The sequence below is a fragment of the Helianthus annuus genome, chromosome 10, assembly GCF_002127325.2.
Source record: "Helianthus annuus cultivar XRQ/B chromosome 10, HanXRQr2.0-SUNRISE, whole genome shotgun sequence".
In the NCBI taxonomy this organism is placed as follows: Eukaryota; Viridiplantae; Streptophyta; class Magnoliopsida; order Asterales; family Asteraceae; genus Helianthus; species Helianthus annuus.
The window spans coordinates 135,514,802-135,586,890 of NC_035442.2; the positions used below are offsets into that span (position 1 = coordinate 135,514,802).

Sequence of the window (72,089 nt, forward strand, 5' to 3'; positions counted from 1 at the left end):
AAAATAGACGGGAAATGGGCAAATCTCTACATGCTAGCTACTGTAGCAGAAAATGCTAATCTTTAAATATCCGATAAGTTGGGTCTAGTAAGAGAAATCACAATCCCGTAAATAAATAAAGTCCTAAGTGTGTTTATTTTAGTATGCAATAAAACTTCAGTATTTTGTTTGTTAAACTTTGTTCCAAAGTTTTAACATTGCATTTTACATATATGCTATGCAGCATGAATGAGATGTCGGAAACATTCCAGAATCTCAACTTATATCCAGTGCCCATCGAAGTCTCTCACGACTTTACTGGTTACATTGCTGACATAGAAGAACCTGTGGAATTCCAAGCTCCACCGCTGGAAAAAGCCAAACCTAAAAAGAAGAGAAGATATGTAGGGTGGAGGAAAGTGCGCCGTAGGAAAACTGCCACTAGGAAACTCCCTAAAATAGAAAATCCTGTGAGTGTGAGCAAGGGAAAGGAAATAGAAACTGGAGAAGGTTCGAAATCACCTGAAAAAGAAATAGGAATAGATCTGAAACAAAAGGGAATAGAGATTGGCGAAAGCTCTAAACAATCTGAGGAATTCACGTTCCAAGACGAAATAGATCGCCTACTGGAGAATTGTGATGTTTTAGAACCTATCAACGATAATCTCTTTTCTTACCCGGCTACAGTTCAATTTCCACTAAACCTAGGACCAGCTATTCCAGACCCACTAGTTCATACCAGACCATTAGGCCAAATGGAGGAATGGTGGACTAATGATTGGCAATTCCAAAACATAGTTAACAGTCCTTATAGCTTCCTTCCACAATTTGACCCAGAACCACTCCCAAATCCTCCCATGAGTAATGAAAACCTAGCTGAACTCCGTCAGTTCGGTGAAGAACTGATAGGTACAGGTAATAGGATCAGGGAAATGGGGGAGCATCTAACTTGGAAGTACGATGAGAGGGAGCACCGTTACTAGAACCGTCAGTTAAACCACAGAAAGCCGTATTATATGATAGTAACTTAAAATTCTGTAAAATGGGCAATAAAACTCTGTAAAATACGGTGTGTATGGATGCAAATACAATATACTAACAAAGTAAAAGTCAAGAAATCGACAATTTTGGTTATATTCGTATGATGTGATAATCTATGTGTATCTATGTGAATTTTGTCATTGATAAGTTAGACACTAATAATTTTACTAATTAACAGATGGAAAACGCTAATAATGAACCAATTAATGAAGAAAATCAATCTGAGCAAGAACAGGAAGATCAATATATAACTCGACAAGATATCGAGCATTTTATCGCCCAAGGGATAGCTCATGCTATTCCAGAAATTGTAGCTGCTGTTCGAAAACCTGCCGAACCACAATTAATTCCTAGTAAACATATTCCAGAAGATAACGGCAGTATCAGCATAAATGGAGGCGGTAATCATGACAATCATGATCCGCAACAGGCCCCACTCACTAAAAGAATGAAAGCTGCAACGCCTGGTTGCACTTACAAAGAATTTCTTGCTTGCAAACCCGCTGAATTTGCAGGTAACGAAGGGGCAACGGCAACACTGCGTTGGTTAGAGAAAACCGAGGCAGTAATTGCAATAAGCAAATGTGCCGATGGAGACCAGGTGATGTATGCATCAAATCTGTTCAAAGAAGGAGCACTCGAATGGTGGAACACGGTCCTCCAGGCAAAAGGAAGAAGTATAGCCTATGCAATGAGTTGGGAAGAATTTAAGAGTTTAGTAGAAAGAAAATTCTGTCCCGAATACGAGAAGGAACAAATGGCAAACAAGTTCCTAAGTCATCGTATGCTAGGAGTAGATTGTCGGGGATATACTTCGACATTCTTTGAATACGCAAGGGTAGTGCCATCACTGGCTTCGCCAGAACCAGTACTTATCTCTCGTTACATCTGGGGATTAATTAGTGAAATCCGAAACATCGTTAAAGCTGCGAGACCTCGTACTATTGACGATGCTGTAGAATTAGCTAATACCCTAACAGATGAATTGGTACGCACAAGAGAGGAAGATCGCAAGAAGGAATTAGCTCACAAGATTACCCAAGGATTTCGTATGGGTAATGTCAAGAAGAGAGGAACCGGACAATCCTCATCATCTCCTTTCTGCAAAGTTTGCAAAAAGAAGCATTATGGACAATGCAATATGATTTGCAATTTTTGCAAAATGAAAGGACATCGGGAAGAAGACTGCAGGAAGAAAACAAAAGTTTGTTACAATTGCAGAGAGAGGGGACACTTTCAATCTGAATGTCCTAAGTTAGCTAAACCTATAGTTAACCAAGCCAGACCTACGGAAGGAACAACCAAGAAAAATGCTCGTGCATTCCAGCTGACCACTCAAGAGGCCGAACTCATTCCAGATGTGATAGCCGGTACGTTCTTAGTTCACAACGTCTTTGCAAAAGTATTATTTGACTCTGGTGCGAACCAAAGTTTTATAAATACTTTATTTTGCCAAGACCTTAAGTTACCTTTAACCACTCTTAGGCAAAACTTCACAGTAGAAACCGCAGAAGGAAATTCTGTGAACATAGATAAAATCTGGCAAGGAGGAAAAATAGAACTATTAGGCCATAAGTTTTCTGCAAATTTGTTACCAATGAATTTAGCAGGATTCGATGTAGTATTAGGAATGGATTGGTTAATAGCCAACCATGCACGAATCCTATGTGACAAAAATGCAGTAGAAATTCAAACCCCTACAAGAGAAGTAATTTTGATTACTGGAGATAAACCTCGAAAACCACTAAAATTCATCTCAGTAATGAAATTGGCTAGTTATTCGAGAAAACAGGAAATGGTGTATATGATTTCAGTAATCATTAACACTAAGGATAAGGAACTTCAGGACATCCCGGTAGTGTCAGAATACCCAGACGTTTTTCCAGAAGAATTACCTGGATTACCACCTGATAGGGAAGTAGAGTTTAGAATTCATTTAATTCCAGGAACTGCACCAATAGCTAAAGCACCATATAGATTAGCACCTACCGAAATGCTAGAATTGAAAAAGCAATTAGATGAATTATTAAGCAAAGGATTCATACAACCTAGTTCATCCCCTTGGGGTGCACCAGTATTGTTTGTGAAAAAGAAAGATGGATCGATGAGAATGTGTATCGATTATAGAGAATTGAATAAGGTTACAATTAAGAATCGATACCCACTACCTAGGATTGATGATCTTTTTGATCAATTGCAAGGAGCTAGGTATTTCTCTAAGATAGATTTAAGATCCGGATACCATCAGTTGAAAGTACAAGAAGAAGACATACCTAAAACTGCTTTCAGAACTAGGTATGGTCATTATGAGTTTACAGTCATGCCCTTTGGATTAACGAATGCCCCAGCAGCATTCATGGACATGATGAATCGAATCTGTAAACCATACTTGGATAAATTTGTAATCGTTTTCATCGACGATATACTTATTTACTCCAAAAACCAAAAAGAACATTGTGAGCATTTACATGTTCTCTTAACTTTGTTAAGAACCGAAAGGCTTTATGCTAAATTCTCGAAATGTGAATTCTGGCTGCAAGAAGTACAATTCTTAGGTCATGTGGTAAATCACGAAGGTATCCATGTAGATCCTGCTAAGATAGAAGCAATTACGAGGTGGAAAGTTCCACAAACAGCTATGGAGATAAGAAGTTTTCTAGGTTTAGCTGGATACTATAGACGATTTATCAAAGATTTTTCTAAAATAGCCGTACCATTAACTAAGTTAACCTGTAAAGCTGCTAAGTTTGAATGGGGACCTAGACAAGAAGAAGCCTTTAAGATTTTAAAGCATAGGTTGACAAATGCACCAATCTTAGCTTTACCCGAAGGAACAGAAGATTTTGAAGTATATTGTGATGCTTCAAAATTTGGATATGGATGTGTGTTAATGCAACGCAAGAAGGTAATTGCGTACGCTTCTAGACAATTGAAAAAGCACGAAGAAAACTATACGACTCATGATCTAGAATTAGGAGCCATAATTTTTGCCCTTAAGATATGGAGACATTATCTGTATGGAAGTAAGTTTACTGTCTATACAGATCATAAAAGTTTAAGATATATATTTGGGCAAAAAGAATTAAACATGAGGCAAAGAAGATGGATGGAGATGCTAAGCGATTACGACTGTGATATCCAATATCACGAAGGAAAGGCAAATGTAGTTGCAGATGCCTTAAGTCGTAAGTATCATGAGAAACAGAAACAAGTCCGTGCTCTGAGGATAAATCTACAAGTAGATTTAATGGCACAAATTAAAGAAGTTCAGAAAACAGCAATCCAAGACGATGCTGAAGGAATGAAAGGTTACCTAAAAGAATTAGAACAAGGAAATGATGGAATTTGGAAATTCCATAAGAAACGAATTTGGGTACCTAAGCAAGGAGAATTAAGAAATAAGATCTTAGAAGAAGCTCATAAATCTAGGTATACTATGCACCCAGGAAACAATAAGATGTACCAAGATTTAAGGAATAATTTCTGGTGGATAGGAATGAAAAAGGATATAGCCAAATACGTATCCAAGTACTTAACTTGTTCACAAGTTAAAGCTGAACACCAGAAACCTTCAGGACTACTACAACAGTTAGAAATGCCTGTATGGAAATGGGAACTTATAACAATGGACTTTGTTACAAAGTTACCCAAAACCAAAAGAGGTAATGATGCGATTTGGGTAATCGTAGACCGATTAACCAAGTCAGCTCATTTCCTACCAATGAAAGAAACCTTTAGCATGGAAAGGTTAGCACAACTCTACGTGGACGAAGTAGTATCCCTACATGGAGTCCCGCTCTCCATTGTATCGGATAGAGATAGTCGATTTACTTCGCATTTCTGGAAAAGTTTTCAGAAAGCAATGGGAACTCGACTAAATCTAAGCACTGCTTACCATCCACAAACAGACGGACAGAGTGAAAGGACAATACAAACGTTAGAAGACATGCTCCGAGCATGTGTAATTGACTTTGGTGGTAATTGGGATAGCCATTTGCCATTAATTGAATTCTCCTATAACAATAGTTATCATTCAAGCATCGAAGCTGCACCATTTGAAGCACTCTACGGACGTAAGTGCAGAACTCCAGTATGTTGGGCAGAAATCGGAGAAAGTCAATTATCAGGTCCTGACATTGTACAAGAAACTACTAACAAGATAACTCAAATCAAGGAAAGACTAAAAACGGCTCGAGATCGTCAAAAGAGCTATGCAGACAATCGTCGCAAGCCTTTAGAATTTCAAATCGGAGATAAAGTACTTTTAAAAGTTTCTCCTTGGAAAGGAGTAGTACGATTCGGTAAGAAAGGAAAGCTAAGTCCAAGATACGTTGGACCATTCCCCGTGATTCAACGAATAGGACCAGTTGCTTATCGTTTACAACTACCAGAAGAATTAGCTGGAATACATGATGTATTTCATGTATCCAACCTTAAGAAATGCTTAGCAGACGAATCCCTGGTAGTACCTCTTCAAGATGTAGAGGTGAACGAAAAGTTAAAATTTATAGAGAAACCACTACAGATTGAAGATAGAAAGGTCAAGTTTCTCAAGCACAAACGACTAGTGCTAGTAAAGGTCAAATGGAATTCAAGAAGAGGACCAGAATACACTTGGGAACTGGAATCAGAAATGAAGCGAAAGTACCCTCATCTATTCCAGTAAATCTCGAGGACGAGATTTTTCTTAAGGTGGGGATGATGTAACAACTGCCACTAAAATCCATAATTAGGATGGTAATTAGGTAATAAGGAAACCCTAATTGAGAAACCCAAGTAATTCTGCACTAACCCTAAAATTTCCAGAATAATCAGAATCAGGATCAGGGCCCCTAAAACTCAGGGGGGGGGGGCAAAACCCTAGCTACGATTATCATCATAACTTTCTGTCGAAATAGAATTTTAAAAATCTATCGACTCAGCAAGCCTACACACGCAAAAACCTAGTCTATGAAAATAGGGTGGTCACTCGCGTAGCGCGACGCCTAAAGGGGTACCCCCTCGCGCTACGCGACGGTGACAAATTTTCAGTATAAATAGCAGGGGTTGGGACTTGAAATCTGGCACTTGAACGACGTTAAAATTCATAATATACGTCGAGTTATAAGCAAAACAGTCCAACACACACACAATTATCGAAACGCTGCCGCAATCAGGGTAATAACTCGATCGCTATTACGATTCAACGTCCGATCGATTATAACTATCCAACGATAGTCCGGGTGCTGCTCAATTGAGCTTGTACTTTGATTATTCGTCGTGATTTCGACTTGAATATTAGAGTGCTGTTCGAATTCGGACTATGCTCTGTTATTCGTTGTGAATCCGATTGAATTATCGAGTATTGCACTGATTAATCGTTGTGAAGGTTTAATCTCGTGAATTGATGTAATTGCTGTATTAGTTACTAACCTGTGTGTGTGCATTGTGTTAAATTAGGTTTAAGCAAGGCTAATCAGTAGGCTTATATCTATTGCTCGTTAATCTGCAATGTGAGTCATTCTTCTTTTTAACTGTTTTCTCACAGTTTGTGAGTAAGTATTACAATACCTCAAATTATTTTCAAAGGTTATAAATACGGGGATTAAGTCTTTGTAATCACCAAATTACAGCTGGTATGTGGGGTATTGTGCACAGTACTGTTATTATCACTCTATGTGAGTGAATATTACTCTATGTGAGTTATTATTACTCTGTGTGAGTACACCGTCACTATTTGGGCAACGGGACCCAATAGTGGTATGACCACAGTCACAGAAATGAATCGAGTGACAAATACCCATTCTTGATAATTGGTTGATAGAAACATTGTAATCGCTCTTAATACTGTAAATTATAACTAACGGGTCGTTTTAGAAAACAGAATGATTCACTCAGTATTTCCCGCTGACAAAACCTTTTTCAAACATGTTTCAGGTGATCTGTGTGATCCAGGAAAAGTGCAGTAAAGCACTATCAAGCTCAGAGAAGTGGCTCAGTGTAAATAAATGAATAAAACGTGTTTTGAAAAATAAAGATTTCTATGTGAAATCAACTTATTGTAAATTATGGGATGTATCCCTTAAACTTGGTGTAATATATTAAACGAGCATATTTCACGGATAAAAGATCCTGTTATAAAAAGACTTCCGCTGCCGCATTAATTAAATACCACGGGAACTGTCTCGCGATCCCCCGACTCCGTCCAGGGTGGGTGGGGGAGCCGTGACACTCAGGGACAAAAATGGCAATTTACTCAAGATACTCTAATTGTAAGTCTTATGATTCTTTTTTCCCTTTCTTACTACACCGGGTCATGTTCTGTTTCTTAACTAAAAAAAAGGTAATTACCTTTAGACCATAGGGTATGGTGGGGCTTGGGTTGGAGCATTGGTTGACACGTAGAAATTCAAAACTCAAGTCTTCAACCTACTTTGAAAGGGGTATGGTGGGGCTTGGGTTGGGGTTTGGGTTCAGCTTTTTTTTTTAATATATATATATATATATATATATATATATATATTTATAACCATTCACAGCCCGCCATGTCAGCTTGCTCCCCCGTCCCACGCCCGGCTTGAAACCCAAGCCCCAAGGGCCATGCCCCAACCCAAGCCCACCCGGAGTGGTGGCTTGGACGTTTTCACCAAACCCACGCCCCAACCCAAATCCCATACCCCATAACCTTAGTTCAAAAAAAATGTATTTGCTAAGTCATGTGATACACGTGTATCTAACCTAGTAGCTGGTTATTTATGTGGGCCAAAAGTAAAACCCATGAAAACTAAAAGGACCAAAATCACACTTCACCGTACTTATACACTCACCCACCCCCAATTCCGTCGCAACCCATCTTCAACGGCGATCTCCTCCGTCGTCTAATTAGGGTTTCAGATTTTCCGATCATGGATCAATCCTTCCTAATCATGCTCTCCAACCTCCTCCACCTCCAAAACCAACTCGACCCCACCACCTCCCTCCTCTCCGACTCCCCCACCACCTCCTCCACCCCTTCCTCCCTCTTAACCTCCACCTCCGCTGCCCCCCTCCTCTTCTTCACCATCGCCTCCGTCCTCTCCTTCATCTCCACCTCCCGCAAACCCAAACCCCCCTCCCCTCCCCCTTCCCCTTCCTCCACCTCCCCCTACTCCATCTCCGCCTTCCGCGCCCTCTCCACCGAACGCATCTGGGCCATGGAAGCCCCTTTACGCGACGCCCAATGGCGCTCCCTTTACGGCCTCTCCTACCCCGTCTTCACCACCGTTGTTGATAAACTCAAACCCTACATCGCCCAGTCTAACCTCTCCTTACCCTCCGATTACGCCGTTGCCATGGTTCTTTCCAGATTATCCCTCGGTCTGTCAGCGAAAACTGTTGCCAAAAGGTACTCGTTAGAACCTTATTTGGTTTCCAAGATTACTAATATGGTCACTAGGCTGTTGGCTACTAAGTTGTACCCTGAGTTTATTAAGATACCCGCTGGACGACGTCGTTTGCACGAGACGACAGCGGCCTTCGCCGAGATTACGAATTTACCGAATATTTGCGGGGCGATTGACAACACTCATGTTCGGCTTCATAGCCTTCCGAGCGATGTGCCGAATAAGAATATTTACACGAATGTGTACGGGTTTAAGTCGATACAACTTCAGGTGGTGGCGGATCATAAGAAGATATTCTGGGATGTGTGTGTAAAAGCGCCCGGGGCGGTGGATGACGCGACGCATTTTCGTGATAGTTTGTTGTATAACCGGTTGGTGTCGGGGGATATTGTGTGGGAGAAGGTGGTGAATGTGAAGGGGCATCCGGTGCGGCCGTATGTTGTCGGGGATTGGTGTTATCCGTTGTTGTCGTTTTTGTTGACGCCGTTTTCGTGGAACAGGACCGGGAATCCGGCGCAGAACACGTTTGATGAAGGGTTGATGAAAGGACGGAGGGTGGTGGAGGAGGCGATCGGGTTGTTGAAGGGGAGGTGGAGGATTTTGCAGGATGTGAATGTGGGGTTGAATCATGCGCCGCAGACGATTGTGGCGTGTTGTGTGTTGCATAATTTGTGTCAGATTGCGAGGGAGCCGGAGCCCGAGATGTGGAAGGAGCCGGAGGAGAGTGGGCCGGTGGCTCGAGTATTGGAGAGTGAGAAGAGCTATTATTATTTTGGTGAGAGTTTGAGGCAGGTGTTGGCTGATGATCTTTATCAGAGACTTTCGTCGAGATGAGGTTTGGTGGTTGTTCTTTAAGGTTGTTTTTATTGTGTTTAGTTTTTACTGCCATTGTTGTAACTTTGTTTTTAGGATGATGATTAAACCTTTTGGTAATAACTAGTTTGTGTAAACTGGTTGGTATGTAATCTGTAGTTAAAGCTAACTCAATTTCAACGTTAGATTATCGTCTGAATGTTTTGAAGATTATGTTTTACAGTGATATGATGTTTCATGGTTGATCTTTTTAGCGTCCCTCAAGGCTGACGGACCGACCTGTTTAAAGTCGAATACAAGCTCAGTTTTGGCTCGACTGGAAATATCAAGTCGAGCTGGCTTAGCTCGTGTTACTACTGGCTCAAGCCCTGGTCAGTGTGGGCTCGACTAAAATAGCTTGTTGATCAACCCTACTCAATATGATCATTCAATCACACATAATGCAATACCAGATGAAAGTGACCAAGCCAGCTAAAACTCGAGTGGCAAACGCCCAACACATATGTATATCAAGGACATCCATGCAAATGGTTATATAGTCAAAATTTATATGTTATAACAAAAGAATGCATTACATGTAATATGTACACATATAAGCAAGATGGATCCCCTAAAATACAAAAAAAAAAACAAAATATGACAGAAAATGGCAAAATAATGATGATCATTGAGCATAAGCAGTTTTCCCACTATTTGGAAGAAGTCCATCCTTAGCCATTTCAGAAAGAATCTTAAACACTGCATCCATGTTCCCTTGTTTATGGTTTATCTCAACAAGAGCCTTTGCCACCTCAGCATCCGTAACCTTACAACTTCTCAACACATTTTCTATAACTTCACTCGACTCCGCAGTCATTTCACCTTTCACAAGCTCTTTTACTAACGCAATAATCGTTGCAGTGTGCGGCATAAATCCACGACTCACCATCTCTTTGTATAACTTAAAAGATTTCCTCAAGTTCCCGCCTTTACAATGGCCATGTATAAGAACATTATAAACCGCTTCAGTGGGTGCTTGTTTTCTTTGAAGCATTTTATCAAACACCTTATCTGCTTCATTCATCAAGCCTTTCATGCAGAACCCTTTTATAAGTGCTACAACGCTTTTCAACTCCATGTTGCCACAATTCTCTATTAACGTATTGTACGTCACATCATCTGGAACCGCGTTGTCGTAATACAACTTGAAAAGAATCTGCTTTGCTTCACGGGTTCGTGCTTGCTTGCTAAGCCCGTTAATCAACACACTGTAAGTCACAACATCGGGTAGCAAGCCTTTGTTAAGCATTTCATCATGCAAATGTAGCGCGGTTTTCGTATCTCCTTCTTCACAATACGCGTTAATTAAAGCTGTGTATGTACATTCGTCAGGTGGTAAACCTATTCTTAACATTTCCTGGAAAATATCACACGCTTCGGTTAGTCTCCCTTGAACACAAAGACCTTTAATCAGTGACGAATACGTAACAGCATCGGATAACACTCCTTTTTTGACCATTTCGCGTTTCATTTCAAACGCCTTATCTAGTTCTTGATTCCTACAAAAACCGGTGATGATTGTACTATAGCTTACAACGTCAGGGGATAATCCGGTTTTACTAATCTGATCAAGAACTCGTAAGGCGTCTTCTATCTTCCCGTCTACTGTATGTCCATGGATCAAAGCGTTATAAGTCACGATAGACGGAGATAAACCGTTCTTTTTCATCTCATCCAACAACTTATACGCTTCTTCCATGAACCCCTGCTGCGAGAACCCGTCAATCAACGTCGTATACGTTCTAGCATTCGGAAACAACTTCCTTACACGCATTTGTTCTAAAAATCCCATAGCACGATGTAGATTTCTCGCCTTACACATGCTATTAATCAAAGAAGTATACGTAATAACATTCGGAGATAACCCATTACTCGTCATTTCATCATGCAAAATAAGCGCTTGATGAAAATTACCTTCTTTACAATACCCATTCACAAGCGTATTATACGTCACTTCATCCGGAACAATTCTTTTCCGCTTCATTTCTTCAAGAACCACACCCGTCTCTTTCATCCTCCCTTCTCGACCCAACCCATTAAGAATAACATTATACGAAATCACATTCGGCTCCATATCCCTCTTAGACATTTTCTCAAACACCTTAAACGCATCATCAACCCTCCTCAACTTACAATACGCATCAATCAACGTATTATACGTCACCACATTCGGCAAACACCCTTTCCTTCCCATCTCATCAAAGAATTCCAAACCCCTTTCCAATTCCCCAACCCCACAAAACCCGCGAATCAATATATTATAAGTAAACACATTCGGCGAAACACCCGCTTTAATCATACCCATATACATTTCTTCAGCTAGTTCCATCCGCTCATTCGACCTAATAACCGCATCGATAACCGCATTATACGAAAGCACACCGGGCATAAACCCATGAGATATAGCTAAATGGATTGTATTTAAACCCCTTTTAACCAATTTCAAACTAGAATATGATTTTACCAACAAATCGATAACCGCAGAGCTCGAATTACAATCAAAGTACGTGTCTTTGATCTGTTTGAAGACCAATTCTCCGTTTTCGTCGTTACGGGTGTTAATGGCAACATGTTCAGCGATTGATTGGGCGGTTTTGTAGAGCTTAAATCTGGTGAGAATGTGAATGGATTGACAGGCGCATTTGAGGTCGAAAAAGGGGCGTGTGCGAGACCAATTGATGAAAGATAGGGTTAGGGTTTTGTCGAATTGAGAATGGTGGAGTAAGTAGGAAGCGGATTGGGGGGTGAAGTGGGGGGATAGAGGGTTTAGGTTGTGGATGTGGTGGCGTTTGAGGATGGAGACTGCTTTTCCGACGAGGTTAAGGTCAGGTGGTGGTGGTGGTGGTGGTGGTGGAAAGGAGGGGATGGTGGAATACTGTGGAGTTTTCCGGTAGGGTTTAAGGGTTTTCATTTTGGAGGAAATGAATAAGGTTGGTTGTCAACATTGTTAGAAAGGCAAAAAGGTCTTGATAACCATAAAATAATCAAAACTATATAATTCCATAATCAAAAAATCAATATTTCAATAAAGTTTATGACATTAGAGTGCATCAAGTTTACAATCACTTAAAAAATGAAATTAGATATTATGGTCATTCTTATCAATAAAAACATAACTATTTTCGATTCCTATAATATAAAAATAAGAAGTTTTAGTTACCAATAATCATAATATATTAAAATTAAGTAAGTTAAATAGCATATATGACAAGTAACTTTGTGTTTGAGAAGTTGGTTCATACTCTTCATCACCAAACATGTTATCTATATCATCATTATTATGAACTTCTCTTTCCAGCTCTTCTTCAACCACCCAAATTTTCGTATGATTAATACTTTCATAATTAACTGGATCATAGGATCTCTTAACATATTTGAGTCTAAAAAAAACATTAAAACATTTGTTGCTAATTTCGTTTTTTTTTTTATGTTTTATATAAAATGTGTTCTATTTTCATATAATCTTTATCCTGAGATACTAAGTTATATTTTAGGTTTTAGACATTGTTGTTATCAAAATCTGTGTGGATAAACCAATCGACGAGATGACAGTGTTGAGGGGTTAATTCACTTTTTAAGTTTACCACTTTCTATAAAATAAACCACATTTAATCTTATCACCGTAAGGACTAAAGGGGTATTCCATGCGACTTGACTCCAACATAAAATAAGTACTGGTCGGGAGTGATGATAATCAATACAAAAAGTAAACGAGTAGTTATGAGTGAATTAAGTATTTTTATCATTAGTTATTACTTACTATAAAAACACTTTCTTTCTTTTTTACGCACTTTCTTTCGTGATAAGCCACTCGTCTACTTTTAAGAGATTTTCTTATTTTGCTTGTTGTTCAAGCTTTTCGTCCGACTAACCCTAATAATTGATAAACCGTCAACTTGAGGTGCGTGCCCCCCCCCCCATGGCTTCTAAGGCCAATTTGAACATCACAACCTTGATATTGAACCAATCAAAGATGCTATTCTTCTGTTCTCGATTCAACATAAGTCCTGAGATGAATCCTAAATTCTATGTCCTCAATCCATTACCGCCAAAGCTCCGGCTAGCTTGACATATCCCCACACCCCACAACCTTAAAAAAAGGTGTCATAATCAATTTTAAATGGAGAAAAACAAGATGCGCATAAACACTTATACATAGTACATGCCAAATATAGTGGTTGAGAGAAAGAAAGACGAGTATGTGATTACACAACAGTCTTGTGTATCACAATTAAAGAGTAAATTACTGTGCTGGCCCCTGCAGTTTAGTCAGTTTAACGCTTTCAGCCCAAAAAGGAATCCTTTAACATATCAGACCCCGATGTTGCATTTTATAACGGTTTTGGGCCCTGACACCAACTTTGTTACTTTTTTTGCAGTTAACTGTAAGGGTAATTAGGTAATTATATACCTTATGGGCTGTTTTTGATAATTACAAAGTTCATTTAATATTTAAGAGATTACTAATATAATTACTCAAGTTTTTTTATTATTATTTCGTTATTTTCACGATTATTATTTAACAAAATATGTTTTATATATACAAATAAATATGCATTTTCATTAAGCGTTTTGTTTTTTTATAAACGTCGTTTTTAAATCATTTGTTTTTAACTTTTTTTAACCATCTATCGTTTTTAAAATTATTAATTTTTAAACCGCTTGTTTATTAAAAATCATTATTTTTAAAGTTGTTTGTCTTTTAAAGTTTTTTAAATGATTCATTTTATACCGTTCTTTTAAAAATATTTTTTTTTTTACTTTCTTAAACAATTCGTTAAGTCGTTAATTTTTAAAGCGTTTCTTTTAAACCGTTATTTTAGAACCGTTTTTTAAACCGTTCATTTTTTAAACTTTTTATTCAGTTTACTTATAGCCGTTTGGGAAAAAGAACTTCAGAAAATTAATTTAATAACGATCGATTTTAAACGAACGTTTGGTTTTAAAAAAACGAAGAATAAAAACAAGACGTTTATAAAAAAACAAAACCTTTAAAAAATAAGTTAACAAGTGTAAGGTACTAAAAACGGACGAATGTAATAAACGAAAGGTTAAAAAAATAACGAATTTTGAATAACAAACGATACATAGAGATGGAAGATCTGAAAAAGAAATAAACCATTCTAAAAAATGTTTGAAAAATGAACGATCTTTTTGCAAAATTTTTATTAGAATGTTTCTTTTTTTTTTTCAAATCTTACATTTTCTTTTGTTTTTTATACACGTCGTTTTGTAAAATTTAAAAAATGAACGACTTAAAAAAGTAAGTTGTTTAAAAATGTTTAAAAATAAATGGTTTTAAAAAGAATGGTACAAAATGAAGCGTTTAAAAAGTTTTAAAAGACAAACGACTTTAAAATGAACGATTTTAAGAAACAAATGGTTTAAAAAAGAACAATTTTGAAAACGATAGATGGTCTAAACAAACTGTAATAAAACAAATTATTTTTTAAAACAACTTTTATAAAAACAAACGTTTAATGAAAATACATATATATTTGTATATTTAAGACGTATTTTGTTAAATAATAATCGTTAAATAACGAAACAACAAAACAAAACTTGAATAATTGCATTAATAATCTCTTAAATATAAAAGAACTTTATAATTATCAAAAACAACCCCTATGGTATATAATGACATAATTACTCTTACACTTAACTGTAAAAAAGTAACAAAATTAGTGTCAATGTACAAAACCGTTATAAAATGCAACTTTAAGTTCTGATATGTTAAAAAATTTCTTTTTAGGCTGAAAAAGTTAAACTATCTAAACCAAATAGACCAAAAGAGTAATTTACTCACAATTAAAACATTGTATCACAATTAAAACATGTAGATATGTTTATATAATTTTTGTAATTGTGACAAAAAAACTCTAACCATGTTGCCCAAATTAAATTAACAAGTCCTTGTTCACCAAGCCATATCCCGTTTTTCCTCTTCAACCATTGCAGAATTCCCCAAAATGCAACTGAACAACAGGCCTCAAGACCAATCACCATTCATCTTCCTCCTCTCTTCTCTTCCCACTCCCGTTAAACCCTACTTAACCCCCATGCGCACAGCCATAACCCTCCTCCGTTCTCTCTCCACCCACCACCACCACCGCCGTCTCATCATCCACCGCACTCTTACCCTCTTCAACACACTCCACACACCCCACCCTACAAACCCAATTCGTTTCCCCCTCTTTCATGCCCAATCTTCAGTCAGTAATTTCGTCGAACAGTTGGCGGGCGAAGACGGAAACTGGGATTCCAGCAAAGATAAGTTAGATAACGAGTCGTTTAACTTTGACGCGTGTTTTGGGTCGAGTATTGATGATTCTGAGAAGTTTAAGGCTTCTGCTTCACTTGATGTGAAGGAATTGGATGAGCTTCCTGAACAGTGGAGGAGGTCTAAGTTAGCGTGGCTGTGTAAGGAGCTGCCGTCTCATAAGCCTGCTACTCTTGTTAGAATACTGAATGCTCAGCGGAAGTGGGCTAATCAAGATGATATGACTTATCTAGTTGTGCATTGTTTGCGGATTCGACAGAATGAAACTGGGTTTAGGGTAAAGATTCTTCTTTTTTATTGATGCTAATGCTTATCATTAATATTTGTGTTTGGTTTACCATGCTGTTATATATGGAGTATAGATTTTTCTAAGGGAGTGTATAGGTATTTTCAAGGGATGCTGGTATAGTTTACACACCACTTTATGCTGGCGATAGTTTACTGCTATATCTTATATTTTTGCGTTTAAAAGCTAACAAGTTAAAATATTATCTTAGATACCTTTTTAACGTTGAACGCCTCACATACGTGATGCGTGCGCTTCACACATTGGCACATGCTTTTTTTTTTTAAACCAAGCTTCAGAGCCTATATATAGCTCTGCTCTAAGTGGGATTTTACTGGGCACGTTTGTTTCTTGTTTGTTATTGTGCTTTAAGCGTGATGCCATTTGGTTGATTAATTTCAGGTGTACAAATGGATGATGCAACAACACTGGTTTCGTTTCGATTTCGCTCTCGCGACAAAGCTAGCAGATTTAATTGGCAAGGAGCGAAAATACTTGAAATGCAGGGAGATATTCGATGACATAATTAATCACGGATTAATCCCTACAGAATACACATTTCATATTCTCATAATCTCCTACCTTAGTTCATCAAACCGGGGTTGTTTAGACGAAGCATGCGTCATCTACAATCGAATGATTCAGTTAGGAGGTTATAGTCCCCGCCTTAGCCTCCACAATTCTCTTTTCAAAGCGATTGTAACCGCACCCGAAGACTCCTCAAAACGGTATCTTAATCCAGCGGAATTTGTATTTCATCAAATGGTAACATCCGGATTCAAGATTCATAACGATATTTACAGCGGTCTTATTTGGCTTCATAGCCATCAAGATACGATAGATAAAGAAAGAATCGAATCTTTACGAGCCGAAATGCAGTTATCGGGAATCGAAGAGAGTAAAGAAGTGCTTGTGTCGGTTTTGAGAGCTTGCTCGAAAGAAGGGGACGTAGAAGAAGCTGAAAAAACATGGAAAAAGCTTCTTAATTTGGCTACGAGAATTCCTTCGCAAGCTTTTGTTTATAAAATGGAAGTATACGCAAAAAACGGAGAATATATGAGATCGTTAGACGTATTTAAGAGTCTCCAACAACAAGCAAGCTCACCCAGTACTTCGGGATTTCATAAAATTATCGAAGTGTTGTGCAAAGCGCAAGCTGCGGAACTCGCAGAGTCGGTTATGAAAGAGTTTATCGAAAGCGGTAAGAAGCCGTTAACGCCATCGTATATTAATTTAATGGACATGTATTTTACACTAGGTATGCATGATAAATTGGAGTATACGTTCTTACAGTCCGTCGAAAATTGTCGTCCGAATCGTACCGTTTACAATCTATATCTCAAATCAATGGTGCATATCGGCAATCTCGAAAAGGCGGAGGATGTATTGCGCCAAATGCAGAATCTTGAGGACGTTGGTGTCGATTCCAAATCTTGCAACGCTATTTTAATGGGGTATTTAGATGGTCGAGAGTATGTTAAAGCGGAAAAGATATATGCTTTGATGAAGGAGAAAAAGTTTCATATCGAACCTGATTTGATCGAAACTCTTGAACAGGTTTTGAGTTCAAATGAAGAAGTTGTTAAGAACCCGACAACGCTAAAGCTCAACAAAGAACAACGAGAAGCTCTTGTGGGATTACTGTTAGGTGGTGTAAAGATCGAATCCGATGAAACGAGAAAGAATCATACGCTTGTTTTCAAGTTTAACGAGAACTCCGGTGTACATAACGTTTTAAAAAAACGTATACGCAACGAGTATAACGAGTGGTTGGATTTGAGTAGTGAAAAAGATGACCAATTTACCACGATCTCACACTCATATTTCGGGTTTTACGCCGACCAGTTTTGGCCACAAGGTCAACCGGTGATTCCGAAATTAATCCATCGGTGGTTGTCACCGCGAGTGCTTGCGTACTGGTACATGTATGGGGGGTATAAAACATCGTCTGGAGATATTTTGTTGAAGCTTAGAGGAAGTGAAGATGGCGTTGACCGGATCGTTAAAGCTTTGCAGAAAAAGTCTTTGACTTGTAAAGTCAAACGTAAGGGGGGATTGTTTTGGATAGGTTTACTTGGAAGCAATTCAGTATGGTTTTGGAAATTGGTGGATCCGTACATTGTTGCGGAGTTAAAAGATCATTTAAAGCCGGAACGATTTTCTTCTGATTTAAAGGAAGAATCTCAAACTATTGACTTTGATAAAAGTGATTCTGATTATAGTGAAGATGACGCGTCGTAGGACTTTTTTTTAAATAGTTTTTGATAGAAGAGGGTTTTCGAAACGCCAGATTTACTCGATAATATCCCTTTTCTTGCTGCAAGGAGACTAAGGTATGTTTATGTTTGAACTTTTGAATAGGGCTGCAAATGAACTTAACGTTTGGGAAGTTCGTTTAGTTGAACGAACATGAACAGAGGCTGTGTTCATTTATGTTTGTGAACGTTTGGTAATGTGTTCATTTATGTCCGTTTGTGCTTGATAATTAAGGTTTTTAATTTTTATATTTTGTATAAATACTTCAAAATTCTTACTAATAAAATATTTAATAAATATTAGGGTAATCTATAGTACATAATATTTATTCGGAATTCAATATATGTTCGTTTGTGTTCATTTCTGTTTAAGAACGCTTGTTTGTGTTCCTTTGTGTTCATGTACATTTGTTTGCGTTCAATTGTGTTCATAAACGCTTGTTTGTGTTCATTTGCGTTCATGAACGTTTGTCTGTGTTTGTTACCTGAAATTAACGAACGGACATAAATGAACACGAACAGGTTCATTTCTTTAATAAACGAACACAAACAGAAAATCCCGTTCGGTAAGTGTTCATGAAAAGTTTGTGAACACATGTATGTCCTTCGTTCGGTTCGTTTGCAGCCCTACTTTTGAATAACACAAGTTAATGCGCATGAACGCTTTCTGTAAATTTTACATGTATTTCTGGTTTCACGTTTGCTTTTGTGAGATTACGATTCATTCTTTACTTGGTTTCAAACTTTGTTTTTATATATGTATTTTTTACGCAGGTAGAAAATGGGACCGATGCTAATGCTGTGCATTTGAGTCGGGATATATATTAGCTAGTTTTTTGGATTTAATGATGGTATATCTTTTAACGCTTCACTGGGATCCAAAATCTTATGATCTTGTTTATTAAATGTCATTTTGTGCATATTTAATGTTACCATCGGTATATGTTGCATGATTTAGCATGCTTGAAACCCAGTAATTGATATGAAGCACTTGCAGCATGAACATGGTTCAACTTAGCTAATTAGGTAATGGAGCATTTTGATATGTTGATTTTTTTAACGGCAAAGAATCTCACGTGTAAACCCACCCTGCTCGGGCCTATGTCCAAGGTCAACTCCTCGACCGCCATGAGACCGTGCCCCCTGATGTGCGGGAGTCGGATGGAATCCGTAAACCCTCGCCCCCGGTCAGGTTCGAACTCGAGATTAAAGTCCCGATTCGTCCCTTCACTTAGATGTCCCTTGAAAATGACTCAAGTGGGAGTCGAACCTGTGTCTCCGCTAGGAAGGGTAGACCTTTTGACCATTGTACCAATATCTTAGGACTTGATATGTTGATTAAATAGTTTCAAATAGATGGTTAAGGAATGTTGATTGTCATTATGAAAGACGTCGACTAGCTCTGGAAATTATGTAAAAGATTTTTAAAGAATTCTAGAAAGGTGTGTCTTGGATATTTGTTTGGTGCCAATTGATTGCCACCTCAGCTGGCATTCGAATGGCAATTCGCTTAAAAAAACCTAGGGGGCGTTTGGTTTGCGAAATGATTTTGAATTGGAATTGGAATTTGTATAATGAATTAGAATTTGAAGGAATTGGATTTGTAATTTAAACATTCCTATTGAAATTGGAAATTGTTGGAATTGGAATCTCGATTCCATTTTTGTTGTGTTTGGTTGTCAAATGAATTGGAATCCATCACCCAGCACTCACAGCCACCAGTTCGGGTAGCACTCACAACCACCAGTTCGGGTCGAAGCGGTTTGATTTGAAACGGTACTGGTCGAAATGGTACGGGTCGAACTGGTTCGCGTCGAAACGGTACGGGTCGAAACGGTTCGCGTCGAAACGGTTCGATTCGAAACGGTACGGGTCGAAACGGTTCGGTTCGAAAAGGTACGGGTCGAAACGGTTCGCGTCGAAACGGTACGCGTCTAAACGGTACGAGTCGAAACGGTTCGCGTCGAAACGGTACGCGTCTAAACGGTACGAGTCGAAACGGTTCGCGTCGAAACGGTACACGTCGAAACGGTTCGCGTCGGAACGGTACGGGTCGAAACGGTACGCGTTGAAACGGTTCACGTCGAAACGATTCGATTCAAAACGGTACGGGTCGAAACGGTTTGATTCGTAATGGTACGGGTCGAAACCGTTCGCGTCGAAATTGTTTGCGTCGAAACGGTACGGGTTAAAACGGTGCGGGTGGAAACGGTCGAAGATTTCAATGAATTTACTTTAATTCCTTCACATATAGGATGGATTTTGAATTCCTTTAGTTAAAGAAACTAGCCTAAGAACCCGTGTGTTACACGGGTTGATTAAAGATAATATCTCATCATCATCATTGTTTACATAAAATGTTAAAATGTTATGAATAAATACACGTGTTGAAACGGATCATGTAAAAACTTTTTATTAACCATGAATATGCAGATATCACAATTCGTTGAAAATCTCTTTATACACCACATTAGTTGTTTTATCTGTAGGTTTTCCGTTGTTGTCAAGTATGAGTAGTTTGACCCCATCTCTTGTTTTCATCCTTGATAAGGCAACATACAATTGATCAAACATATAATATCTAATGACATTGAGATGAACTTTGTAATAAAAAAACTTTTCGATATAAACGTATAAAGATTATACTGAACTAAAAATTTATAAATATATAGGTGCACGGGTGGTCTTACAATAAATTATATTATTCAACAATGTTGATACAGGAATTTGATGGAGAAATAGTTGATGGATCAAATAGAATAGAAACCAAGCTAAAAAGGCAATAAAAACTGAAATTTATTGAAACGGATCATGAATAAGAACATAATGTGAATAAATTGTTACAAAAAATATATAAACTAAACAAAGTAGTTAAATAACATTCTTTCTTTAAATTTAATCATACCATGGCTGCAAATCTTGTTGTATCTTTAAACTTTTTTTTTTCATAGCCCAATGTCACAAGTTAAACTAAAAAAAACTAATAAATGTTAATTAAAAAAATAGCCTTTTCTCTAAATTAAGTGGTCACCAAATCCATTATTCTGTCACATGGTTCTCCAAGTCTAAGCCTATCGAACAAACGAAGTAATCAAGTTATTCAAGTAATGTGGCATCCACACTGTAGCAGTATCTGGCCCAGATGCAATGGCATCTGGTTAAATATCCAATGTGGTGCCACCTAAAAATATTAACTAACTTAACTAAAAATAGCAGAAATTCATACCATAGCTTATGATCCCAAATCTTCTATGTCAAACCTTTGAGTTCGATGAGTGCTGATTATGAGACCCTCGTTTTCCTATTGATTTTTTTTTAAATAACAAAAAGAATTAAATCTACCCATAAAAGTAAATATTTACAAAGTACGAAAAAAGTAACTACTAATTTTTTAATAGAAATCCAAGCATAATATCAGTACACATCCAATCATTAATTCTAGCACATTCGGATCTTAATTAAATGTACTAAAAACCAGTTGCAAATATTATACCGGTTTAGCGGTATGGTTATTGCCCATGTAAAATCACCCGGGAACATCGCGAATTAGGAAAATTTAGTTTTCAATAATAAAAGGTACATAAACAATATTTTCAAACTCATTAGTATCTTCTTTCCCTTCCCACAATAATTTATTTGTTCCGTTTCATCAGTATCCTAACTTTGTCTCCATGTGTATCCATAGTTTTCGTGTAAAGCTAATAACCTTTTAATTCTTAATGAGATCTCAGTTAAAAAATGTTTCGTAAACCCATACAAAATATTATATTGTTTGTTTTTAAATTATATTATATTATTCTTTTAGTTGAATTTTCAACTAATAAAATTCATAAACATATTATAAACAACGTGTTTTAGGAAATTGTATGTATTTTGTTTTTTTTCTTTTATTAAGACTCATCGATTAATGTCAAACTTAGTACTCTGATCATTGTAATGAAATCCTTACACGACAAATGATAAGTTGATTAAGTTGAAAGGGAAAAAATATTGGTTAAAAATGATAGATTTATTCATATATATAAAAAAGCATATAAAGATCAAACAACCACGTCAAACAAACTGAAATATTCAAAAAATCCAATGTTTAAAACGTAAAAATCATAAAAACTGCTTTAAATTCATAGAGAGGGGAGCTAAGTCTCTTTCTTGCTAACCTTCTCCGAATCCTTGACGTTAACCAATTTACGCTTGTTGATTTTATTGATATTAGAACTGGTATTAGCATCATCATTCTTAACGTTTGGAATATGACTTTTTCTTTAGATAAAATTCTTTATTGTTTCCCTGAGACAAATGTCAAAACTAAGTTACTAATAATAGAATTACATAATCTTTAAATATTAATGTATTAATATGAATCATCTATTTTTATAAAAAATACCTCAGTAATCTTCATCTTTTCTTTGAGCTCTTTAATAATTGACTCATCATCGGTCATGTTTGTAACAACATACATTTCATCAGAGTTAGTCAGATTATAAGTTGTTAACTCAATTTTAAAAGCAAACATCTTTCCAATCAACTTGTTTAAATCCATAGGAAAGATTACTTTATATCAAACGATCATTTCCAAAATCCATAAGCAAAAACACCTAATCAGTTGTCAATACTCTATACCTAAATGTCACTCACACAATTCACATTTAACATATGCATCCTAATCTGTAACAAAGCAAATCTGACCTAAATCTAACCGAAATCAATCCTACGACTACATGATCGTATACATCAAACAAACTCAATAAAAAAACACAAAATTCTAACAGTAAAGCAAAATCACTAAACATCAATAACCTGTGCGAGAACCGGCTTAGGTAAACCAAAGGCTTGAAAGAACGAAACAGCTTCAGAGCCACTAACGCGTCCGTCTTGATCTACATCTGCTCGTTTGAAGTATAGTTCAAATTTATCCGTATTCACCGCCATTTCTACACAAGCAGAACACCACGGAGCAGAAATCTTCATCAAATCACAAGTATCACTGAAACTAATTAAAAGATTGAACTAAAGTCTATCTATGATTAGGGATGAGCAAGTACCAGTACCGGTATAAAAGGTACCGAAAAATGGGTATCGATACCGAAAATGACTGGTACAGTACCAAATGCTCATCGCTTTCTATGATGCAAAGAAATTTGTTTTGCCATCTTTTTGTGCCTTGAGCTAAAGCCGCTGAGTTGGCCTTTTCATGATCTTTAGTAGGTCAAAGTAGTGTTCTTCACAAAACAAACAAAATCTTATAACTGTTATTTGAATAAATTGATTAAAACCCTAATTTAAGAACTGTCAATAGTTTCAATTCCCTATTAATAAAAAAACTTATAATTGTTCTCATAATAGACATCTTATTATAAAATATTAGGTGAAGATGAATAATGCAGAAAATTTTAGATGGTTACATAGTCTTCCGAAAAGTTACACGCATGCATCTTGGATAAAAACCTCTACAATGTGGCTTTAACCAACAAAAAAAGGTACAGTACTTCCTGATTGAGATATGTATCTGATTTTTTTAACAACAATATGATCTGATTTTTGGCCTAAAATCAGAAAATAACTTAAAAAATTATTATAGTTCACATATTTGTAATACAGCCAAGAAACTCCATACCTTTGAAATCATTTTAAATTATATAAATCTAAAGTGTATAAAAAAATAAAATACAAAGTTATATTAATGAATGAAATGGGTTGTGCTTTATATCAAACAGGCACACATAAAACGTTAGATGAGTTGAAAGTGGCCCTCCATTCTTGTAGCATACTTCATCACTACAACATCAACCGGAGAACTGATGTAAACTGCAAATAAATAAATAAATAAATAAATAAATAAATAATAACAATAATAAAAATAATAACCCATAATCTAGATAACAAATGTGTAAGAACATTGTAAGTGAACCCGAGATTCATAGAATTGTCTGCATTGGAAATTTACTTACGGATAAATTAAGAAATTCAATAAATTAAGGAATAACTTTAATTATGTGAAAATATGTTAAACAAATTAAGTGCTACACATAATTGTAAACCATATTGTACATTCATCTCATTCATGTATTCACGCAAGACAATTTTTTTTTGCTCAAAAGCCCAAGTTGCTTAATCTATGTTACACCTAACCCATTTTAACCCACCTTGTTGCTCAAAAGCCCAAGGCGCTTACCTTTTTTTAAATGGGGTTCACGGTTCACCATCATGCAATATTATCTTTTATCAGATTGAATTAAATAAATCAAAGAATGGAACCCATATTATCATTGATATTTGACCCGTTAACTAACTCACCAAAGTGAAAAGCTTTAGGAAAGATAATAAAAGAAAAACCTAATGGAATAAGTTAGCTACATACCTCTCCTTTGCTCAGGCGAATGCAAAATTGTAGATCTCCTTAAATTTATTTGCTATCACCATATTGAACCGATCTTGAGAACGACTATAGTTAAGTAAGGAATGGTGAAAATATTCAGATGTGATACATACGAACATCTTTTTAGCTCAGAAGGTATAGATGGAATTCGTTCATGGAATTTCTCTATATTAAGCATGAGGCTGTCTTTAGCGAATCTATCACCTTTATTAATAAAAAGAAATTGTGTTCTTCAAAGAAGATTTTTTTTCCAAATAATTGGTTTTGTCTTATATAAAGTGCAAAAGTGATAAGTATTACCTCAAAAGTCAAATGGGAACTTGTTTCATAATGGTAGGGGTAGCATGTAGTATAACTATCTTTTGTGTAGAAGTCAGCTCATGAGAATGTATCAACTTGAGTCTGGCTAATTCTATATGCAACCTATCAGGCCATCACCTGACAAATTATGTTCAGTTATATTTACCAAAGTGCCTTGAAATAAAGCGCGGGGGGGGGGGGGGGTTGGAATTGGTTTTACCATGACGTGAGACCTTCCAAACTTCCTATTTGTTGAAATAGTTGACTAATATGACCTGTCATCAGAGGCTATCTTGTTCATCCTTAAGAAAGAAATACCCCTATATCACGTGGTTCAACGTCTCAGTCAAATGTATTTTCAACAGGTGAACATCCGCATATTATTTTAAAATTGTACATGATTAAAACCCAAAAACTTCTACTTGCTTTGCCCCATGAGAAAGGAAAGTGTTTGACTAATAGTCAATTTTCCTATAACCTTTTGACAATAAGAACCTGTAGAATATAGTTGAAGTGTGTACATGAAAAAGTTGAATAGGCGAGGCACCATATGATTTGCATCTACTCGAATTATCACTTACCTGCAGCCCACAAAATTATGATTTGTCATTAGTGTCTTGAAACTTGTGATTAATTTCAGGTAATATTGGATGTGAATAAATTAGGAACAATAATGATAATAATAACAATTTCAAAAGTAAACAAAAAGGGAACCAAGAGTACCAGCACGTTGGCAAGAAAATACCACCTGATTTGTCTCCTAACAACTTTGGATGCTGATGTTGGCTCGAAGGAACCTGAACAAACTGAGAACCAGCATAATTCCTTGTTCGATAAACTCTAGCAGGTATCTCGCTTTTAGGAGCAGTTTGAGCAGTCCTGCTAGTGGTCGAGCAGAAGGCGGTGCTTGAGTATAACGCAGAATCTGGATTCTTCTGTTGTTGCAACTGAATTCTAGTGCTCTGATAAGGGTTATTACTATTCAGATCAGACGTTCGATCATTGTTGTTCAAAGACCGGATATTTAACAACTGATCATGATAAATCATAGCTGGTTTTTGTCTACCGTTATTTCAATCCACACATATAGTCATATAAAACATTTAATAAACATCAAACCCTAGGTTTTAAAAAGCACGCATGGAGCGCGCCTAGGCGTGAGGCGCACTAAGGTGCAGGCCTCAGCGCCTAACGTCACTCGAGACGCACCTTTTCCAAAAAGCGCAAGAAAAGCACAATTTTTGGGTTTTCGACAAACCACGCTTTTGTGCGCCTCTCGCTTTTTAAAACCAAGATCGAACCTCAAAATCAAACATCATTTTCACCTAGGCATTTATGCAAACACTGAACATGGACTCTAAACATTCGAATTAAAACACCTAATTCACATCTAAACTCAAAATCACACATCATATTCACTCAGGCATTCTACAAACACTTAACATACATTCTTATCAATTAACTCTAAAACATACAACACACTTCGAAACCGAATCCATAGAAGTCAAATAAAAACCAGCAGACAGCTCTATCTTACCCGACAGATGACGAATCAAGCTCCTTCTTTGATAAAGTAACTATAATCACAGACACATGACGGGTTGTTTCAAGACTACATTCAAAGAAATATGAATCAGTTTCTGCGCATAAATATTATCAAACTGTGGTGTGTTCATAAAATAAACGAAAATTCTCTAAGAAAAACAAAAAAATGCATGAAAACATTAGGCGTATGAAATCACATACCTTTCCTTTGAGAATTCAACATCTGAAATTACTGGTCTTAAATCCAATTTCATAACATCGATTTCAAAAGCGAGATCTACACCCAAGGTTTTACCTTATTTAACTGTTGGCTACATCATCAAATAAAATGTTCTTTATTTAACATGGATGGAAAAGGTTGCAACAATCTGTAAATAAGACAATGAATTACAAATATTGAACCATTATACCCAATAATTATTCATACAGATATAAAAGGGAAACAAATTAGATAAATGAGTAGATATATGTTTCATTAGGGATGGGCTCGGTACCAACAGGTACCGGTACCAAAAATCCCAAAAAAATGGGTACCCGTACCAATATCGAAAATACTCGGTGCGGTATGGTTCGGTACTGGTACGGACCAGTATGCGAAGGTAAAAACCGATAAATACCGGTACCAAACTGATTCCAAGAAAATGTCCCGAATCAGTACTTTTTGAGTAATTCAGTAACCGGTATCCATACCATTAGTGTCCAGAATCAATACTTCAAGAGTTAGAAATTTTAAAGGCAGAAGATAAGCTCTGCCATTTTGATTACAACAGCACAGTAGAAAAGTAATTAAACTACACTTAAGTTGACGTAATATTTACATAAAAATATATAGAACATGATTTCTTAGAAGCTGATTTGTGAGTTGGATTCTCTAATAAAACATTTGACATAAAAAAATGTTAACACCACATTGGCATCTCGTCGAACACATGATATGCACAAAACCACATTGTGAGCAAACCGTCGAGCAAGTAAAGATCAATCCCAACCTTTTTTTATTAATATATCAATCAACTTCCCTAACAAAAGAGACTAACCGAAATAAAGATCATTAGGTGTATGAAAACATTTACACGCTTAAGAAACCACGCGTAAACTTATAAAGATAACCAGACGCGAAATCTACTTATTCAATATTCAAGATTAATGTCCAAAACTTTTGTTGATTACTTGCCCATATGTGTGGATCAATCTAACGTAATCGACATATTTTCAAAATACACAAAGAATTATTTGAAAAGGATAGGAAAAAAGGTATAACCTGTCACCCGCATAATGTTCCTGAATGGCTTTTATTTGTGTTTCCAATGATCGAGGATTCCGCCTGCGTTATAGTTTCAAAATGTTAATGAAGACATTTATCATGATCTGTTGAAATAAACAAACATATCGAAAAACATGCAAAATAGATCAGTACTCAAAACGACACCTTTTTCATCCGAACTCATCTTGTACAAAACGCATATGGACCCGAACACGTTCTAAACAACGTTTTCCTCATATTGTCTCTGCCGCTTTTAAGTTTAAGTTCATCTTCCCGTGTGCTTTTCACGTTCCCATAAAAAAAATGTTTTCTTATTTATTATTGATTAAAAATTCAAAGGTGTCGTTTTTTATGTGATTTGCATCTGATATATATGTCAAATGAGCATTTTATCTCAACAAAATGCCCAACAATACCACCTGACTAATCGAAAGTTTTAACGTGCCCCCATGAACAAAAATCTTAAATCTTCATTGGTTAAATGAGCAGTTGAAGTTCCTCTTTGATCTTCACCGAAAGCCAAAGTAGCCATTTTCATCTTTTTATCCTGCATTCACCAAATTTTTGGGATTCACTTGACATGGTAAAATGAAAAAATTCTAACAACTTAATATCAAACGATCATTTCCAAAATCCATAACCAAAAACACCTAATCAGTTGTCAATACTCTATACCTAAATGTAACTCACACAATTCACATTTAACATATGCATCCTAATCTGTAACAAAGCAAATCTGACCTAAATCTAACCGAAATCAATCCTACGACTACATGATCTTATACATCAAACAGACTCAATAAAAAAAAAACACAAAATTCTAACAGTAAAGCAAAATCACTAAACATCAATAACCTGTGTGAGAACCGGCTTAGGTAAACCAAAGGCTTGAAAGAACGAAACAGCTTCAGAGCCACTAACGCGTCCGTCTTGATCTACATCTGCTCGTTTGAAGTACAGTTCAAGTTTATCCGTATTCACCGCCATTTCTACACAAGCAAAACACCACGGAGCAGAAATCTTCATCAAATCGCAAGTACCCCTGAAACTAATTAAAAGATTGAACCAAAGTCTATCTATGATTAGGGATGAGCAAGTACCAGTACCGGTATAAAAGGTACCGAAAAATGGGTATCGATACCGAAAATGACCGGTACAGTACCAAATGCTCATCGCTTTCTATGATGCAAAGAAATTTGTTTTGCCATCTTTTTGTGCCTTGAGCTAAAGCCGCTGAGTTGGCCTTTTCATGATCTTTAGTAGGTCAAAGTAGTGTTCTTCACAAAACAAACAAAATCTTATAACTGTTATTTGAATAAATTGATTAAAACCCTAATTTAAGAACTGTCAATAGTTTCAATTCCCTATTAATAAAAAAACTTATAATTGTTCTCATAATAGACATATTATCATAAAATATTAGGTGAAGATGAATAATGCAGAAAATTTTAGATGGTTACATAGTCTTCCGAAAAGTTACACGCATGCATCTTGGATAAAAACCTCTACAATGTGGCTTTAACCAACAAAAAAAGGTACAGTACTTCCTGATTGAGATATGTATCTGATTTTTTTAACAACAATATGATCTGATTTTTGGCCTAAAATCAAAAAATAACTTAAAAAATTATTATAGTTCACATATTTGTAATACAGCCAAGAAACTCCATTACCAATCAAATTAGATCTCATGAACAACCAGTGTTTCATTGTTCTGTTAAACTTTTCAATCACCACACAAGAAGAAATAGCACCCACTTTTAAGTAGCTTGGTGCATAACACAGATACATAAACGTATTATGCAAAACATGAAGCGAAACATAAATTATAAGCTACTTGAGTCCCGATAAAATTGTGAGCTCGTCATGAAGCGAAACATAAATTATAACAAAATATAAATTTACCAAAGTTTTTCTTCTTTACATATTCTGCGACATACTTCTCCACACTACAATTCTCAAACACCTGCACAAACGTAGCCAAATTATACAAAAGGTAATTTCATTGGGACTGAAGTAATATGAGATCATGAATTTAATGAAACAAAAGCGATTAATCACATAATTAATGACGATCTTGACGACTCTATACTTATCAATTGATTACTCAGGGTTTCTAATAAAATAGAGATACGCCCCTCCACATTGTATCTAACAATCTCAAATAAAACATGAACATACAATAATGCGTAATGAAGAACCTGCTTACCTATTGATTCTTCACAACTTTCCGGTCATGTGTTTCCTAAGATAAGCTTTAGGAAGAACCTGCATTATTAAATGTAAATATATCAACACGAATTATAACATAAGTAGCGTTAACATATAATTATGTATTGATTGTCTAGGTTCATTGAACCCACCTCTTTAAGAACATGTCGTCTTTATCTACAATCAAATCATGCAGCTAATCAATACCTAATTACATCAAATCTTTGACCCCATAATTAATTCAAATTTGAAATTTGAATTTAAAATTATGAATCATCAATCAAGAGAATCATGGTACCCACATGGAAAGTCTATCAAATAACCTCCTAAACGGATTGAACCCGACCCACTAACATGTTCTATATTCAGTTCTCTTCAAAATCAAGATAAAAAACCAAACTCTCAACCTCTATATCATAATCTCGATGAACACTAATAACATAAAATACAGAAGCATATTATATAGATTTGAAATAAGAAAACTAATGAAAACAAAAAGCAAAACATATTGAATAAAAGGCAATCTTTGAATTAGGGTTTGTAATCGAATCGCCATAGTCTGCTGTACATTGTATAGCATATTTGTTGTTGATAATCTTCGAAAATAGGGGATTTAATGTTTCACATAGCAAATGATGTATAACCTAAAATAATTTATATCAATAAAAAATGGAAACACAAATTACCTAAAATCGAAGATAGATGAAATTGTATACTTGATTGAGGTTATCTTCAGCGGCTTTTCGTTCAGCACGATTGGGACTCTGTTGCTTGCAGAACAACAACGACATTTGAAAGATCCATTATTCCATCGGATTGAATCAGTAATCCTCGAAGAACTGGTGTAGATTCCTTTAGGGTTTACAGAGGATAATGAAGGGGGAAGACAAAAGAAACTCGATGATAAAGAAAAGGGGCGATGATCGAAGGAATGAAGAGTTAGGGTTTTTTATTAAAGAGAGAGAGAGAGACAGAGAGCGCGTGTTAATAAAAAGGAAAATGAATTGCCGCCCAAAGCTAATTCTCTAGCCTAAGAGGGTGTCCACATCATCAAAATTATTGGCTAAGAATAGCCCTTGTGGCCTAAGAGAATTCATTTAGTATAATAGATAGATTTGAAGGAATTCATGCCTCTAAAATTCCAATTCCTTTGTCAATCAAACAAATGAAGATTTGAATTGGGATTCCAATTCCATCAAATTTTATGAACCAAACATCTTAAGAGATGGAATTCAAATTCTAATTCTCTTAAATTCCATTGAATTCCTGCGAACTAAACGCCCACAGTACTTTTCATAGATGCACCTAAACTAGGATTACCATGATTTGTGGATGATCTTAGGTTGCATGGTATGGAATGGAAATTGTCTCTTCTCAATAAAATCCAAGCAATGGAATAAAGCCCCCAATCATTACCTAATATTTTTGTTTTGTTTTTTTATATTTAGAACATTGAAATAATTAAAAAACAAAACATTTAAATAAATATAAATAAAAAAACATAACACAAAAATAAAGGATAGCATTTAAATAAAGCAAACATAAACTAATATTTTAATAAACCCCCCAATCCGGTCTCGCAAAATCCTCCAAGTCGTATCGTGATCAAACGGCCTTACGTACAATGCTTCGAACTTAGTACGTGCCACAACAAGCGCTTCATCCTTGGGTACACCCTCCTCGCGGTTCAACGTAGTGACGTAACACCTCTCAAAATTTGTACACTTTATGCGTAGGTGCATAAACCTTTCTAAAATATGTTATCTTCTATGAAAATTCTCACCCACACGTTTGTAGAATGTAGTCCTAATCCTACTCCAACATTGAGGTGAATCTGAAGAGAATCCTAAATCGACTGTATCCACCCAACTTGTGACTAACGTGATATCCTTAGCCTTGGTCCAACGATGTGCCATTTAAAATAAAGAGATTGAGAGTATAAAGAGTTCGACAGTAGGGAGAGGTTGAGAGTGAAATAAAATAAGAATGTGTGTTTATATAGATATGAAATTATTTTTTTAAAAAGTTGTCGTTTTACAACAATTAAGACACAAGGGGCCACCACTTTTCGTCCATTGTTGCTTGCTATTGCACTTACGGTTGACCAATAGCGCCCCCAATAACGCTCGCGGGACGTTGATGGTGGTTGGGGGGGGGGGAGGCTATAGTTGAGGTGGCATGGCATTGGGACCACATACCACCCATCCTTAGGATCTTGGCCTATATGGCTAATTGGCTAGTTATTTGTACATATGACAATTGATTTTGAAACGATCGCCTAATTACTCTTCACTTGTTGACAACGACCCTCTTATGTAAATGTGTTTTAAACATCAAGTATACACTTACTCATTTCTTCTCTTGCTATCTTTCATATATTCTCTATTGTTGTGTTACACCCATGTGATACTCCGTGGATCTATTTGGAATAGATACCTAAGTCTTAGATAATCGTGTTTATAATTTAAATTTAAAATAATAATAAAATAACAACCACAACAAGAAGGATAAAATATGACTAGAATCTAATAACGCATAAGTTGGCCATATGCCGCATATTCACTTAAACTCGTGTATCACGCTTCATGCCACCAAAGACTTAACTAGAATGCATGTTCGACATGACCTATAGTTGCGTACTACCTTTCACTCAAATATTTGCAATTGTAATGCATTTGTAAATGCATCTTCCACGTGACCGACTCTTCTATGTCTCGTGTATCACCACAATTGATTGTGTAGGGTATCAGCAATGAAATGTTTGTATGCTATATATATATGTGTTTGTATGCTATATATATGTGTGTGTGTGTGAATCTACTATAAACTTCACATTTAACCTGATAGTTATTTAATACCCATATATAGATATATCTTGATGACTAGTGAGATGCTTGTTAGAGAGTCTATTCATGATATCCTTCATGAAACATCTAAAGTAATATTAGAGTGTTTTCGGATCACTAGATTAATCGCTCCCTGTGGTTTGTTTGTAATGGTTTGGAGACTATAATTATACATTGTTGAAAGCATTAAAAATTATAGTGATACAATATTGGAGGCTTGTAGCATATGAGAACTCTCAAGCATTGCATTACATTACAAATTCTTATATAATAAGTCCCTTTTGTTGTAATTGCATCTTCATCTTTGACCATGTTGTTAAAGGCCAGACACATTCACCTCATGTTAGGTTGATAGCTCTGAACTTTTCACTCCACGATCGTTCAACAAATTTACTAGGCGTTTATACCAAGATATATAGAAGGTCCAAAACCAACTTATGGCCGACATCAACCTATTAAAATGAAAGAATATATAAACAACAACAACAACATGCCATCAAAGTAGTTAGAAAATACGTGGTTGGATTTGTGTGTTGTTAATTTGCATTCATGTTGACATAGTGCAATATAAGATGGGTTAGTAAGGTTTAATATCTAGAAATTGGTGTTTTAGTTTTTGATTTGTTAATTAGTGCTTTTGTTTAAGGGAGAGTTTGTTGCTAAAATCAAAGTGGACACCAATCAAAAGAAGGAACAAGTTCTCTACGCAATCTACCCCATGAACTCATGGTGTATTTTGGTTCACATGAATAATAAACTTTTTAAAGGGAAGAACACTTCGGTTAGTATGGTGGTGCAAGAATCAAAACTGACACTTTTTGGTGGATGACTCGAAGGCGCAAGCAGACGGATATCAGTTTGGAGAACTGGTGCAGGTTTAGCGGCTTTAACTTTGATTAATTGTTGTTTCTGTGCTTTTTATTTTTGCTGTACGTGTACAAGGGCCTTTTAGCAGCTTGCTAAAGGCTTTTTTTTTGTTTGGTTTGTTTTAATGAAGTCTCCTTTGGCCAGTAAAAAAAACGTATTAATCCCAGCCATTTAGTGAAATAAGGTTATCTTACCAACAAATTAACAGCATATGCCATGTTTCAATGTTTATGATTGAATTTATCTTTTCAATGTTTCTACTTCTATATCTTAATTAAATGCCAAAGTTATACAGTAACTCTACATTTTCAGCAATTTCATATTCTTTTTTTAAATAAAACACAATTACATGGCAGTTTCTTAATGGGTACAGTTTCTTTAATTTTGTTGTATAAATAAAGCACAATTACATGGCAGTTTCTTAATGACTTGACTTTCGTAGTAGGTTAGAAGTCAGTTTGGATTTTAGTAGGGGAAATGTTCAGGTACACAGTGTTTTTAAGGTTATTAAGTTAGTGTATGTTGCAAGGTAGATGTTTGAAAGAATTATCTTTCTAGATTTGTTTTGTTTATTCATGTTGCAAGCTATATTATTTTGGCAAGGATATCTGAAGGAAACTATTATAGAACTGTTACGTTTATAAAGTAAATAAAACAACCAACGTACTATTGATGTAAATAAAAATTATACGGATTTGACTATTCGGACCAATGTTAACAAACGATCTCTCTTTTTTTACGTTGTGGCTGCTCTTGGAACAGAGTATTTTGAGAACCTTCTTCCTGACATTATACGTAATTGCTCTCATCCAAAGGCACCTGTGCGTGATGGTAAGTATCATTTTCTGTTGACATTTTGAGATAAAACACATCATAATGGACTCATTTATAAGTGGGTCAAACTTGCTAATTATAATCCTTTTTTTGTTGTAACCTTGGTTTTAAATTGCGTGATGCGCTCTGATGCGTTTGGTCTAAAAATCTGATGCGTGATGCGTGAAGCGCGATGCGAGTCTTTATAAAAAAATATCAAAAAATTATTTATACATAAAAACTTATACAAATACACTTGAAGTAAAACAAATGACGCAATGAGAAGATAAGAGTTGTGCTTTTTGGTTCAAATCAAGCATACTAAGATATTAATTATTGAAAAATGGTTTACATCAACTAACTTGAGGTTTGAATTTACTTATGATATATGTTTATTTGTGTTAATGTGAAGGCTGATCAGGAAGCAATCAGGGAAAACATGCCTGCAAGATACGCTTGTGTCCCATGCAAGGTATAATTGATCGGATTATTTTAAATTATTTTTGAGTATATACATCAAAGTTGGTATAGCAATATATAGTATAAACAATTAAAATTGGTACAAAGGGTTCATCGATAATGACAGATCTTGGATTTCAAAATAAGAATGTTTTATTTTTATTTTATTTTTATATAAATCATGGTTTAAAAGTGCTTTTCTCTTGCTTTTCTCTTTGTATGCCATTGTATCACATGTATGCTTATATAAATAAGTTTATTTTTGTGAGTACAAGCAAATAACATACTTATGTGGCTACTAGCTGCTTGGATTTATTTTGCTTGGAATGGAGCACATCGTTCCACAGGTTTGTCTCATTATTTTGAAAATATCACACGTAACTGGAGTTTATCAAATGTTGTTGTTGCAAATTGGACTGGGGCTATGCGCTCTTGATCCTGAGATGTTGGAATGGCCAATTGCATCATTTTTGCATCAGATCCAGCTAATGTAAGTCTTCTCTCACTTTCCGTTTATATTAACATTTGAATTGGGCATTTCAATAAGGGGTTGTTTCGATTGACCCTTTCAAAAAGTCTTTACGATGTTCGATTAAGCTATTCCTGTCCAATATGATTGACTTTTAGTATACAAAAAATGCGCATTTCAACCCCAGCCCGTTTTCACTACATAAAAATGGTCGCTTTTAACATCAGTTGGAAGTTTAAATCATTTAGTAAATAATGCATCAATTTTGGTTTTGCTTTATCTCAAATCAATTAAATTGATCAAATTAAATTTATCAAATTTTATTATGTAACGGTTTGAATTCAGGATTCTATTAAGGGAGATTAGAGGATGACCTCGATTTGCCTACGTGTCACGTTCTTAGCTATTAAGGGAGATTAGAGGGTGCCCTCTGTTGAAGAAGCAACCAGTGAGAGTGTGTTGGCTTTCAACTTGGAGGGGTCGGTAATGTTGTCGAGGGTTGTCAGGAAATGCTAAGTGATAGCATTTCCTGACAACCCTCGACAATGTCACCGACCCCTCCTAAAAATTCATCAAAACACTCTCACTGGTTTCTTCTACAACAGAGGGTTTCTTTTTATTACCTGAACCTGTATCATCTCAACTGTGTTGACTGACCCTGTATGTGTTGTTACATTAAGATTCAATTATGATTTTTTTTGATTTTGAAAATTTATCGGTTCAGTTTTGATCACCTTAGATGCTTTTGTATCTGAGGCTATGATGGCGAGATCTGGTGTGGTGTTGCAACATGCCCTAATCGTTGTCGGCTGCCGTTCACGGCTGTTCTAGGTAGCGTTGGGTGTAATCGATGTTTGGTTGATGATAATTAGATCGATGTCACCTAAGGGATATTCAGTCAATGATGTTGATGAGATGCTTCTCACCTGAGACTAAAACTATGATGAAGCAAACGTCTGCCCGAATATAAGCGAGGTCTGACATTTTCAAATCATTTGTATTACTTTAGCAAATCATTTAGTGTTGACTGTGATGATGAATAAAAATGAATTTAAAGTGCATTTTTCTTGTGCTTTCAACATGAGGCTATGATGATTTTGCAAACTGTGTAAAAATTGAATGAAGATATCATTATGGTATGGCAAGGTTGTAGGATGGCAGTTGTTCATGCAACCTCTCTTGCAGCCATGGTGTTGTCATCTTTATGCACAATCTGAGCCTGACAGTCTGACAATATAAATGTTTTGCAACTTCACCATGAATAGACAAGAAAGAGAGAGTTTGAAGGAGATATGATTACTTCTGAGTGCATTAAATGGCCAAAACAACTTCCTATGCATTTCAAATTTTGCCTCCTAAAAAAACAGATTATTACCTGAACCTGTATCATCTGAATTCTGAACTGTGTTGACTGAACCTGTATGTGTTGTTACATTAAGATTCAACCTGTATGTGATCGGTTCAGTTTTGATCACCTTAGATGCTTTTGTCATTTGAGGCTATGATGGCGAGATCTGGCGTGTTGTTGCAACATGCCCTAATAGTTGCCGGCTTCCGTTCGCGGCTGTTCTAGGTAGCGTTGGGTGTAATTGATGTTTGGTTGATGATAATTAGATCGATGTCACCTAATGGATATTCAGTCAATGATGTTGATGAGATGCTTCTCACCTGAGTCTAAAACTATGATGAAGGAAACGTCTGGCCGAATATACGCGAGGTCTGACATTTTCAAATCATTTGTATTACTTTAGCAAATCATTTAGTGTTGAATGCGATGATGAATAATAATGAATGCAAATTGCATTTTTCTTGTCCTTTCAACATGAGGCTATGATGATTTTGTAGATCTGAGTAAAAATTGAATGAAGATAGCATTATGGTATGGCAAGGTCGTAGGATGGCAGTTGTTCATGCAACCTCTCTTGCAGCCATGGTGTCGTCATCTTTATGCACAATCTGAACCTGGCATTCTGACAGTATAAATGTTTTGCAACTTCGAACACATAAGACAACGTTTTTTAGATTGCAAGTGATATTCAGTCAATGATGTTGATGAGATGGTTCTCACCTGAGACTAAAACTATGGTGTTTTCTAAGAATTCTATGGTTGGCGGTGCTCCCAGAGTGGTGATATATATTAGCTATTTCACATTGAAGGAGCTTAGAAGCGACTGGTAATTTTGCCTACGTGTCATTATATTAGCTATGCCACATTGACTCCGCTGATGTCATAATTCCGAATTTTGAATAATATTATGTATATATAATCTGTTTTTTATTTGTTATTAAATTGAAAAAGTTTTCTTTTTTTAGCAGGTAAAATTTAAAAATGCATGGGGAGTTGTTTGGCCATTTAATGCACATCAGAAGTAATCATATCAACTCTCTCTTTCTTGAAAAGGGATCGTGTATAATTGTTGTTACATCTATACAAGAAAATGTAGTTTGGTTGGTCTGAGATGCCTATCTATATTTTATCTATTAAGGGAGCTTAGATGATAATAACAATTTGCTGATTACGATGACGGTTAGTTTGATAATCAACAAACCGGTGTACACATGTGGAGGCTGCGGTGCAACACTTCAAGGTTGGTAGCATATAACTAACTATTTGTGTTTTTTTTTGGAACATTTTGTTTGCTTTTATGTTTTAGATTTTAATGTGGTAATACAGCGAAGAAGCGGAATAGCAGTACAATTGACTATTTCCGACATTAAACAGACTGGACAACAATTCTTCAGGAAAAACCGGTTAGTGCATTCAGAAGTTAATAATCTGAATTATGGATTGTTATTAAGATGGTTGTAAATTGGTTCTTTGTTGTTAGCTGATGTTGAGATTCTTGAATCAGTGAGAATCCGGTGCCATATAATTAAGTACAGGTTATACTTCAAGCTTTTTCGATCTCTTTGCAGGCGAATAGGTGGCTTTGGGAGGTATGAAAAACAGAATTGATAAATTTAGGGAAAATGTGATTGAAAGGTGATAACGCAATAGTGGAGGATCTAATTCTACAGCTTCGATAAATTCAGGTGTGTTTTCAAATATTGCTTCCTAGATGTTTGAAGATCGACAAATATCCAACGAAGCAGCACTGTGGACATTTGTCGTTCTTTGTCGGTTTTCAAACATCTATGAACCATTATTTGAGAACACCCCTGCATTTATCGGAGCTGTAGAATTAGATCCTCTGCTGTTGGGTTATCATCTTTCAAACCCATTTTCCCTAAATTTATCGATTTTGTTTTTCATGTAGGGATATAATCTGTTTTTTAGTATTTGATTTGGCCGATGACCTATGTTCAAGGATGCTTTATGTTTCAGACTATACCAAGATTGCCTCTTGGTTATCATAAGGTTAAAATTTAAATTAATATGCTCTCATTTGTTAACAAGCTTATAATTATACTTAAGCCATCACATTCTTTTTGTTAGCTCTCATTGCATCTAATCACAACAACCAACATTGAGCCATCACATTCTTTCCGTTTACATCTCAGGTAACGATTTTCCTTAATACATCTCGAAACTTACGTTGTTATATATGATTTTTCAATGTGGTTTTGAAACTTACTGGATAGTAATTGTCAATTTTAGGTAGGTTAGGTATTGAAATCAAGAAATTCAGCGCCACTTGCAGATATGGTTTCAAGGTCAATATTTGGCTTGAAACAGAGACAGAGGACTTTTGTTTCTGAATGTTTTGTAGCTTCACTTATGACTTATAGCTAATGTTGTTGTCAATTCATAACTATAATGCGAATGTGATGTTCTTGCAATTATTTACTCACATCATATTTTACATATAGATGTAGGAAAAAACTTCGCACATTATAAACTACTTAGTTTATTTCTATATCAAACATGTATACTAACACATACTGTCTTTAACATTGTTTTATAAATATATGTAACTAAACACAAAGAATTTAAATAATATATTATAATATGTTTTTTAGTATTTGATTTCGATCGTTATTAAACAACCCGTGTATTCAGATGGGTGTACAACTAGTTAACAATATTACACAAAATAAAATAAAAGTTGACACGTGAACAATTGACATGAATTTTGTCCACCTTTGATGGAATTAAAAAAATTGGACCCCAAATATTTTATCAAATCAAATCAAATGTTAACCTAGTTTCATTCATACACAACCCTCATTCCCATTCAAACACCAACAATAATCAGTTACTTCATCCATCTGTGCATGCCAAATCACCAAACCCTCATTCGCTCCATACACACACACAAATGTTGACAGATTCAGAGCTGCTACAACACCTCCACGATGTCCTACGAACCTCCGACCTCGACACCGCCACCGGCGCCACCGTCCGCCGTAGACTCGAGGACGAATTAGGTGTCGATTTGTCCGATAGGAAACCCTATATTAGGCAACAAATTGATCTGTATCTTCAATCTAGGTATACGGATGGTAATACGGACGGAGGCGGTGAAGAATCGGAGAATGTTAAGGTGGAGGAGAGTGATAATGGCGGAAGTTGTGATGAGGAAGGTGAAGATGAGCCTGATGAGGAGGATAGTGATGTTGATGACAAGAAGGTGAACAGGTGAGTGTGTTTTTGTTAATATTGCATAATTAATTTGAGTATGATTAATTTTAGCATGTTATGGAATGTGATATTGAGAATCTGACCTTGCTAGAAATTGATTGTTAATACTGCACAATTAATTTCAGTCTGTTATGGAATGTGAAATTGTGTTTTTGTTGATATTGCACTATTAATTTGGTCTTGATTAATTTGAGTCTGTTATGGAATGTGTTCTTGTGTTCTTGTTAATATTGCACAATTAATTTGAGTAGAGTATGATTGCTTGTCTTGTTATGGAATGGGAAATTGTGTTTTTAATGTGTTTTTGTTAGTATTGCACAATTGATTTGTGTCTAATTACTTGTCCTTTAATGGAATGTGAAATTGTAAATCTCACCTTGCTATAAATTCATTGTTAATATTGCACAATTAATATGAGTATGTTATGAAATGTGAAATTGTGTTTTAATGTGTATTTGTTAATATTGCACAATTAATGTGAGCCTGAGTACTTTTTTTGTTATGGAATCTGAAATTGTGAATCTCACCCTGCCAGAACTTCACTGGTCTTTCTTGTGTAAAGAGTGAAAGACTTGATGAATTTGTTATTTTCTCTTGATCGTGAGAAGATTGAAATGTGAAAAACTTGCCAACTTGGAAATAAAATGAATTAGTGGAGCAGTTATAGACGATAGATGAGTATTACATTAAAATTATGTAGAGTAGTAGAGATTGTCAGAATGGAATTCTACAAATAAGTGAAATTTGTTAATGATAGATATTTACAGTTTGAGCGTAATGATATAGCTTTTAATCAAATCAGATGGAAGGTTATAGTTCTCTTGGATCTTTATCGTATATTTCTACAAACTATGACCTGTGTTCGAATTGTATTCTAGATTAGCAGGTAGTAACAAGCTGAACAAAACTTTAAAGTCTAGTCATTGCTATGCTATGTTGTCTCTCACTTGGTTGTCACCCTGGTTTTGAAAGGAGTGTAGCACTCTATAGGCACTTAGGGCCTTGGAAACAGGGATGAGCTCGGTACCGGTACCAAAGGTATCGATAAAATCACCAAAATTGGGTAGTGGCTTGGTTTAAAAAAGCGTGAGGCACTCCGAAGCGTTTTGGTTCGAAAAGCTTTAAGCGAGAGCTTCACGTATTCGAAGCACTCAAAATAAAAAAAAAATATTGTACACATCAATATGACCTATTCTACTTGTTAATGAATAATGAACACAAAAACATGATTTAAAAACACACTTAACACATAAAAAACATAGTTAAAACATAAATTAAAGTCGAAACACACTTAAAACTTAAACATAAAAACAATCTTTAATCAATAATCATCATAATCAAGTACGTATTCATCTCCATCAACAATTCAACATCACTCAATAAGATCATGTAGCTAATAGTTAGTAGCAAAAGTTTAGGACTTATATTTTGGGGGTGTGAATGAAAGTCTCAAAAGGTGGTAAATACTTTGTCCCACATTGGTGTGGGAACAAAGTGAGTGGTTGTTTATAAGGTAAAGCCTTTACTACTCCATTGTAGCTTTATGACGTGTTTATAAGGCTAAAAGTGAGTTTCTGAACTAGAATTTGGTTTCTAAAAGCATTTAAAGCTATGCTGAAGCGTCTTTTTTTGCACCTAATTGGGCTGAAGCGTCGCCTCAAACCAAGGTTGCTTCGCGCTTAAAGCTTGCCTCAAAACGCTTCACGTGTTGTGACGCTTCAGACCAAAAAAAGCGCTATTCCAAACGCTTCATCGCTTCACGCTTTAAGCGCGCTTAAAGCTCGCTTTTTTAAACCAAGGGCACTAGTACCGGTATTTGAAGTAAAAATCTGTAAAATACCAGTACCGAACCGAAAGTACCGATCCCGAAAATGCCAAAAAGTGGGTACCGAAAATGATTCGGTACGGGAAATTCGGTACCAAATGCTCATCCCTAATTAACTGAGGTGCTAGCCCTCACGTACACGAGGTGCCTGGTATTCATACAAATACTTATAAGTTAATGTAGATAATGTTTTCTAGCCTTGTTAATCTTCAAACACCCAAAAATAAAATAAAATAAAATAGTTACACAAACAAAAAGCTCTATTCACAACCAAAGAAGCTTTTTGTAACACCAAGGAAACTCAACTATGGTCTATAGGTACAACACCAAGGAAACTCAACTATAATCTATAGGTTGCCAAGGAAATCTATGTATAACCAACTTAAACAATAGCAAACATATGATTTCCTATAGCTATTCACTTCTTACTATAGTAACCAAAACCAATATGAAATCCAAAATTATAATTCAGTGTTCATTCTAAAGGATCCAACAATTCATACCATAAAGCCCAACCCAAATTGTCTAGTTTTGTTTAAATAGTGAACACCTCTATATTACATATGTAGGCATTGCCATGCACATAAACATACAAATTTGTAATGGATCACAGTAATTTTTATGGACATATTATCATATTTATGTTTCATCATCAAGACAATGCTTACTTACGTATGGAGACTATTTATATGCTAGTTTTCTTGGGGGGGGGGGGATAGTGCACGGTCCTCCCAACCGCCGGAGTGATCTCACTCCGGGAGCCGCTACCCGACCAAGCTAGCTCCGCGGTGACTTCCCCATGTCGAGTTCTTACCCTGGGCGACATATGCCACTCCCAAGACTCGAACCCGGTACCTCTGGGAAGAGGTGGGTGTCGGTGGCCAACTAGGCTACCCCAGTTGGTTTATGCTAGTTTTCTTGGTTAGTGGGAGTTACTACCTAAAAGATAAATGTGGTAAAGATCAAATTTTAAAACCATCATATTGTCGATGTATACATGTGTACATATTATACACATCACATGGCATGGAACAACATCTATGATGGTAGACACACGGTCGAAGCGTGGAATGATGCCGATCGACTGCTCCCAAAAAAACAAAATACAAGTCCAAGAATCACGGTCGATCATGGCTCGAACGTAGGATCGATCAAGTGATGTTGAACACCAAACAACAAAAGAACCACGGGAAAAAAGAATTTAAACAAAACAAGCCTAACAATTCAATCGGACATCAACAAGGAGTTAACACCCACCTGAACCACCATACATCCTCGTCTTTGTATGGCACTATAGCGATATCTTTCTTACTGACTATCCACAATACTGAGAAAAAAAATCTCTTGTGTTGTTAACAAGTTTATTTATAAGTTCTTACAAACACGTTAAAATAACTTAATTCACCTCCCATCTAGGTTCTTACAGTATTTGTTTATCAGATAGGTAAATGGTTGGTAGTTTATTTGTTCTTTTTTGGTAGTTAACCCTAATGGATGGCTCTCTTTAAACTATTTAATGGTGGATACAATTCAAATGACGAGATTTATTTACTAAAAGCTTCAAAATCCGTTGCTTATTTATGTCCTTGTTTCTTGTGAAATACAAAATGGGAATCATATCACTACTTTAAAGAACAAGAAAGACACTTGAAAATCAGAATAGTCGAATACTATTAATAAATCTATACTATATACTAATCCTTAGTATTCATGTAGCAAATTAAAACCGATCTTGCAATCTACCTTACCTAGTTTTGTCCAACTCTGATTATCTGTTTTTTGATAATCGTTTGTAACTCATTTAACTGACTGCAGTTAAGACTTAAGATCCACACGTTTCTGCGTAATATTTCTAATATAATTTAATTGTATTATGACTTATAAAGTAAACGCAACAAAGACAAAACGACTACGAATGCAAAGAAAAGGGGAGGAGGAGGTTTTAGTAAACCATGTGCACTTTCTCCCCAACTTCAAAAGCTTATCGGAGAGCCTGAAATGGCCCGAACTGAGGTACAATTCAATATATATTTTAAATTTCCCTGTAATATTATGCTTTTTAATTATTTCTTATTCACTGAGATTCTTCTTGTTTGGTTGTTCAGGTCGTGAAGAAGATATGGGTTTATATCAAAGAGAAAGATTTGCAAAACCCAAAGAACAAACGGAAAATTCTTTGTGATGAAACGCTACATGAAATTTTTCGTGTCAAGTCCATTGATATGTTTCAAATGAATAAAGCTCTTAGCAAGCATATATGGCCAATAGAAGAGGAAGAAGGTACTGGTGTTATGCCGTTACCCGTACATATCTATGTTTATATGTTTAGAGTAAAGAACACGAATGGTCTCTGTGGTTTACCAAAATTTTGGATTTAATCCCTAGCTTTCCAAAAGTACACAAATGGTCCCCGTGGTTTGCATTTTGTAACGCTTTTAGTTCCCAGCTTTTTCCAAAAGCACATGGATGGTCTCTGTGGTTTGCACTTTTTAACGCATTTAGTCCCTAACTTGGACCTGTTGAAACCTTTAGATTTGTTGGGTAGGGACTAAATGTGTTACAAAGTGTAAATCACAGGGACCATTCGTGTACTTTTGGAAAGCTAGGGACCAAATTCAAAATTTTGGTAAACCAAGGGACCATCCGTGTACTTTACTCATATGTTTATTATCTCTGTAACAAATATGTGATTGTACTTTTCTATGAAATTGCAGCTACAGTCAAACCTCCCGAAAAGAACAAACAGAATAAACGAGCCAAAGAAGGTAATGTCAGATGTTGAATATCATATTTTGGCAGCTTACAAAATTAGTCAAATTGTGGTAAATGTTCTAGAAAAATTACTAACCGTTGTATATGGTCTTCTTAGATGAAGAACCCGAAGAAAAGGAAAAAAGAAAAAAAACAAAGGGTTCAGGATTTGTTTCTCCGCTTCCGATATCAGATGAGCTGGCACAGTTTTTTGGTACAGGTGAAACTGAACTCTCTCGTGCAGAAGTCGTGAAGAGAATGTGGGAATATATCAAGCAGAATGACCTTCAGGTGTCTAATTACCTAATTACCCTTATTTCAACTATATTCTAATTATATTCACAATTCTGTTAAGTTTTCCTAACCCGACCCATTTTAACACGACCCGTTTTGACCTGAACCCGATTGACACTTTTTAAAAACGACCCGTTTTGACCTGTTACCTGACCCCAAATGTTCTTTTTGTTGATTTTTTTTTCACAGGATCCATCTGACAAAAGAAGGATTCTATGTGACGATAAGCTAAAAGAACTGTTTAAAGTCGACACTTTTGTTGGCTTCACGGTTTCAAAGCTTTTGACAGCTCATTTCATCAAAGACAAAGAATAGCCATACAGTTTCTTGATAAGGTGAGTTGTTTTTTTTTTCTCATTATGTTGCAAGAAGTGTATATATTTCTTGAGAATGCCAACCAGTTGATCTTTGGTGTATTCGACTTTTTGTTTAACATCACTGACAAAAGTTACCACTTTCACTCGCTACAATTTTTTCAATTTTTTTTTTGTTTTAGCACTATATAGTGTCGTCTTGAGATTATGATTAAGCTTCTATCACACACACACTGATACACCAAGAAACACATAGTTTCAGTATTCTGGGCGTCGTTGTGCCCTTTTAGCATGGCATTCCTTCATTCCAGTCAAAGAAAGGTCAAATATTGGCAAAGTATTACTTTCGTAGCATGATGTACAACTCACTAAAGCATGATTCTCATTCTGAATGTTGACTTAAAAAGGCTAGTCTTTGATTGCCAGTCATGAATTCTGAAAGTATGTATAATAAAGAGTCGATGCTTTAGTCATTCCCCTGTTGCACAATATATATATTTTTTTTTCTGGATTCTTCTTCTTTTTTCTCTTTTTAAGCGTGAGACGCCACCTCAAGGCCCTGAGGCGTTTTCCAGATCTCCTCTCGCCCATGAACACTTTTAAAACCAAACGTACATTCATATTACCATAGTCTTGCCTAGAGGTGTACAAAACCCGGTTGGGCCCAAACCAGTTCGGTTTATAAACCACCCCGGTAGTTTTAGTTTGGTCCCAAACCGGTTTTAGCGTTGAAAAGCCCAACCCATCCAACCGGTATTAATGTTTAGACTGTTTCTTTATCAGTTTTTTAGGCGGCCTGAAACGTTTTGGGTTGGAGCTGATTCTCATCACAAAAATCCCAAACCTATACCAAATCACCAGGTCGGGTTGGACCCAAACCGGGTTTTTTATCGGGTCGGTCGCTGGGCCCAAACCGGTTTTTTGTACACCTCTAGTCTTACCATCTTAGCCTGTAGAAACCTGTTTTGAAAGGACCAATTTGAATGGTCTAGCTTTATTGGACATGAGGCAATCTGGATTGTCCAAATAGGGGTGTAGTTGAACTGACAAAATGCCAGAGTCGAGCTCCACCTCGTTATTATATGAAACTCGAATATTTGATGAATTAATTTATGTTTTTAGCTTGGATCGACTCAGTTTTGGTAGTAAAATACTATGAAGTTGAGCTCCACCTCATTATTTATATGAAAGTTGCTAGCTTGGCTCGACTCAATTTTTGGTAGTAAAATGCTATAGTAATATGAATGTAGTCTTGGTTTTAATAAGGGGGGTGGGGGCGCTCCGTGGTGGGCAACCCATCACGTGTTGTTTAACGTGGAACATCACCCCCACCGTTGCCCAAAACGCGTGAACCCCATAACTCGTAGTAGCTACAACGTGTTGAAGATTTCTTCTGCTTCCTTCTCCTTCACTCTTGCTTTCTTCTCTCCTTCACATGCAGTGAGTGATGGGCACCCCTACTAAAATCCATTAGTAGTGATGGAATCAAGCTCAATGACATTGTGGACAATGATTGGGTGTGATGAGTGATGAAAAGTGGAGCACTCTTACCCCCTAAGCGTGCCTGAGGCGATGCCTCATGTACATTTGAGTCAAAACTGGTCAAATTTGGGGTGTTGAGTAGGCTTATATGCAAAAACAATTAAAGGGGTAAATAAATTATGAATGATTTGCTTAATGAAAAGGATGACATGTTAAAGATATGAGAGAGATGCAACTACCCCTTGTACATAAAACTCGTTTGGTCATACATAGAGCAAGCCTTGCATATGTGAAGTTCTCACCTCGGCTTTTGAGACCTATACGCCTCAAAGCATTAATTGACCTGGTGTTCTTGAGCCCCACTTGTAACTAGGCCTGGCAATAAAAACCTATCTGGGTTATTTTGGGTCATTTTAAAAATGAGAATGAGTTAAGATGTGTTGGGAAATAATTAAGGATGGGCCAGGATGGATATAAGATATCTATTTAAAATAATTTGTGCGTCAAGATGAGTATTACGTCAAGTAAGTGGGTAACACGAAAAAGAGCATCATAGTCAGACTTTTCGTCATTTTCGAGTATTCGTAGACGTTAGCCTTCAGAGCTGTGACTTCAAAAAAAATTAAAAAAATGATAAAAATGAAAAAAATATAAAAATAAAAAAACCCAAAAAATAAAAAAAATAAAAATCGCAAAATAATTAGAAAAATAAAAACGAAAAAAATTTAAACAATTAAAAAATGTTAAAAAAATCAAAAAAAATTGAAAAATCTGAAAAAATCAAAAAAATAAAAAATTTAAAAAATCAAAAAAATCCAAAAAGTAAAAAAAATAAAAAATAAAAAATCCCAAAAATTTTGAAAAATAAAAAAATCAACAAAATTTAAAAAAACCTAAAAAATTAAAAATATATAAAAAAATTTAAAAAATAATAAAAAAATATAAAATAAAAAAAAATCAAAAAAATCAAAAATTTAGAAAAATAAAAAAATTAAAAAAAAAGAAAGATAAAAAAATTAAAAAAAAAAATACAAACTCCAAAAAGTTAAGAAAAAAAAACTTAAAAGACAATGAATTTAGAAAATCAAAAAATTATAGAAGAAGTTAAAAAAAAACACATTTGAACACACCTTATCCAGCATCGGCCACTTTTGAAACACATGTCTTTTAGTTTTTTTTTTTAATTTTATTAAGAGTAAACTTCCGTTTTGCTCCCCGTGGTTTGGTCACTTTAACGGTTTTGCTCCAAACCTTTAAAAATAGCCATTTTACTCCCTGATGTTTCGGTTTTTTTGCCAGTTTGCTCCCCGCCTCTAACTCCATTCAAATTGTTTGTTTTTCCATTTTGCTCCCCGCAGGGAGCAAAGTGGCAACAAAACCAAAACATCAGGGAGTAAAATGGCTATTTTTAAAGGTTTGGGGCAAAACCGTTAAAGTGACCAAACCACAGGGAGCAAAACGGAAGTTTACTCTTTTATTAATTTATTTATATTTTGCTTTTTTTTTTTTAATTTTAATCTTTGAATCAAAATTAAAAGTTTATATTATAAAATAAACATATAGTTAACTGAAGGGGTATGGTCCCAAATCTCGCATCAACATGGTCGCGAGTGACCATTACCCTTATCAAATACTCCCACCGACAAGAACTTATCTGCGTCTGTGCGGGCACGCGCGAACGTAGCAGTCGAATCCAATCTGTCAAGTGATGAGAAAGCTTACCTTGTGTATGAAAATGGGTGTTGCACATAGCGATGCGGCTTAGCACCACATCTTATGAACATTTTCGTCACGACAAGGGATATAGAAAAAGCAGTTACCATATGGCGATGCGGCTCTAAACATCTTCGTCAAGCGGAAACAACCGCGGTTACCGCAGGTAGCGATGCGGCCTAGCACCGCATCCTATTGACGACGCAAGTGGGATTGACACCTTGACTCAGTTAGCCAAAACAACAAGTGGCACTGATGACAGTCATCTGTCAGCCCATACGTAAACGACACTGGCGCACAAACTGACACCACAGTGGGACGTGGCATCACCTCCGTGACCGACAAGCCTGACACACCTGCAAGGGACTGCGCGTTGTCAGTCTAGCCACTCAATTACCCTCCTTCATTCCTCGGCTATAAATACCCATCTCGAACAAGGTTTGAGGGATCGATTATCAAACTCTCTCACTCTTACTACTATCACACACTTTGCTCTCAAGCAAATTACTGATTCTCACGCCGGAGAACGGTAACAAGGAGCACCACCCACCCCATCCTCCTTGTTACGAGTCACAGTGTGTTTTCCTTGTGCAGGAGATAGACCAGCGGACGATCCAGCCACCGATCATCGGAAAGAAGAGATTAACCCTACTTGACAAGACCAATGAATTAACCTTCCTTGGTTAACAACTGTTTCATCATTAACTAAATATTATGTCAAAAGTCAACAACAATAATTTCAAGGCTAGATTTCCATTTTTTTTAATTTCTTTATTTTTAAGTTTATTTTTATTTTTTTTAAATCTTTTTATAGTTTTTAAAAATTCTTTGATTTTTTTTAAATTTTTAATATTTAAATTTCCATTTTAATTTTTTAATTTTTAAAGTTTTTAATATTTCTTTGATTTTTTTTCAAATTTTTTATTTTTTATTTTTCATTTTTCATCTTTTACATTTTTTTATTTTTAAGGTTTTTAAAATTTCTTTGATTTTTTTAATTTTTATTTTTTTAATTTTTTAATTTTTATGATTTTCAGTTTTCTTAATTTTTAATATTTTTTTTAATTTTTATTGATTTTTGTTTAAAATTGTTTGATTCTTTTATTTCTTATTTTTAAAATTTTAAAATTTAATTTTTTTTGTTTTTCTATTTTTAAAATTTTTCAATTTAAACTTTTTATTTTTTAATTGTAATGATTTTTTTAAAAGTTCTTTGATTTTCTTTATTTTTTTTAATTTTAATTTAATTATTTTTTTTTTATTTTTTAGTTTAACCTATCATGATTGAAACCAATATTGACCCAAACCCATCCTAACATTTTTCTTAATAAACCTATCATAACCCATACCCATCCTAACATTTTTCTTAATAACTCTTCTAATCCAAATCCATTCTAACCCATTATCCAAACTCGCCTAACCCATCACTTTTGCCACCTCTAATTGTAACCATGTGAATATATAAACTAGAGGTAAAAGTTAAAATGACAAGCTAAATAAGTTTGCAAGCTTTACGAGCTTTTTTAATACTTAAGCTTAACTTGAAATCCTACTGAAAATAAAAGGAAACGTTGAATTTTAGTGTAAAAATCCAATACTCAAATCGGTAGAAGAAGGGTAAGGTACGTTAATGCCCTTGATTAGCTTCAAATCCTTGACTTTAGACGTGTGGGTTCGTGAGGGTATTATGGGTATGTAAAGAAGAGTAAAAGGACAAAAACGGATAATAAATGATGATATAAGGAAGGAACAGTGGGTGCTTGGAAGGACAAAAGGTTATGAAACGGACGAGTGGATGTTGTGTGGAAAGTGGAATCTTTAGGTGGTCCCACCAATATAAGCGAGCCACAACCGTTGATATGTGGCGAACCGATTCCCCGCCCGACACACTTTCTTCTTTCTAACCACTTATTATTTCTACCTAATTTCTTTTGACAAAATAGATAAATACCTTTTTCCTTGCACTGTTTTCTCATCGAATTTTTTACATCATTTATGTTGAATTATTTCACTGTAAGGGTGCAACTATTGTAGACTACTAGTGCTACGGTTTTGATTCCAAGTTAATAGTAGAAATTTAAAAGATAAAATGGTCATTTTAATCTATTTTAACAAAATTTGTTACGGAAGTGTCGATTGAGTAATGTAAGTGTAGCTTCCGATAGCTTGTCTGGTCACAGGAACTAACCACGTACTTAAATCTTAAAAAGTTATCTTTTTGTCACACCGGGTATAAACAAGCCGAATGCCTCATAGTGGAATTATCTAAAATCTAAATGCCATCATCTTTTAGATCAGTGGCAGATCCAGGAATATTTTCCACTGGGTTCCTTTTGGTAAATTCTCACTAATTTTTTCTAAATCATATAAAGTTTTCACTAATTTTTTTCATTTTTTCAAAACAAGGGTGTTCCCGAAAACCCCTAAAACAACCCTGGATCCGCCCCTGTTTTAGATGATATAAAGTGATGTTACTGAATAAAAATAATTATCAGAATTAACAACACATATCTTCTAACAATCATGAGGAAAAGTACTTTGTTATTATTAGGTAAAAAGAATAAAGGTAAGTTGGTATAGTTAATACAGATATAAATACAATTTGTTGAAAAGTAGTATGTCACTACCTATACTATTTTCAAAGTACAGGGCAGAAGTGTAAAAACATAGGGAAAAATCACGAAACTAGCCTTGACCACGTCGTTTTTTCAATTTTGGCCAACTGACCCGGCTCCACAAGCCGGCACCGTCAACTGAACCGGCTCGAACCTTGTGTTGTGCCGGCTCAAGGAGTTCCTTCAACGATGACCAATCTGATGGAGACACGTGTCCGACAAACGGCTCGGATCAGCTGAAACGGCTCCGAGCAGGTGAACCGGCTCGAACCTTTTGTTGTGCCGGCTCGTAGCATACCTGAACCGGCTCGAACCTTGTGTTGTGCCGGCTCGTAGCATACCTGTGCCGGCTCGTGGCACACCATCATTCCACCGCCACCATCACCTCCACCGCCACCATCAAAACCAGTACTCTCTCTCTCTCTCTCTCTTTTTTCTCAAAAACACCGATCTTTAACGGGAGGTGGTGCTTGGTGATGGTGGGTTTGTCGGCAGAGGAGGGGAGGAAAAGGGGGGGTGGCGTTTTGGTTCGGCGGTTGTAGTGTTATGGTGGTTTGGTGGAGGTGGGTATGGGTTAAGGAGGCGGAGCAGTGGTGGTGGAGGTGATGGTGGCGGTGGAGGTGGAGGTGGAGGTGGAGGTGATGGTGGCGGTGGAGATGAATGTGTTTTTCTCTCACACGCAAACACACACTGAAGTTTGAGCCGTTTACCTTGAGCCGTTTCAGAGAGAACAGAGAGAGAAGATTGAGTGTAGCAGTGGAGATGACAGAGATATAGAGACTAGGGGACAAATGGACACGTGGCAAAAAACGGTTGGTTGCTTGAAAGGATTTTTTGAGCCTGATGGGGATTCGTGAAATGGCTCGTGGAGCCGGGTCAGTTGGCCAAAATTGAAAAAACGGCGTGGTCAAGGCTAGTTTCGTGATTTTCCCAAAAACATATTATTACTGATAGCATTTATTTTGACAATAATTTGGCGTCATCCTAAAGGTTTTCTCTGTCTCTCTTTTTTAACTTTGATTTTTCTATTTTTTTACGAGACAAGATTTGAATTCACAACCTTCTTTGGGACTCTCTTCTTACCACTAGACACCAACCCCCGACGCTTATCCGAATGTATTTAGTTTACAAGCTTTAGAATTGTAACTTTTTTTTAGAACAAGTAGATTTTTTTAGGATAAATACATCAATACATGTACTGTGCAATCTTTGAACTCTTAACCCTTTAGTTATGGAGCATATCACTTAACCATCAGAATGTCTCATCAAGGACAACTTTAGAATTAGATAGTTGTAGGGGCTAAAAAGTATGTAAATATAAAATAGCTATATAAAAACGTGATGCTGAAACGTTTATAAAATTTTAAAATATATAAGAAAAGGTATTAGTGAACCAATTTGAAGAGGATTTTTATATAGTACATAATAATGCATGTAACATCATCTAGAATTCCAGATCTTTGCTAGGTAAGTAGATAAACGATTTAAGTTGGTGGGTGGAATACATTAGACTCAAACTACACCATGCATAGTGCCTTGACTTGATTGCATAACATGATAATTTTAAATTATTTATAAAGTTGTTATATGTCTTTAAATCCAACTACAACATATCAATCATTTTCTAAAAACAAATCACACACATTCAATTTCGATTCATTGTATTTATGCATGTTCATCCTCAAGGTAAAAAATGAACTTTTATTCTCTTGCTCGCGATTTCTTCAATCGTGGTGTGTTTATATGTACTGTTTTGCACAAGTTCGTTTTTTTTGATAGGAAACTAAGTTCGTATGTTATAATAACAAATCATGTGTATATAATTATACATTATATGTATTTAAACATATAATCACGCAACATACATATAATTTCGTATCATTAACATTAAATATACATATAAGGGTGAGGTTAATTTTAGAGGAGAGTTTTAGCGTCGGAAGAAAACTAAATCGTTAATTTTTTTATCAGTTTTCATATATTTTGTTTTATTTCAACATTTTTTTTTTACTTTTGACACACATATAAGTACGTTGTATACATAAAAACACATTAAATTAGTTTTTTCATATGTTTTTAAATTATGTGTATGTAACGCTCCTACACATAACTTGACCTTTTGGTTTATCTTTAATTTTTAAACTCAAATAACATTTTGTATCCTTCATTTTTTTATTATACCATAAAACCCGTAACCAGTGGCGGACCTAGGAATTTTTCCATAGGGGTGCGGAACATTTTTAAAAATTTTAGGCCCTTAAGTATATAAGTAAAAAAATCGGTTCGTATCGGGTCGGGTAAGGTCATGTAAAACAAACGAACATCAAACTAAATTTATATAATCATCAAAAACATGTCAAACCTTGTTACAAACATAATTAAAACGTCGACGCCCTACGGGTTTTCATTTTTTGAAATCTATCCAAAACATCATCTAAAGCTAATTTCTTAAGCAATTCTTTATCTATATAACATAAGTTCATCGCTCCATAACATAATGTTTCAATTTTAATTTTCAACTATTCAAGCCCTAGAAATCATAATGTAAGTTATAATCACCCTAAAAATATATAAACAACATAATCACCCTAAAAATCATCTAAACAACCATAAACAACGTCAAAACACACAAGAGAGAGAGAGAGAGAGGGATAGAATTTCTTAAGGTTTTGGGCTTTAATTATTTTATTATAGTTTGAAATATTGTTGGGTTTGGTTAATGGGCTAAGACTTAGTGGGCTAGCTAGTTAGGAATTATAAGTGGGTAAAGGTATGGGTATTTGGGTTTAGTTGGTTAGGTATTAAAAGTTATATAATTTAGGTAGTATATTTAAAAAAAAAAAGAGTTCACGAAAAAAATTTAAAATATAAATTGATAACACTTTTTACCTAAGAGGTGCGAACGAAAAATTTCAAATGGTGCGGTCAAAAATTCCAAGGGGTGCGGACGAAAAATTCCAAGGTGTGCGGACGAGATTTTCGACGGAATTTAGCCCTAATTTTTTTTTTCCCGAGGGGTGCGCCCGCCCACCTTAGGGTGGGCTTGGGTCCACCCCTGCCCGTAACTTAATTATGTTTAATTTTGTTATAGTACACGTACATATAGTAAGGTTCATTCTAAACAGTTATTGCGAGAAGAAAAAAGAACAAGTCTAATTTGTTTACTTTTATTTTTTATGTGGTTCATATTGTATAAAGTTTTTACTTTATACATATAAATATGTACGTTATGCACATAAGAAACAATTAAATTAAACTTTTCCTATGTTTTTTTTAAACTTTGAGACGTCTACCTATGAATGCGTAGATTTAGACCATGTGTAGTGGTAACTTGTTATAATGCCCCCACCATGGGGCATTATTCGACACGTGGCAACCCAGTCAGCATGGGGCATTATAGCATAAAGTGGTGTAGTGGGGATAATGCCCAAATAACGCCCCTTTCAATTATTAAAAAAAAAAAAAAAAGAAAAAGCAACTGCCAACAACTATTGGATAGTCAAACTTAGGAAAAAGCAAACATTGGATAGTCAAATGTGTAGTGGCGTTTTCCTCGTAACGCCAAAACCCAATTTTTGAAAATTTTTTTAAAGATAACGCCTACTGTAATGGTCCTTAGGGCGTTATAGGGCGTTTTTTTTGAAATTTTTTTAAAGAAAACGCCCCACTACACATGTTCTTAGTGCAAGTAATATAACCTACACATGTGTATTGTTAAAAGTAAATGAAATTCGTTGATATTTCTTTTTTGTTTTTTAAGAGAGATGAATAAAAATTACATTTCAGTAATTTTTCAAATGTATTAGAAATCTTATAGATTGAAAAAAAATGAATGATTTAGTTTGTTCTTCGTGTTCTAGCAAATAGCAGTGTTCTGTCTAGAAATCTTCCACACGCATGTATAAAAAAAAACTTTTTCCCATAAATGTTGATTTATTGTGCGACAATTGTGTGTAATCTAACTACTATAATAAAAGAAACCAACTTTTAGACAAGTGTCATTCATTGAAGGTATCCTCAAATCTATATTTATCTTATATTAACTAAATAAATAATAAATTAATATTAAATCTTATCATACTTTAATAAAATATTATCCTCAAATCTAAATTGTTAATTTAATATATTTTTAAAACAAATACCTCTCTTATCTACTTATCTTATATTAAATTAAATATATAAATAATAAATTAATACTAAATGTTATCCTAATTTATTAAAAATATAACCTTTTTTATTATTTAGTATATAAAATTATATTTATTCAACTCGTGTAAAACGCGGAGTTTTTAAGGATATAATTTTTTTTATTATTTGGTAGATTTTTCAACCCGACTATACACGGGTTTTTTAAAGATACGACGTTTTTAGTATTTAATATACAAAATTACATTTATTTAAGATATAATTTTTTTATTATTTGGTAGATTTTTCAACCCGACTATACACGGGTTTTTTAAAGATACGACGTTTTTAGTATTTAATATACAAAATTACATTTATTTAATCTGTGTAATACACATGATTTTTAAAGATATAATTTTTTTTAGATCTATTTAATACATGTAATATACGAGGTTTTTAAGAATGTAATTTTTTATTATTTGGTAGATTTATTCAACCCGATTATACATGGGTATTTTAAAGATACGAAGTTTTTAGTATTTAGTATACAAAATTACATTTATTTAATCTGTGTAATACATATGGTTTTTAAAGATATAACTTTTTTATTATTTGATATATAAAATTACATTTATTTAACCCGTACAATATACAGGGTTCATAAAGATATAACTTTTTATTATTTAACATATAAAATTACATTTATTCAACCCGTGTAATACACGGGGTTCTAACCAAGTTATATGATATATAATTGTGTTATTATACACATAACCAGTGGCGGATCTAGAAAATTATTATAGGGGCAACGTTTCAAAGAAAAATGGGTAACGAAATCGAAAAAACATTAAATTTTTCTAAAAGTTACACTAAATTTACACTACTATCGGAGCGTTAAGGGGTAACGGATGTTACCCTCTTGAAGGGTAGATCCGCCGCTGCACATAACAATGCATGGTTGATACATAATTGCACGTTATATGCATGTTGCGCAAGTATAAGCACGTGATGGGTGACTATGTTCTGCGTTTATATACATATATATTCTTTTACAAATACACATGCTGTATTTTGTTGACTTCATACACTTTGTAAGTTAAAAATTAACTCTCTGGACTCTGTATGATAACTCGTCTATATATACAAACATATGTATTTCCAGTTACGATGGATTTTGTAGTGTTCTATAATACTTGTATGGTCATTTGAATTTTTAACCTACAATTATCTACGATAAAACACTTGTAATTATGTATATGTTTAAAAGAAGGCAGGTAAATTTGACTCTTTGAGTGTCGTAGTTCTTGAAAAATTAGACATTGATACATGGCTTTGTTTGTATAATAGAAAGAAAACATTGTAGGTTTATAACATATTAATGAAATCAATAATAATGTAAGATGATTGCGATGATGATAAGGTGTGGGGGCGTACACCGCCATGCTAAAGAGGGCTTGGCTGGAGTCGCATGCGTGGGGTGAGTTTTGTATTTTCCATGTTTTTCAATTAATTATTATATAAACCAATAATTTAAAACAAATCAACTCAATACCGCATTTCACATAAAGCTCCCTCATAACGCACCTTAGTGGTATACATGGTGAAAAAAAAGTACGTATACATAACATCATTTTTCACATAGAGCCCAAATAAAGCCCTTCATAACACACAATCTAAGGGGATATGACAAAGGTCAAAGAATACCCCCAAGTGAGGATATGATACATGATAACACCGCATCATCCATTCAATTCACATGCTACAAGAATACATTGGTTAGGATTTTTGGCTCCAAAAGTGTAATTTGTTATCGATAAGTTAAGTTTGAAATAATGTAGCCTCTTCCTAAAACAACTTCTTTTAAAGCAAAAAAAAGGGGAAAATGACCTAAACATCTATACGGCAACCCAAAACGTTTTATTAGATTTGTCCACTACGGCTGACCCAGCAAACCCGGTCAGTTTTATTTAGGTGTTGTTTGTTTTTCTGAGGTAAAACGTCTGCAGTCTGCGGACCACATCTGCAGACATCTGTAGCAGAAGAACTAGACCAAACCTCTGCAGTCTGCAAGAAGAAGACTGTTTGTTTTTTTTTTTTACTTTTACAAACTGCTAAAATAAACTGAAACATAAATAAACAAGCACTTAACATACTAGGCGCGAATCATGTCAATCCATAACAAAACACAAAAACTGTAATCAAACAATTTATCAAGATGAACAACAAACTGTAATTAAACAATTGTATATATCTTTTAAAGTTTTCCGCTAGTTTGAAAGTCAACAAGTTTTGACTTTACGGCTTCACAAAATTAACTTCTAACTATAGTGTAATAGTTTATTCCAACAAAGATGTAATAAGTGATTTTCGGAAACTAAACTTGAAGAGAACAAATTTGAGAATGTATTTTTCTGTTTCTAATAGTGTTGTATTTTTTTTCTTTATCTTTTCTTTATCTTGTACCGGTGACTACTGAAACATTTTGATACGTAAATTTTTATAACCCCAGTCTTAATGCAAAGCCCTCCATCTTTATCAACCACAAAAATAACCAATATAATTGAATGCAACGTGAATTGAAATTGGTGCACTTAAACGGAACCAAACCTACATACTATTGTTTGCTCATACAACATTGTTAACTGAAAGTAGATGTATAGAGTCCTTCGATTTTGATTGATTAGACCAGACGAAATAGGGGTGTGCAGAGGGAGGCAAAGCCCCTCCACACCCACACCACCTCGCATCCATTTCCCTTAGGTGTCGCCCCTTCCCATTGTGGGATTTTCCATGGGCGTTGGGACTTTGACCAAGCATTTGACTGAGTTTTTTTCTTCCAAAAATAGCCATTTCTAACGACTAGTTTAATGAAAAAATCCTTAAGTATATAAACAAGCAACTTCACAAACAATACCAACTTTTATCATCCACACAAACAATACCAACTTTTATCATCATCAAATTCTTCTTTTCTTAAAAAAGCACAATCATCAAGTTCAAAATCATCGTCTTCATTTGACGAATTCATTTTATCATCTTCTTAGGGGGCCGAGCTAATAACATCATCAGCTCAAAGAGTCATGCAGAGTATTGTTGAAGATGTCGGGAGTTCACAACCCAAAAAGAGAAAAAATGTAGGTGATCGGGTCACCGCACATGAATTGTTGGTAGGTGATTATTTTTCACCTAACCCCCTATATGATCATAATAAGTTTTGGCGACGTTTTTATATGAGCCAAACTTTGTTTCTCAGAATAGTAAATGATTTAGAAAAAAATATCAAATTTTCAACAAAAAACGTGATGTGCGTGGTGATATTAGTTCTAGCACGTCGCAAAAAGTTACGGCTGCTATAAGACAATTCGCTTATGGCACTAGTTCCACCATAATGGATGAATACATGTAAATGTCAGAACGAGTGGCTATGGAAAGTCTTCATTATTTTTGTGAGTATGCTATAGAACTCTACGTAAAAAGATATTTGAGAAAACCTACGTTTAGTGACATACAAAAAATAGTTTCATGATGATAGACATGGTTTCCACAGGATGGTAAGTAGGATCGATTGTATGAAAATGGGAGACGGAACTTTGTCCAGCTGGGTGGCACGACCAAGACACAAGTGGATATCATAAATCGGCTATGATGCTTAAAACGGTTGTATCACAAGATCTTTGGTTCTAGCATGCATTCTTCGATGTGGCCACTTCAAATAATGATATAAATATTGTTGATCAATCACCAATTTTCAGCAATTACATAATTGGACCGATGGCCTCTTTTGATGTGTGTGGTGATATCAGTTTTAGCACATTGCAAAAGTTACAACCGCTATTAGACAATTCGCTTGTGGCACTAGTTCCGCCATAATGGATGAATATATGTAAATGTCGGAACGAGTGGCTATGGAAAGTCTTCATTATTTTTGTGGGTATGCTATTGAACTCTACGTAAAAAGATATTTGAGAAAACCTATGTTGAGTGACATACAACAAATAGTTTCATGATGATAGACATGGTTTCCACGGGATGGTAAGTAGGTTCGATTGTATGAAATGGGAGATGGAACTTTGTCCAGCTGCATGGCACGGCCAACACACAAGTGGATATCATAAAAAATCGGCTATGGTGCTTGAAGCAGTTGTATCACAAGATCTTTGGTTTCGACATGCATTCTTCGGTGTGGCCGCTTCAAAAAATGATATAAATATTGTTGATCAATCAGCAATTACATAATTGGACCGATTACCCCTTTTGATGTTAACGGCATAGAGTACAAATACGAGTATTATCTAGTGGATGGCTTACCTTGAATATTCAGTGTTTGGAAAAGCGTTTACACGAGATACAATGTTAGTTGAAAAGATACCAAAGTTTTTAACGAAGCTCAAATGGCAGCAAGAAAATAAGTTGAACGATTTTTGGTGTTTTGTAGAAACAATGGCACATTGTGTGCATCCCATGTAGGATGATGGAAAAAACATAGAATTAGAAACATGGTTACGCATGCATGATTTTACACAACATGAATTTGAAGGATGTAGGACGCACAATTTGCCAAAACTACGAAAAGAATACGCAACCAAATATTGAAGACATAGGTGAAGAAGTGAGACGAGTGAACCGGCACAAAATTTTAACAAATAAACACATAACAACCTTTGAGCGGATTTAATTGAACACATTTGACGTATTCAACGGTACAACGACGGTGATGAATGATGATAATTAGAATATGTGTTTTGGTTTTCTTTTTATTTATGTACTTTTATGTCATTTATTATTTCTTACAAAAAAAAGTTATTGTCTCTTTTTTTTTTTACAATTAATAGAAATGTTTTTTTTATTTAATTGCTTTGATTTTTCAATAGAAATATGTATAAACAAATTATTTAATTAAAAAATCATAGGACTTTGCCCTTACTTTTGACCAACTTATAGTTTCTGTGATATAAAGAGTAAAGCCCCTATGGTTTACGTGACATTTAATAGGACTTTGCCCTTACTTTTGACCACCTTATAATTTTTGTGATATAAGAATAAAGCCCATGTGGTTTACCGTTTACGTGACATTTACCTAAGAGGGCTTTGCCCTTACCATAGGGTGAAGGGGGTGGAAGCGAGAAGGGATGTAGGGAATTGTATTGCCGCGAGGTGAATGTGCCGCTGTCCCTAATTTTCCGGACGATAGGGTGTGTTGTCGGCAAGTTGTTGCCGCATGTGGGGAAGAGGAGGGGGAGGGGGTAATGGTGGGGCCCCGCTTTCTTTCAACCAATCATGCATTTAAAAAAATGTTTTTGGTGAAACCATCCCTTATCTTTTTTGAGCAAGAGTGATGTATGAGAGGGGAATTAACATGGCACATCATTCGTTTGGGTTTGATTGTGTCGTAGCTCTATAATTTGGTGATTGGGTAGGTGAAATTCCCCCTATCTCATGAGGGATGCACCACCTTCACCCTTATGACTCCAAGATCACATGGTATAAAAAGTAAGGCTATATTTTTCTATAACATCTTTTAGATGCTGTTTGTTTTTTCAGAGTTAAAATGTCTGCAGACTGCGGACCACATGTGCAGACATCTGTAGCAGAAAAGTATTTATCTTGTATCAATGTTTTGACTAGTTAGAACAGTTGATAGGATTTGCACAGATGTTGCAAACATCTGTGGAATCTTTTCTGTTAGGAATAATAGATGCCACTATCAGGGTGATGTCATCCATTCACTGACAGAGCTTTCATACTTAATATAAATAGTTCACACCTGTTAGCGATCTATCTATCACACACATCACATTTTCTCTTGTATGAACTGTTTTGTTAAGTGATCGACTGAGAGAGAGTCTGTAGAGTCAATTGAATTGAATTGTAAAACATTTGAATCATTGTTGATTAATGAAAAACAATCGTTAATGATGACTTATGACTTGTGAATTTTATTGTTACATATCAATATTTGTTCACTAAGTATCAAACTCAGTTCTAACAATTATAGCCTACTAGCATATTGAACTTACACTTACACTTTGGGATGTGTTGTACATCTTTGAATTGTATTTTTCATATTTTACTAGTATGTTTATTAAATCTATATGATTCTTATTTGACCAATCTCTATTTCTAATCCAAATTACGTTTTTTTTTTGAAAAATTTACTGTTTCTAATCCAAATTATGTTTTTTTTTTTTTTTTTTTTTTTTTTTTTTTTTTTTTTTGCAAAATTCACTGATGCTCTTTAAATCTGAAGGGTTTCTTTATGCTTGGTTAGTTAACCTTTAAGGTTATCTTTGTAACGTTTTAGTTTTATATCGTGTGGTTATCTATTAGTTTGTTATTTACTAATATGAACATTACTGTCTACTATTTGTGTTAATGAAATTTGTTTGATCTTCTCATGTTATTAACATTGTTTTTCTTAATGTTTACATAGCTTCTTCATTGGACCATCCTTTTTTGTTGTTATGGAAGATCATGAAGAACGTTTTGTGATATTCAGTGTTAGTATAAGTGCAGTTTCACCAATGTCAAAAATGAAGCTAAGTTGTTTCTAAATTCAATTTCAAAAAACAAGAAGCGAGTTCGTTCGACGAACAAGTGATGATTGGTGATGGTTAAGTAGCAGTGTGTATGTGTGTGTTTTTTTTTGTAAATGAATGATTAGAATCATCTTAAGTCTTACATATTAGATACTAGTGTTGTTTTTTGTTTACCATCTATTTTGTGTTTATGTCTAAAAGGTGGTTTATTTGGTGAAACATCTAAACTTTTGGTTAGACGTTTGAATGGATACATTTACATGAGTCAAGATGTTGATCCATAGTTTTGGTAGTGTTAAATTTTAATGTTTATATTATATACTGGTTTAACGTAGTCTTAATTTTCAATTATATTACTTATTACGCAACATTCTTTTAGTTAATCTTTAGGCTACGAGTTGGTTTTCTTTACATTTTAAATCTACTACGTTGAACATTGACACAATGATAAAATCACTTCTTTTAGTTGTTGATTCACGAGCGATAGAAACTTTAGTTAGTTGGTGAAATTACTTTTATTGTTTAACCACCAATGATGTTCATAAACCCGTTAATATTGTCGTAGATCCGTCGTTACACGCACTGAGAACTCAAGCCGGAAGTAGAAAAACATATGTGCACGTCCTTACATAACTACTTATATTACCACTTTAAAATCATTTAAAATTAAAATACTCCCACAAATAATTTTTTATATATACATTACATTTTCTATTTAAACAATGTAAAAAGTGTTCATTATTCATTTACCATTTAAAATGTTATTTTTTTCCTTTCTAAACTAGTATTAAATAAACAATTTTATTGATTTAAAACTTATTATTCCATATATAAATTAGCAACTTTTTTATACATTAGGAGTTGTACCCCAAGTTTGGGGAGTTTTTTTAAAAAAAACTTTGATATTTCACTTTCAATCTAAAAGTTTATCTACGGGTATGTATGAATATGATTTGTTCTACATTCCGACGTAAACTTTTTTATTAGACGAGTCAGATCAAATATAATACGTTTTCGTTTAAAGAAACCATTTTTACGTGCATATTTTTATGTACGTTTTGGTATAAATTCAAGTTGTTCTACGTTTCGACGTAAGCTATTTTTGGGAAATGATTCAGGTCAAATATAATATATTTTCGTGTTTATTTTATGTATGTTTCGTAAAGTTTGTTTCGGACCGAGTGGAGTCAAATTATGGTTTCTTTTTCTCCTATTTTTTCGAAAGCTCTAATTAATCCCTTTTGATTACATGTGCGTATTTTCCTTCATACCCGTTACTTTTCTATGTATGAGTTTGGTCACATATAATATTTTATAATTGTTCGATATGAATTTGATTTACTTTGCGTTTGATCCAATCACAATGCTTATACAGGTTACATTGAGTTCAACTGGATACGTCGAAATGTGTGTTTTCATATGGTTAATGCATCATATAATGCTAACTAAATTAACCATTCAATGTTTACGATGTACTCGCGCCGTAACGCGGGCAGGTCTTAACCCTAGTTTTTTTTAAATATCATTTAAACCCTGGTATTTGCTTAAAAGCTCATTTTATTCCCCTCCGATTTTTTACTTAAAAAGGAAGGAAGAAAACAAAGGGATGGGGCATAATTGGAAATAAAAGGAGATTCCCATGCCCGACAAAACCAATGGGCACGAGAAGCTTCAAACGAATCTAAACAAAGAACCAACTAAATCATTTCGTCAAAAGATTCTTTACCAACTACTCTACGGAATCTAACGACTGTCAACAGTTTTATTTTCAAAAGAATATATCGTACTTCTTTTATAACAAAAATGAATCAGTTTTATGATTTTGTCATAAACTTTAATCAATTTAGTAGGCTAACTTTTGTTTCTATAAAATGTTTATATTTTCTTGGAAATTTTTAATGTATCTTGAGGTAGTTCATGTTTTTTTTTTTTCTAGTTTACATCACAACATACAATGTCTTAAGATTTTTGAATGATATGTATAGTTGTATACATCGAGTTAGCATAGGTTTAGCTGAATAGAGAGAAAGTTTAAAATACAAAAGGCTCTTAACGTACGATCAGTACGCGACCACCAAATAATGTGCGTAATTATTCATATAACATGTATGGTTGAAACAACCCATGCGTTGATTTTTGTGTTTTGATCATGCGTGATTTCTTCTTCATATGTATTTAGGGTTTGAAATTTATAACACGCGTAATTTACAAATGAACATGTAATTACATAATATATATTACAACACATAGAAAAGCAATAAAATATAGAATGAAATTTTCATGAGAAACGGAACAAGTTTTTAACACGTTAATGAGACTTTTTTGATGGGTAACATTGAAATAGTGACAAAACTGCAATGAAGTTAAAAATCAATGTAAGGAAGAAAAGAAAACAGAAAAAAAAAAGTAGATGCAGTTATGCAAAGTTGAACTTTTTATTTAAGTTAGTTACATCAGATCTTTTAAACTTATATAAAGTTTATATACATTATACCCGTCGTAAAACCCATAATTTTATTCTAATCAATTTAAGATAATATTGTTATATTAAAAGGGTTATTTAAAAAAATGCAACGTTGTGTCCTATCCTGATAAAATAATGCGTCTAAGATATTTTGTATTCAAAAGGGTGCGTCTATCGTACATCCAATACTCCAAACAGTCTAAACGTGGTAAATTAACAAATTGTCACTCTGCAATTAGAAGGGTGCGTTTAGTACTCAAATTCCCTATCACATAACTATGTATTAAAATTTGGGGAAATAGCCAAAATAGCCAAGACTTGGTCAAAGTTTCAAAAATAGCCAATTCAAACGGCTCTTTAAGACTTTTCCTCAAACCTGAAACGTCTCAACCAGCAACCAATCCATGAAAGCCACGTGTCCACACAAAAGAAACGTGCACATGATGATGACAGTCTTGGAAAATACCATTTAACTTTTACCTCTCTCTTTCTCTTGTCAGTGATCCCACTCTTAAGACGTTTCCACCCACCCTCCCCTTTCTCTCTCTACAACCCCACCCCCACTCTCTTTCTCTCTCTACAACCCAGTTTTTTGCCGTCAACACCTTCAACATCATCATCATCACCGATTCATCATCTTCATCACGTCGATTCATCATCATCATCATCATCGATTATCACCGGAAAACAAAAGAAAAAAAAGAAATTTTAACAAAAAACTAATAGATCTGCCGATCTGAAATAGAGATGAGTGGATTTGTGTTTATTAGATTGAAACTCGGGTTACGGCTGCCGGAGTCGTCGCCGGCGAGGGGCGTCGGCCCTCCTTCTTGTCACACCCCAACCGATGGCGGAAACATCGGGATGAGACGAAGTGTGTATAGATTGCTAGAGACTTCATAACACTATGTGACAATATTTAATTAAATTCAAATTTCATTGCAAGTGCTAAATTGTCATACAATATTCAAAACAAAATACAACATTGTTTCAACAAATAACATAACATTAAAAGATAAATAGATTAAAGGTGTGTATCTAGTCAACCCTAAACTTGTTTCATCATTCATCCATACTTCAATAATCAACCTGCAACATGTATTAAAATAGAGTTTCAATGCAAAAGCATGAGCGAGTATACAAGTTTGTTTACATAGCATAATAGAATAAAAAGGCTCAAATCCAACATGATTCATAATATGTGAGTTACTAGTATGCAATTTTGGCGTACACTATGATCAAACCCAAGAATCCAACGCATAAAATAGCCTAATCCCAATAGATAGCGGGATGGTAAAAGTTTAACTTAACAATACTCCAAGTTTAACGGGCGGTGCGTAAATCCTATAGCGCTATAATTGTTAAGGTGGGCTAGCAAAGTTAATGAGCATATACGTTCCAAATCGTTCAAATAGAGCATACAAGAATCATAAGTAAAGCACATTAGTTTCATGTTTGTACAAGGATTGAGTATGTTTAGTTTAGTTTAAAGATGTTTGCATAATTATACATGTTGCATCCCAAAGTGTAAAGGGGAAAAAGGGATCGAGTATACTCACGGTGGTTGCAAGCTTTCCCACTTGAAATCCCGCGAGCGAGCTTGGTGGATGGATTAAGTTGGAGCACCTAGTCCTTCTACACAAGGAAACGTAGGTGTGTGAGTTTGGCGTACAACGGAAGATTATAAATTTGGAGTTTAACATAACATAAAGTATGATATCAAAATAATCCTCTTTAACTTACACTCTTATATGACACTACGTAACCACTAGGGTTATATTGTATTTCATGGGTAGTATGCCCATTAGAATCATACTTGGAGTGTTAAGTCTTAGATGGTATTCTACTACCTTAACATATAAACACAAGTTTAATATTAAAGGTTCGAATAAGTGTATATATATATTTAAGTTATGTACTACATATTATTAAGTTCAATAATGCAAGTAGGAGGTAGGAGATTAATGTCTCCATTTAGGCACCTCGAGTTATTCATGAATGCCATGTATGGGGTAGGAAGGACATGCTTCCATTTAGGGACCCCTTGAATGTTCACCACTTCACTTGATGTAAAGACAACCAAGGAGGGTCACGAACTAGGGTTAATACAAGTATGTAAATAATCTAAACTAAAAGAAATCATCAAATCATGTGAGGATTTTATGTCGGAACAACCCAAGTTGTACCACAATCACTCATTCATCAAAGTCTAAGCTTGACATGACTTGTGGGTTAAATACCCTAACAAAACAGAAAGTTTATGAGGTTTAATCCTCTGATTTAAGTGTCTCAACCATGTTTTTAAGCTTAACCAACCATAAGAGAGGTTGTAAGCATTAGGACATTGGTGTGAGATGTGTTAAACACAAGTTGGATGAAGTTTAAACAAGTATGTAACAAAACAGAAAGTTTTTGGTCAATTTCAGAGCAATTCCAGGTCTGATTTCTCCAAGGAGAAGTCAAGGAATCAAACTCCATGATTAACCAAGCAAGTAGGAAGAAGAATCAAGTAATTTCGTTAAGAAATGAGCAAGTTATACCAAGTTTGGTGCAAGAGTATGAATCTGTCCGAAAATGCAGATTCTTGCTTGAATTTGAGAGTGTTTTGGAGAGATTTGAGAGTGATGAAAGTGTCCAAGTGCTTGGAGGACCTTGGGTACTTATAGGAGAGTGATTAGGGTTGATTTGAGGGGTTAACTAGTGCTAAAACTCGGTTTAAACAAAGAAATCCCGCTCAAAAATGAACCTGGTCGCGACTGTCCATCTTTTCTGCAGACATGAGGTGCAGGCGGCCCGCCTGAGGTATCAGGCTAAGTCCACGCGGGCCGCGAGCCCTTTGTGGTTCCGGATATAAGTTTCATTTTTTATAATTTGGCCCCTGAAGTTGTGTATTTGATGCTTTTAAGGTATTTTAAGGGCCATATTTGCCATAAAGGCATAGTTTAAGATATGATTAAGTATGAGGAGTATAAATCAAGTATAATCAAGCGTATAAGTATCAAATCAAGTGTCGTCCTCGTTCAAAATACGTTCAATGCATAAGTTTAGTTTAATTACAAGTTTCGCACATAGTTTCCAAGAATAACGATTAACATCGATTGATTCACGAAGTCGAACATACGAGCATACATAGAATGTGTATAACATAAATGTAACAAAATACAAGCTTCATTAATAATCCAAGTCTCGGTTTGATAATGATTACAAGGAAAGGAACGATTACGAGAATACAAAGTTTCCAAAAATAGAAATACGAACCAAACTTTCTATAAATGGAAATTACAAAAGAGCCGGGCGTTACAGTCTCCCCTCCTTTAGGAAATTGGACGAAATTTAGGAAGACGTAGGCTTGAAAAAGTTTTGGCAATAAGGTGATTATTAAGAAATGAGACTTTGAGAATTTGAAACGTTTTGAAAAGTATGAAGTTTTGGAGAACGACAAGGCCTAGTACTTTGAATAAAGTGATAATGGTCTACTAAGTACGTCTATATAAGAATTAAGGATAGGAAGACGGTTTAACAGACTTGATTGTCAACAAGGTTCATATAAAAGACAAAAATAATGGAGAATACTAGAAGTATAGAAGCGGACGACTGATTCTTAATAAACGAATACATGTATATGAATGATATAAGTAGTAGATAGACGAAAGTAGCGTGTTAAAGATGAAGTCTCGTCATGGGTAATCGGATATAATGCGTTTGTGAGTTGGTTAAAGTTTGTATAAGGTCCAAAAGGTCTTCAAAACACTGAATTTCTCATGGCACGTTTTACTAAAGTTTGGGAACATGATGAAAACATTTATATATAGGAAGTACCAGCGGCGTATCCACCATGTTTTGACCATGTGATGTCCGTTTCGTATTCGGTGACATGTTACGTTCCGTGTCTTATCATACACAATAGTACACTCTATGGTTCTCATACGACTATCACTATAATCCCGTGTGCACCCGCGATTACATTGATCGTCACATGATCCGCATAACTTGTACTAGTTGCGTATGAATTAAGGTATTAATAAATTCTGAAAATAAGATTGCGTGTATAGAGATATAGCATATAAGCACGCTTGTGTTCCAAATAGTATAACAACGTAAGCGAATCCCTCGGGTTTCGCCCGCGTATAGGTGCGAAAGTATAAATTTTGTGTAAAAAGCATGAGTATAGTATAAGTTTAAATACGAACACGCACGAGAGCATAAACATAAAACGCATGCCAGGAGTATGAGTAAAAGTATAAGCATAGCGTGTATGAAAAATGAGTATATATGCGAGTACAAATTTGAGCATAAACGAATGAGCGTGAGCATAAACGTAAATCGTATAAATGAGAGTATATATATAAGTACGAGTCTAACATAAATTGTATAATGCGAGTATAACTATGAATTTAAGTATAAACATAATTGTATTGGTATGAGGAAAATATATGGATGTGAATATAAGTTTAAGCATAGTTGTATAGGTACAGGTACAGGTAGAATATATGAGTATAAACACGAATATGAATATTAGCGCAAACGTAATTGTGAGTGTAAGTATAATTGTATTATTATGAATATAAACTTGGACATAAGTATGGCGTAAATGTATAATTTGTGAACATGAGTATAATATAAAGTGTATGAATATGTATATGATTATGAAAATAAACATAAATGTGTAAGCGTAAGATGCATAAATACGAATATGGATACGAGTGTAATAAGTAATAATTTTGTATGTGGTATTAATCGTAATATACGAATTTAAGCATGTAAAAGGCCGAGAAGTTTTGAGTACAAAAACAAAATGAGGGGTATATGCGAATTTGTCATGAGATATAAGCTAAAACACGTAAGATAGTATGCATGTATAGTTGTTTGAGCAAAGTGTGAAGTTTAATTAAAATCAAAATAGATTGAGTTGACATGAAATATAGAATCTAGTTCATAAATGTAAAGAGAGTATAAAATATCTATTGGTTATGTGTGTTATACTTTGTGAAAGAAAGGAAATGCTACTCTTGCTTTAAGAAGGATTTACATTCGTTGAAGATGGTTGGTTCTTATGAAGTTTCCTTGCCCACACATTTTAAATTAAATTGACGTATTGAATAATGGTTGAAAAGGTTCTAGAAGTAAATAAGTTTGCATCGTTTTAAATGATCTTGCATTAAAGAAGAAATTCGAATTTTTAGAGATTTTTGTGACAACGTTGATTCGTAAGAAAAAGGATTTTGGTATACGATCTTAGTGATTGTTGAAAAAGCGTCTTTAATAAAACATTTTACTGATTTTGAAAGAAATTTTAGTAAATGATTGAATAACATTGGTAGTATTTTATAGGTGTGCGTGAAAAAGTTGGTTTGATTCCTAATTGAAAATAGAAAATCTCTAGTTTAAGGATATAAGATGAGCCTTTTTCAATAGTTACGTTGAATACAAAATTTCGTGGGCAATGGATTTATTAAACCAAGTAGGTTGATAAGTAGCATTTCGTAAATTTTGAAAATCGAGAAATAAGCGTTTATGGTAAAGGTTAAGAATTTCGTATGTGTGAGCTATATAAAATATATATATATATATATATATATATATATATATATATATATATATATATATTGTAGGATAAGGAATTCGTTCATATAAACAATGCATGCTGAAATAAATAGAGATTTGGCTAATGATAAACGATTTAGATATAAACGTGATCATGTTTACGTAATATAGTCTATTAAGGAAAATATTGGTAACGATCACCTAAGTAAGGGAATCTCCCCTAATTCGTTGGCGAGGTCGTTGTAAGATGGTAAAAGAAACGGAGTTAGTCGTCAAGGTAAGGAAATCACTCCCACCTTGATGATATGTCTCCATTTATTGTTACAGGGGTATAAATAAAATTATGTGAAATCATGTATGTGAATAATGTATAAATGTATGATAAAGTATTTGTACGATATATGTGTAAAAGTGAAATTTCAAAAATAATTCGAATTCGAAAAGAGGGAATAGATGAGACTTGGTCATAATGTTTGTTTAAGAAAAAATGAAATTGATCACATAGCATAAAGGGTCACATAGCATAAAGGTTCAATTTGATTCACATAGCATGAAAGGTTAATACGTCTCATATAGCATAATCATGAGTTTCACATAGCATATCATGAATAAATGAAAGTATCACGAATTTAGTTTATTCACGAGGGATTATTATCGTTTATGATTGCGATAACGTGCGAAATGATTAAAACGAAATTTTGAAATGAACGAACGTTCAAGTATAAAATCACATATAATTTGAGATACATAAAAGAGAGGCTCAATAAAACATTGGATTGTTTCGGGTAGAGAAACGTCGACTATTCCAAAGTGGGTCGAAAGTTCTTTCATATTAGAGATATTGTGCTTTGGCCTATAAGTAAGATACTCTCGTCGAGAAGCGATTAACGGTATCTTACCCTTCCGGTTACTACACATCTTTAAATGATTGAAACATTCGGGACTTTGGCGAGAATAAAAATCGAGGAATGGGACTTAATCGATGAGATGCGGGTTTCACCCCTAACTTGACGATTTCGTACCCTAAATGCGGTTGGTGATCAAAATAAAATCTTGACACTTTGACGAGGGTCCACTAGAGTTGAAATGGAAATTTCCATTAAGTTGTGGATGTCACTCCTAGCTTAATGGTGAAATTTCGTGCAAAAATAGATTAATGGTAGAATGAGAGTCGTTTACCAAATTGTTTAGTTTAAAGATGTTTGCATAATTATACATGTTGCATCCCAAAGTGTAAAGGGGAAAAAGGGATCGAGTATACTCACGGTGGTTGCAAGCTTTCCCACTTGAAATCCCGCGAGCGAGTTTGGTGGATGGATTAAGTTGGAGCACCTAGTCCTTCTACACAAGGAAACGTAGGTGTGTGAGTTTGGCGTACAACGGAAGATTATAAATTTGGAGTTTAACATAACATAAAGTATGATATCAAAATAATCCTCTTTAACTTACACTCTTATATGACACTACGTAACCACTAGGGTTATATTGTATTTCATGGGTAGTATGCCCATTAGAATCATACTTGGAGTGTTAAGTCTTAGATGGTATTCTACTACCTTAACATATAAACACAAGTTTAATATTAAAGGTTCGAATAAGTGTATATATATTTAAGTTATGTACTACATATTATTAAGTTCAATAATTCAAGTAGGAGGTAGGAGATTAATGTCTCCATTTAGGCACCTCGAGTTATTCATGAATGCCATGTATGGGGTAGGAAGGACATGCTTCCATTTAGGGACCCCTTGAATGTTCACCACTTCACTTGATGTAAAGACAACCAAGGAGGGTCACGAACTAGGGTTAATACAAGTATGTAAATAATCTAAACTAAAAGAAATCATCAAATCATGTGAGGATTTTATGTCGGAACAACCCAAGTTGTACCACAATCACTCATTCATCAAAGTCTAAGCTTGACATGACTTGTGGGTTAAATACCCTAACAAAACAGAAAGTTTATGAGGTTTAATCCTCTGATTTAAGTGTCTCAACCATGTTTTTAAGCTTAACCAACCATAAGAGAGGTTGTAAGCATTAGGACATTGGTGTGAGATGTGTTAAACACAAGTTGGATGAAGTTTAAACAAGTATGTAACAAAACAGAAAGTTTTTGGTCAATTTCAGAGCAATTCCAGGTCTGATTTCTCCAAGGAGAAGTCAAGGAATCAAACTCCATGATTAACCAAGCAAGTAGGAAGAAGAATCAAGTAATTTCGTTAAGAAATGAGCAAGTTATACCAAGTTTGGTGCAAGAGTATGAATCTGTCCGAAAATGCAGATTCTTGCTTGAATTTGAGAGTGTTTTGGAGAGATTTGAGAGTGATGAAAGTGTCCAAGTGCTTGGAGGACCTTGGGTACTTATAGGAGAGTGATTAGGGTTGATTTGAGGGGTTAACTAGTGCTAAAACTCGGTTTAAACAAAGAAATCCCGCTCAAAAATGAACCTGGTCGCGACTGTCCATCTTTTCTGCAGACATGAGGTGCAGGCGGCCCGCCTGAGGTATCAGGCTAAGTCCACGCGGGCCGCGAGCCCTTTGTGGTTCCGGATATAAGTTTCATTTTTTACAATTTGGCCCCTGAAGTTGTGTATTTGATGCTTTTAAGGTATTTTAAGGGCCATATTTGCCATAAAGG

At 35.0% G+C, this 72,089-nt stretch overlaps 4 protein-coding genes and 1 long non-coding RNA gene across 5 annotated transcripts; 3 read left to right on the top strand and 2 right to left on the bottom strand.

Moving 5' to 3' along the window:
* The first annotated feature begins 7,792 nt into the window (after positions 1-7,792).
* On the top strand, positions 7,793-9,439 carry LOC110885758 (protein ALP1-like). Its single transcript, XM_022133466.2, has one exon. It carries the CDS (start codon positions 7,905-7,907, stop codon positions 9,213-9,215), a length of 1,311 nt encoding a protein of 436 aa, XP_021989158.1. The 5' UTR covers positions 7,793-7,904; the 3' UTR covers positions 9,216-9,439.
* A 14-nt stretch (positions 9,440-9,453) lies between these two features.
* LOC110885757 (pentatricopeptide repeat-containing protein At5g39710) lies at positions 9,454-12,191 on the bottom strand. The gene has a single exon (XM_022133465.2). The coding sequence runs from the start codon at positions 12,142-12,144 to the stop codon at positions 9,859-9,861; it is 2,286 nt and encodes a 761-aa protein (XP_021989157.1). The 5' UTR covers positions 12,145-12,191; the 3' UTR covers positions 9,454-9,858.
* A 2,938-nt stretch (positions 12,192-15,129) lies between these two features.
* LOC110885756 (pentatricopeptide repeat-containing protein At2g15820, chloroplastic) lies at positions 15,130-19,041 on the top strand. The gene is made up of 3 exons (XM_022133464.2): positions 15,130-15,790; positions 16,202-18,132; positions 18,829-19,041. The coding sequence occupies exons 1-2, from the start codon at positions 15,203-15,205 to the stop codon at positions 18,038-18,040; spliced, it is 2,427 nt and encodes an 808-aa protein (XP_021989156.1). The 5' UTR covers positions 15,130-15,202; the 3' UTR covers positions 18,041-18,132; positions 18,829-19,041.
* Positions 19,042-23,665: 4,624 nt separating this feature from the next.
* LOC118483274 lies at positions 23,666-25,489 on the bottom strand. The gene is made up of 6 exons (XR_004870151.1): positions 25,454-25,489; positions 25,252-25,311; positions 24,731-24,868; positions 24,544-24,634; positions 24,413-24,464; positions 23,666-23,859 (listed from the first exon to the last, which is right to left on the bottom strand). It is a non-coding gene; the product is annotated as an uncharacterized LOC118483274 (long non-coding RNA).
* A 13,821-nt stretch (positions 25,490-39,310) lies between these two features.
* Positions 39,311-45,123, top strand: LOC110885755 (upstream activation factor subunit UAF30). Its single transcript, XM_022133463.2, has 6 exons — positions 39,311-39,783; positions 43,498-43,624; positions 43,717-43,891; positions 44,326-44,376; positions 44,481-44,653; positions 44,846-45,123. Exons 1-6 carry the CDS (start codon positions 39,464-39,466, stop codon positions 44,969-44,971), a joined length of 972 nt encoding a protein of 323 aa, XP_021989155.1. The 5' UTR covers positions 39,311-39,463; the 3' UTR covers positions 44,972-45,123.
* The last annotated feature ends 26,966 nt before the right edge of the window (positions 45,124-72,089 follow it).

What these genes read in the sequence shown, in the direction of transcription:
- LOC110885758 (XM_022133466.2), top strand. Translation starts at nt 7,905, where the DNA reads ATGGATCAATCCTTCCTAATCATGCTCTCCAACCTCCTCCACCTCCAA.
- LOC110885756 (XM_022133464.2), top strand. Translation starts at nt 15,203, where the DNA reads ATGCAACTGAACAACAGGCCTCAAGACCAATCACCATTCATCTTCCTC. An exon ending in AGAATGAAACTGGGTTTAGG is followed by an intron (nt 15,791 to 16,201) that starts GTAAAGATTCTT and finishes GATTAATTTCAG; the next exon opens with GTGTACAAATGGATGATGCA.
- LOC110885755 (XM_022133463.2), top strand. Translation starts at nt 39,464, where the DNA reads ATGTTGACAGATTCAGAGCTGCTACAACACCTCCACGATGTCCTACGA. An exon ending in CTGAAATGGCCCGAACTGAG is followed by an intron (nt 43,625 to 43,716) that starts GTACAATTCAAT and finishes TTGGTTGTTCAG; the next exon opens with GTCGTGAAGAAGATATGGGT. An exon ending in GAATAAACGAGCCAAAGAAG is followed by an intron (nt 44,377 to 44,480) that starts GTAATGTCAGAT and finishes TGGTCTTCTTAG; the next exon opens with ATGAAGAACCCGAAGAAAAG.
- LOC110885757 (XM_022133465.2), bottom strand. Translation starts at nt 12,144, where the DNA reads ATGAAAACCCTTAAACCCTACCGGAAAACTCCACAGTATTCCACCATC.